This window comes from Periplaneta americana, chromosome 3 (genome assembly GCF_040183065.1).
Source record: "Periplaneta americana isolate PAMFEO1 chromosome 3, P.americana_PAMFEO1_priV1, whole genome shotgun sequence".
NCBI classification, from domain to species: Eukaryota; Metazoa; Arthropoda; class Insecta; order Blattodea; family Blattidae; genus Periplaneta; species Periplaneta americana.
This window is the reverse complement of record NC_091119.1, coordinates 102,777,898-102,849,986: the sequence shown is the minus strand read 5'-3', so window position 1 is coordinate 102,849,986 and position 72,089 is coordinate 102,777,898. Positions and strand designations below refer to the sequence as shown.

The 72,089-nt window shown below is 37.1% G+C and overlaps 1 long non-coding RNA gene across 1 annotated transcript; it reads right to left on the bottom strand.

The window, feature by feature from the left end:
- Positions 1 to 17,161: 17,161 nt before the first annotated feature.
- On the bottom strand, positions 17,162 to 69,092 carry LOC138697131 (uncharacterized). The gene is made up of 3 exons (XR_011331531.1): positions 69,014 to 69,092; positions 63,762 to 63,822; positions 17,162 to 18,274 (listed from the first exon to the last, which is right to left on the bottom strand). It is a non-coding gene; the product is annotated as an uncharacterized lncRNA (long non-coding RNA).
- Between the last annotated feature and the right edge of the window lie 2,997 nt (positions 69,093 to 72,089).

The following is a 72,089-nucleotide window of genomic DNA, read 5'->3' as shown; positions in this document are numbered from 1 at the left end:
TTGCTGTTTCTAATTCAGTATGTTGCAAAACACAAGAAAACATCAATTTCCCATGTGTGAAATTGTTTTTAGAGATATGGCATCAATTTTCTTAATTTCAAGAAAATATCTTCCTTTTGTACTATATAAGTGAGTTTACAATAATAGTTTTTTCTATATTAAGGCAGAAAACATATACAGGGTCTGAGCAAATGTGCAGAAGTTATGTAAGTACATTAAAACATTTACACATCATAAAAACGCATACACAGTGTCTAAAGATGTATTTTTTCCTACTCTCCCTTTTGTAGGTCAAAACACTTACACATCATGGAAAGATATTCACAGTGTCTAAAAATGTGTTTTTTTTTTTCCCCCTACTTTTTCTCTCGCAGCTTACATCAGATTCTGATCAACCCCAGATGTAGTCGCCACTATACTGTACTTGGTAGTCCATCTCTTTTCTAACAGTTGTAGGTCTTGATGGAATCTTTCGCCCTGTTCCTCTGAGTATGCATCCATGTGTGACTTGAAAACATCTGACTGGAGGACATGTAACTTGAGTGACTTTCTTCAACCCATTGCTTTGTAATTCTTCAGAAGACCCTACACCACCTCCCTGTAATTGTCCACTCTACGATCACCCAGGAAACCTTTCACTATATCACGGAAGCTTTTCCAGGTTCCCCTTTGTATAGGTAGAAGTTTCACAATGAATTCATCATCGTGAAGTAATTTCTTCACCAGGGTGCCCACAAAAATTCCTCCCCTGACCTTCACCTTTGAGAGTTTGGGGAAGACAGATACTTGAAGATATCTGAATTTGTATCTAGTACTTTTACAAATTGCTTGATGAGGCCAACCTTAATGTGGAGCGGAGGCATCAGAATCTTGTTTTCCTTCACAGAGAGCTCCCACCTGTTTTTCTCACCAACCACAAACTCCGTCTTCAGTGGCCATTCACTGGTTGAAAATGCCTGGCTATATCCCTGCTAGCCTACAGGCAGAGAAAACAGGGATATTTTGTGCACTCACCTTGTTGTCCCATCAAAGACGCAATCATTTTTAAGTCACTAATTACATTCCACTGTTGTTCTGCATAGTTAACCATCTGCAGAAGCTGCTGGACATGGGAGTAATCTTCTTTAAGATAGGCTGAATGAGCAATTGGAATTGAGGGACACTTGTTGCCATTGTGGAGGAGGACAGCTTTCAGACTCTTCCACGAACTGTGAATGAAGAGCTGCCAGTCCTTTGGATCATAGGGAAACGCTATTTCTTTAACAGGTCCCCACATTGTGGCAATAACACAGTTTGTCAGCAAGAGTGAAGTATTGCGAGAACGTTTGGTGACACTTCGTCTTGTCCGGATACCTTGCAGCTCCAGTCCAAAATGTTCCACTGCTTTTAATCTTGATGTTAAAAGTTCTTCACAGGATTTTATTAATCCTAAGTCCCTGATTAAATTGTTTAACTCCTTTTGAGTGGGAAAGTGAGGTGTAGCCTCTGCATCCTTTGAGAAGTCCTCTTCCTTGCTGACACGATTCACTATTGGAAAAGTCAGACTACTGCCGTCCTGGAGGAGGAGAAACCAGAAGCTCCTCGTTGTGTGCAATAGGCCTGAGTGATGATGGTAGGGCCTACACATTGTTTTCGTACCTCTTCTGTGATGGGAGAAGTCAACAACACAGAAATAGCAGATATTCTGGTGATCTGCTGGTTCATACCATATACCAAACTTCATTCTTCTGCTCTCTCCTCTGTACCAGGCCTCGAGAATGAATCTACAGCTCCTACACACAACATGTGGTGCCCAACTTTGTCTTGGTCACCCATAGGTACGCCGCAAAATGACTTGTAGGCTGAGCGGAGTTGTTGGCATACTTGATTCTGTTCTTCAGCACTCTGGAGGTCAGGAAGACCCGCACACGTAACAAAACCAGTCTGGATCATGCTTACAATCACTGGGAGACACCATCATTAATCAACCTTGTCTGTGAAGCAGTAAATTGGATTAACTCTATAAATATAAGTTGAATATTACAAAAAATAGAGAAGACGTGCTAAGCAAATATTACATAAACTATTAAATTACATAATTGACCACTAGGAACAGAGAAACGATTACAAGAAGGTAGGAGTACCCAATTTATCTTATTTGTGATCTAATTTATCCAATAAATGAATAAAATTTACTTAAACCGAAAGGTTTTTTTTGTTACACAGTGTAATTAATGGCAAGAAAACAAAATTCTTAAAATGTAGCACAAAAAGAGAAACTTTAGGAGATTTTAAAATAAATGATAAAATGATTCAACATGTACCAAGTTTCAAATATCTTGGATCAACTGTTAATAACAACAACGCCATTGAGGAAGAAATAAGAGAAAGAATTGTAATGGGAAACAAAGCATACCATGCCAACCTGCAGTTATTTAGAAGTAAATTGATATCTAAACAGTCCAAATTTAAGCTATACTGTACTACAATAAGCCCTGTAGTAACTAATGCCAGCGAGACATGGGTCCTTAAAAACTCCATAAAACACAGACTACTAATTTTTGAAAGAGCAAACTAAGAAAAATGTTTGGTCCAACTAAAATTAATGATGGTACATGGAGAATTAAATGTAACAGTGAACTGAATGAACTGATGAAGAATAGGAACATAATAAATCATTAAGATTAGGATGGTTTGGTCATATAAATAGAATGGAGAATAATAGACTGGTCAAACAAATATACAAATGGAAACCAATAGTTAACAGAAAGCAGGGTAGACCAAGAAATAGATGGGAGGATGATGTCCTGAATGACTTGAAATTGATGAAGGTGGAAAACTGGACAAAGACAGTTGGAAGCCGTAAGGAATGGAAGAAAGTTGTTGAGAAGGCCAAAACTTTCACCTGAGAGTTAAAGAAGAAGAAGAAGAAGAAGAAGAAGAAGAAGAAGAAGAAGAAGGAGAAGAAGAAGAAGAAGAAGAAGAAGTTGATAATTAACACTGCATTCGAAGTTTACATTATTTGGAAAACTCATTAATTTCAACGAAAATAGTGGCCATTCTGGAATCCAAGAGGATGTTGATGAAATGCACTTATTTTTTCTTTCAGCTATAATACGTTGTCCTTTAGTACACTTATTCATTTTATACAACTTTTAACACTAGGCCTATATCACTTAGGAATACAATAATAATTACTTTCACGTGTTAATAGCACAAGGAAAGGTTGTCAGATCAATGTCACAGTTTTGTATGGGGATTTGTTTGGTGCAAATACACAAAAAATAAAATAACCAGTGTCTCAGCTCTCTCTCCCATAGGCCCCAGTTTACACGTAAAAAATAAAGTATGAAATACTATCGGATGTTCTTGAGTTGCTATTGCATATTCATACAGCAACACAGACTGATGTCTTTGATCTCTGTAACCGAGTTTACAATACATTATATTACTTTTTGTTTTGATATCATTAAGCCTATTATTTTTTACTTATTATAATTATTATTATTTGTTGATTTTATGGACACAAACACATTGTCTGACATTCCGATAAATGTGGAAACTGTCAATAAAGCTGTTCTCACAGGAGCGGCGCGATATTTTCAAGCTAAAGACGTTATGTATCACTACTTTTTAAAATTACCATCATCGTTATAATGGTTTTTCGTTTCATGAAAATTTGAAATCAATTTTCATTCATAGTAGAAATACACTCATTAAAATAACAACAAAATTAACTAAATAAAACATAATTTGAAAGGCTACTAATTCGTTAGAAGCACAGAATTTTTTTATGTTATTTATTTTAACTACCAGATCGGCTTCTAGAAGTGAGACTGATTGAAGACCTCTCCATTGCAGAAGTAAATTTGCAGTCTTGACAGGTGACAAGGCCATAAATTTATTCATGAACACTCTAGAAAGTTTCAAGTTCGAAGATACAGAAGAATTAATCTTCGATGAAGCTGATCCTGAAAATGATGCAGAAACACGTAGTGCTACCTCAACAGAAGAGAGTGATACCAAGTCTAGAAATCTCCCGAGATACGAGTGGATACCATTGGACACAAAAATAAAAGTGGCTCACGAGCATTCGAATTGGAGTCTGCATGCATTGCAGCAACAGGGTTCCCATCCGTTAAGATACAAGAGACTTCTTGCATTGTGGCGAAGAAACACTGAAATGGGAGGTACGTGGTACAATAAAATGGTGATGATAGACGTGGGTGTATGACAGATTTGTGGAAGGAATGAACAAGTGACAATGAAGAGACTGCAGGAGTGGACTTTAGCGGTGGCCTTTCAATATTGGAGTTCTTCTTTCGACTTCACACAAGTTACAGCTGAGTTGTTGCTTTTAAGAAACGACATAAAATAGGCAGAGAAAAATACGAATCTGGTCTCTGCTCGAGAAACTTATTCCGAAGAGGAAATACTGCAGTCAGCAGATTGTTTCCAAAAGCAGGCATCCACTCTCATTCCACAATTTGATCCTGTTTACATCATTAATACCGACCAGACTGGATGCACGTATCAGGTCAACGTTAAAACAACTTTAACTACCAAAGGAGAAAAACAAGTTGTTGTTACTGTTGGCGTCCTGAACAAAGCCATACATTCGTATACTGCACAATATGCAATAACAATCTTTGGGAAAAGTTTTACCTGAAGTGTTATTGTGTATGGAGGAACTTGGAGGTAAATTTCGTCTAGAGTAAGTGCAAAGGTTAATGAATTACAGGAGGAACTAAAAAATGTGGTTGTTACATGTTCAATTTCAAGAAAACTGATTTCTGCACCTTTTGAGAAATTTTTGGATAGGTACAGTCCTCCAGTCATATATGAAACAAAAACAGTTCCTTCTTATGTTAGATTCATGGGGTGGACAAACAGTACAACGAAAAGTTTGTTAATGAAGACAACCTGCCAAATGTACTACTCTAAATATACACCATTATGCCAGTCATGTCACATGTATTTTTACAGGGAGATTAAACAGTTTACATATCTATTAGAAAGGAGTCAAAATATCTCTTGCCGGGAGGATGAAATAGAAATTCATTCCCTTTTACATATCAGCGTCATTTCCAATTTTTAAAGACATGCTACTGTATGTAAGTTAGTAACGGAAAGAAAGCTTGTCTTGAACATCAAAGTCATGTGCTTCTGAATGACGTTAAGAGAAGCAAGTGTGATTGTGGAATGATGAGCTTCATGAGGTGTGCCTGGTGCAGGAAGTGTATCTATTTTCCAACACTTACCATCCACAGTTCTGTAGTGAGTGCACCATTACAAAGGACCAGGAGTAGGTGAGTCCTTTCATTAATTGAAGACTTGAAATAAAAAGGCTCTAAGTGCCATAATCATGAATTTGAGGAAAATGAGTTTTAAGTGCACTAGGTAATTAATGGTCATAATTTCAGTATTAATGTGTTTTAAGCATAGTATGGAGCTAGTGTCCAAAGGAACTTATAAATGTAATATTGCAATAGTATGAAAAATGTACTGGAAGTGGAAATTTAATGAAAGGCTCTAAGTTCCATAGTTCAGAATCAGCAAAAAGATAGTGAAGAGGACAAACAAATGAAACAAAAATGGTTAATTGTTCATAAAGTAAAAGTTCATTCTGTAATGCTTCTGTAAAATTGTTTGTGGTCATAATTTGTCAGGTACTGTATCTTTTCAGTCAAATACTTCTTCTTCTCGGTTAATACCTGGATTTTCTTCCGAGTTAACGAAAACATTTCAGAAAATGTTCCTTGTGCAAACTTGCACTAAGTCACCTTGCCCATCTGCAACAGTGTAATGAATAGTTGCTTGTCTCCTGCTCTGTGAAGGGTCATCGTAGATACCATGACATCTTCTTTTAACATGTGATACTTGCGTCAGCCCCATCAAGTAACTCCCTCACTTTTCAATATCTTCCAGGTCATAAAAATCTTCAAACAGCCCGACCTTGTGTTCTTGCATTTATACTTGCATGCACACTGACTCTGAAAGCAAGATGGAGAATCCTGTGCACTGTGCCTCACTAGGTCTATCAATCAGTTTTTTCTGATGTCACAACCAACCTAATTTAGTTAGACTTTATTGTTGCTTTCATGCAAAAAGAACAAGAATAAACAGTCTGTCCAGGTATGGTGTAGGTTAGCGATCAGTAATGAGACTAGCCTCCTGTGCTGGACAAGCTTTTGCAGGAACATGTTTATTATTTGAACTTATGTATTCATTTCCTTCATTTTTCAGCTTTTTTTTTCATTGCAGCCGCAGTACCTTCTCCTTTAATTCGTCGTTTCTTTCCACTCAGACTGTTACAAACATCTGCCGCCTCCGCCATTCAATCTAACTATGAAGAGGAAGCACGCGCAACATAGAGCCTTTCATAACAGCAGCGGCAGTTAAATCGCATGCTATCTGTCAATTGCATTTAGTACTACATTTTCATTCGCGGCAGTTCAAGTCTTTTATACATTATTGGGCTTGGCATATAGATCTCATTTTGCACACAATTTCAAAATTCCTTATTATGGCACTTAGAGACTTTTTTATTTCAAGTCTTCAATTAGTATAGCATGCTTCTCTGTTTCTTAAAATGTTTTCTACATCTTGATTGCACAACTTTTAACACTAAATCACTTTGGGAAATGTATTATGTGTCTTTCACGTGTTAAATTTAACACGTGAAAGACAACATAATACGTTTTCCAAAAATGTTTTGATTAGAATCCTTGAAAGAACAACGTAAAGCATTAGGTCTACTTCTGACTCATCATGGTATTGTGGCAGCTATGCCTCGGAACAGATGCGGCATGACCTTCATGAATTGGTCTGCAGTATGACAGTAACTACGTGGGAGTATAACCATAGTCTAATACAGTAGCGTGCAAATTAATCCGAACGTAATTACTTATGCAAAAACACTCAAGCGGGATAAATAAAAGGATCTAAGACATACCTCAGTAATCTATGTGGCCTCCCTTGTTCCTAATAACAGCTCTGAGACGATTTGGCATGGATTCCACTAATTTCCCACAAATATTCTTCATCGCGAAACCATACACCAATGAGGACAGAAATCATCTTCTCCTTTGTAGAACAATCCATTTTTTGCATTCTTCTTTTGCAAATTGACCACAAGTTCTCAATGGGGTTGATGTCGGGTGAGTTGCCTGGCCAGGGGAGTACCTAAATATTCTTCTTGTTGAAGAATTCTGTAGTTTTTCGAGACATATGGCATGGTGCCAGGTCTTGTTGGAACACACCTCTGCCATCCGGAAATGATTTTTGCAGCTGGGGTACGATTCTGGTTTCCAATAAGTGAATATATTTGTCAGAATTCATCATTCCCTTGATAGATATTAATGCTCCAGGCCCTTCATGTGTAAAACAACCCCAAAACATTACTTTAGGGGGGTATTTGGGTGCTTGTTGGAGATGAGCTGCTGTTACTTTTTCGGATCCTTTCCGTACGTAAGAAACACGGTGGCCGTGGACCTCGAAATGAGACTCATCGGAAAAAAGTATATTCTTCCAGTCATTCACTGTCCAGTGTTGATGTAATTTTGCCCACATTAACCGTTTTTTGCACATAATAGGGGTTAGCAGTTGCTTCATAATAGGCTTACAAGCCCTTCGTCCAGCTTCCAAAAGCCTACGCCGCACTGTTGTGACGTGAATATTCGCCCCAGTGGTAGCCATTAACTCGCAGGTTAAGTCGGCAGCAGTTAGTCTAGGATTTAATTTACTTTTCCTGACAATTAAACGATCATCTGCAGGTGAAGTCTTCCTTTTCCGGCCACAGTTTCCTTTTTTCTGGGGTGTGATGGATCCAGTCTCCCTGTATCGTTTTATGATCGAATTAACAGTAGCCAAACTGATGTGACGTTCTGCAGCAATTTGCCTCTGTGTCATAGAAGAATGCTCTGCTAATATTATAATTTTAGACCGTTTTCGTGCAATTGTATCCATTTGTGAAGATGACAGAATGTACACAGGATTGCAGTATTAAGTCTTCAACACAACTGAAATGCTTATAAGTACAAAACGACAGGCAAAATGTCACATATTATAAAAAAAATCATAACGACAGACCTTCAACAACGGAATTACACGTACTACAGATATCAATTAAAGCGGTATGAGCAGCTGTGGGGCCAACAATGACAGAAAATGTAAAAATATGTCGTGTTCGGATTAATTTGCACGCTACTGTACATACAGTCACGAAGCTTGAGATGATTTTTGCATTTCTCGCGATACAATGCTCCAAGCAGTTAGCAACTGAGAGTACTAGGAACAATAATCTGTGTGATAGTAGCGATCCTAGTGGCTAGCAACTAAAGTTCTACTGTCATTGCATGCATATTCCCTATATATTGAGCTTCGTGACTGTATGTACTAGATTGTGGTATAACTATAACTGACAATGAGTCTATGCGCGCAAGAAGGGACTATTATTTTGGGCTTATCTGGATCACATGAAAGAAAATGCCGAAACATGTATCCCTTGATTTTTTTATTCTCTATCAACTAAAAAGTATCCAAGTTTCTGCAGGATGTTAAATTATTGCACTTCCAATACATATGAATATTAAAAATTTGCTCTAATACAGTACATTTTTTTTTCCAGGAGAACTAAGACCTATGGGAGAGAACACTGAGACACGAGTCTTTATATTTTTAGTGTATTTTCACCAAAAAAATCCCCATGCAAAATTGTGACATTGTTCTGATAACTTCTCCTTGTAAGTTTAAGAATTACCTTAGTTGACTAGTTTTGGCTTGGAAGCCATCTTCAGAACTGCATTGGTCCTCGTGGTTTCAGGTATCTTCGCCCCCCAGTGGGGGTGCGTTTGTGTTGTGCAATATGAAGTCAAATAGTGTGTATTCTGAAATTCAGTTGTGTGTTGAGGATTTGTTGCGGGTGTGTTTTTGTGTACCTGTATATTTGGTATGTTCTAGTGTGTTTAGTTTCTGGTTTTTCGGTTGGACATGTAGAATTTCAATGTCTGTGTATATATTGCTGTAGAAGTGGTTGGCATTCATGAGGTGTTGTGCATATGTGGAAGTGTCATGTGATTTGGTTATGGCTGTGATGTGTTCTTTGTAACTGGAACGTGTTTCAAATGTATTCAACTACGGTATTCTTAAACTTAGTTCTATTAATACGTGAAAGTAATCATTATTGTATCCCTAATTCATTTTATTTTTTAACACAACAAAATAATGCAATTTTTATGTTGTGCTAGATGAAAGCACCTGGCGTTGCCTGAAAATATCAGGGTTGACCGGGTTTTTCTTTTTGCTTCTATTTTTAATTAAACTAGTTGTTGAGACTTTCCAGAAATCTCGGAAACTCTTTTTAATTTTAAAATTAATTTTTAAACACATCAGTGACAAGATAATAAAGTCTTTACTATGGAGGCAGCTGTGAGGAGTCTCTCCAAGTGCTACTGACAGAATAACCTGAGGTTACTGGGGAATAACATTCCTAATTACAGTTGAAAGCAGAAGTGTTTGCGAGCCCCATCCAGAGTTAATGCTTACAAAGAAAAATTTACAGACCTCCCATTACCCCCAGAGCCAATACTCACCCGCTGGGGCACGTGGATTGAAGCTGCTCTCTCTATTCAAATAATTTCAATGCAGTTAAAGAATTCGTTACTTACTTACTTACAAATGGCTTTTAAGGAACCCGAAGGTTCATTGCCGCCCTCACATAACCCCGCCAGTGGTCCCTATCCTGTGCAAGATTAATCCAGTTTCTATCATCATATACCACCTCCCTCAAATCCATTTTAATATTATCCTCCCATCTACGTCTCGGCATCCCTAAAGGTCTTTTTCCCTCCGGTCTCCCAACTAACACTCTATATGCATTTCTGGATTCGCCCATACGTGCTACATGCCCTGCCCATCTCAAACGTCTGGATTTAATGTTCCTAATTATGTCAGGTGAAGAATACAATGTGTGCAGTTCTGTGTTGTGTAACTTTCTCCATTCTCCTGTAACTTCATCCTTCTTAGCCCCAAATATTTTCCTAAGCACCTTATTCTCAAACACCCTTAACCTATGTTCCTCTCTCAGAGTGAGAGTCCAAGTTTCACAACCATAAAGAACAACCGGTAATATAACTGTTTTATAAATTCTAACTTTCAGATTTTTGGACAGCAGACTGGATGATAACAGCTTCTCAACCGAATAATAACACGCATTTCCGATATTTATTCTGCGTTTAATTTCCTCCCGAGTGTCATTTATATTTGTTACTGTTGCTCCAAGATATTTGAATTTTTCCACCTCTTCGAAGGATAAATCTCCAATTTTTATATTTCCATTTCATACAATATTCTGGTCACGAGACATAATCATATACTTTGTCTTTTCGGTATTTACTTCCAAACCGATCACTTTACTTGCTTCAAGTAAAATTTCCGTGTTTTCCCTAATTGTTTGTGTATTTTCTCCTAACATATTCACGTCATCCGCATAGACAAGAAGCTGATGTAACCCGTTCAATTCCAAACCCTGCCTGTTATCCTGAACTTTCCTAATGGCATATTCTAGAGCGAAGTTAAAAAGTAAAGGTGATAGTGCATCTCCCTGCTTTAGCCCACAGTGAATTGGAAAAGCATCAGATAGAAACTGACCTATACGGACTCTGCTGTATGTTTCACTGAGACACATTTTAATTAATCGAACTAGTTTCTTGGGAATACCAAATTCAATAAGAATATCAGTTAAAGAATTCATTGGTGCGCTAAATCCAATTGAAGCCTTGTCAATTCAACGTTCACAGAATATATTAATAGTGAATATTTGCAAAGGGAGTTGGCTGTAATCAAGGCACATTCAAAGTTATACCTAGCTGAAGTCACATAAAACTTGAAAAATATGGTTTGTCTTTATATGAATCTTTATCAGTCCTCAAGGATGTTTAGAGCAAACGTCAGAGTGCTCCTTTAAAGTATGTTGAAAAATTAAGTGATAAATTGTGCGCTGTTTTAGGGAGAAATCCTGACAAAGTTTTAAGTTCTGTCGATAAATATCTTCAATGTGAAAATGTTGTGCTTCCAGAAGGAATTTCGCCAGAGCTAGTAAGTGCTTTCAAATTTTGCTCAATAACATTTGTAGACATGAATGGTCCTTCTCAATTCTGTGATAAAGGTCATAAACTTACCCGAGCATTTGGAGAAAATAATCATTGTGTACTGCAAATCAAGTTACAGTAACCAGAATGTGTCTAAGGAAGAATGTACATCATAAGTAACAAAATGCATAAGCCTGAAATTAAAATTTTTAGTGCATGTTTAACACATATTTTCGAAATGGAGCATATTTTACAGATTTTGACAGCATAAATGCATGCATATTTTAGATATTTTTAGTGCATATAAATCCGATGTCTATTTATTACACTAAGAACGAAAGGTCAACTAACATGTATATATGACATGAAAGCAAACGTGCAAAAGTTTTCATTTAGTAGATTTCAATATGCACGCCGTTCGCAGCTCTGCATATGTGTAAACAATATTCAATCACTTCCCATGTGCATGCCATCATGTTGGGAGTTATGTTTGCTAGGCCTGCAAGTATCCTTTCACGTAGATCATAGATGATGAAGGTCAGAGTACACAACATTCTTAACATACCCCCACATAATGTATAATGTCTGGACTTTGTGGTGACCATGGGATCAGCCCTCCTCTTCCAAGCCATCTGTTAGGAAACCATAAGTTTAACGCCGTGCATTTTAACCATTGATGAATAGTCTTACCAGTTAGAGCAGTGCTGAGATGTGCAAAGGGTAAGCCCCGTCGTGCAGCAGGAAGAAGTAGAGAGCATACCCGCTAGCAGACCATGGTGCACTGTGTTCTCCGTGGGTAAGAGATGCTAGCCCCAGGGTGTTCTGTGCTGACGACCGCTGAGTTGGAGCATCACCACAATCTTCTCGACGAAAATTTCGTTGAAATGTTACAATTGACCGTGTTTCAATCATCCAAATTACAGTCTGTGCTTTCTGCTGTGGCGTTGCCATTCTGACATTTCTGTGCATTTCGAACTGGCAGCTCAAGGTCAAGCAATGGACTGCATTTGTGATGTGTGCTTACCCCAATCCTGGATAGTCTCCTCAACTAAAGTCAGCTGGAACAGCTGGGATTACCAGTGCTTCAGTTCAGTGACTCATGCGTGGTTTGTACTCTTGTATGTGATCTTGAACAGCCAGTTCGAAATGCACAGATAATAATGATAGCAATGAAATGTAAAAACAAACAAATGCCTGTAAATTTGTGCTCCAGGTGAGCCAACTAACGATCAATTTACACTACATCAAACATTTTGAGTTACTGAACATGCGTGAAAAATAGGATGTTTTCATCTCACTTATTTCTCCTATTATGATTCTTTTTATATCCTGGAGTTCTTTTGTGGAAACCCTGTACAGGACTAGTTGAAAGCACCCGGCATTGTCCGGGTTTCCTTTTTCCTTCTATTTTTAATTAAACTGGCTGTCAGACTTCTTGGAAACTCAACTACTGACAACCAAAACGAATTGTCTTTACTAAGCTTTCCCTGTCCATAAAGATCAAAAGGGCTATAATATAAGAGAGGGATTCATCACTATCCAGCACTATGAGTGCTACCACCATTTCTTACCATCATTCCACCACTGAATTCAAATTCAAAGAAATGGAAAATGAACATGCATGCTTTTGGCTTAAGTTGTCAGTCCTGAGTCCTAACAAGGAAGGTGAAGAAAGACATCTTGCCAGCATTGCCAACTGTGGCCGAATTCGACTAAACATAGCTTAATTTTTAGTAATGAGCTTGTAACAGAATGGTCGTAGTCGAATGTCAAAATGTAGTCGAATTGAGATTCGATCCGGCGATCATCTGTGAATACTCTACTTTTATGTGTAAACATTTTCTTTTAAGGGAGAACACTAGCGAGTTTTCTAACTTTTACAATTTTCAACCGATCTGAATGATTTTTATATAAGTTAGCACAAGCAATGTTATAAAACTAAGTACCATGCAAAATTTGAAGCTGATTGGTTGTTTGGTTCTGAAGTTATTAAGTATTTTGTATTTTTTAAATGTGCATATTTGACGAGCCCCAAAATTTGAAAAATTTGATTTTGGATGTTTAACTTTTTCAAATAATAAACTGAACCTTACTTTTGATTTCTGAGTGCAGGTTTGCCATTCTTATATGTGTGGTGAAATGTGTCTGTACCATATGTAAATGCAAGGTAACAGCACAGGAATGTATTTGTAAAGTCTAACCATGTCAATTGATGTACTGAGCTAGTATAATGTATCATGTAAAATTAGGAAGTAAGATGGACTCTTCTTGCATGCAGCTAAAGCAACCCTCAGAATATCCATTTTGCTTCACGGTACATATGTGGTGAGAGGGGTGGCATAGCCTTTCACACGACCCTAAGCATACCTAATTCCCCTAGAGACTGTCACCCCTTGAGAAAACATTTTATTTCTCAAAGAAGTAATTAGCCTAAAGGGCCAAAAGGTTGTATCACATCCTGACCCAATATTATAAAAGAGGCGGAACATTGTATCCCTGTGTGATTTCTCTTTGGATCTTGCTTCAGGCAAGTCCACTTAAAATATTGTAACATTTATACCAGAATAAAACATTATCTACTGACTACTGATTCTTGTTACTGCTGTTTGTCTTCGCCAAGACCTGAGGGTCCAACCCACGTGACTAAAAGTAAAGACTGTTCTACACTACACCACATATGTAGAAGTGGGTTATTACACTGTTAAAATTAATAATGATATTTAATTTTCTTTTCTTAAAGTTTTGCAGGGTTATAAATGCTCCTTAACCAGTTCATATTGTGAATATCCAAAAAATGCCACTACAGTTTGTTAACCACCTATTAGTGATATGCAAGCAAAATTTCACAGCAATCAGATGAAAAATAATCATTTTGGAGTGTTTTGAAGATGTGAAAATGTCATCCTGAGAAAAATGGCAATTTGTAAAATACCCTGCAGCAAGTGAACTCATACAACTGCCCAGGATCATATGTTTCATCCTCTGCATGTTTTATGGCTCTCTGTATTCTCGTTCTCTTTTCAGAGCTTCTCCATTCGCTTATGCATTTTCTCTTTTCGACATGTCTCTTGTATACAATTTGGGCTACCTCTGTCAGCTCACTATTTGTCACTGCAAAATCAATCCGTTTCTTTGAAACAAATATTTGTTCTGGACATTTGGCCCAGATTACTGAATGAACACATTCATCTGTATTTTGTGTACACCTGGCTAGAATTTCATTACATGCCAAATGTTGATATAGTGAGAAACTTTGTCACTACTTCAGAGCTCAACTGGTGTTTCATTTTGTGTGACTCTGAGACTCCTCTCCCTTAGCCTGGCTTCTGTTAGGAATCGGACAGTGATCATGACTTGGTTTCTAGTCAGTTGACATGCATTGAGATAGAGTTGCATAAATACCCCTTTTCATTCCTGTACATCAAGGATGCCACTTACAATTTGCAGCTCTATAGTAATTAGCAGGGAAAGGATTTATATGTAAATAAATATTTACTTATAAAGCTAATATAATTTATATTTTGCATTATCTTTATGTTTCACAATGTGTAGGGTTGAAAAATCCTACTTTTATTTTCCATATTTTTCCATATTTTAGAGTTTAGTACATATTTTCGTTAATTTCCATATATTTTCCATATTTCATATAAAACAGTCCATATTATATTAGGTTTAACAATAAAACAAAACAAAATTCCATTAACTTTTAAAAATACATTTCAACAATAGAGATTTAAACACATGTTCAGTAATCCCTTTAACATCAGAGTTATTTGAAAATTAGCAGTCCTATCAACAATGGGAAAGTAAGTTACAAAACTGTATTAATTTAATTTAAAATTTTTAACAGACTTCAGTTGTGCAGCTCAACAGTTAAATGCCAGTCAGAGTACACATAGGTTCAGTTTTGTAAATCATACTATAAAGACGGTAAATATGCCAAAAGTACGTCATTCAGTCAATTTAAAATCAAAACTAACAAGTTACATTTCAGAATTTAAAGAAGATGGTTTATCAACTGACAATAAAATATTATTTTGTAATTTGTGTCAGTGTGCAGTATCATCTACACAAAAGTTCCTGGTGCAACAACACATTACAACTAGTAAACATCAGGCCAACAAACAACTAAATTCCAAGCAGAGACAATTGTTTTTAACACAACCAACAACATCGAATGTAAGATCTGAGTTTAACATCGACCTGTGCCGTTCTCTCATCTCTGCTGATATTCCTCTCTACAAACTAAAGAATAAGGTCTTCAGGGAATTCCTTGAAAAATATACTCAACATACAATCCCGGATGAGTCAACACTTAGGAAGACGTATGCTCCATCCATCTACGATGAGACAATACAGAAGATAAGAGATGAAATTAAAGATAGTTCAATTTGGGTTTCCATTGATGAGACTCCCGACAAAGAAGGTAGACTTGTTGGTAATGTAGTTATCGGTTTGTTAAGTGAACAATATTCTGAACGAATTCTTTTACATTGTGATGTTCTAGAAAAGTGCAATAACAAAACTATAGTTAAACTGTTCAACGAAGCTATGGGTATCCTGTGGCCAAAGGGTATTATGTACGATAATGTGTTATTCTTTATTAGCGATGCTGCCCCTTATATGGTCAAAGCTGGACAAGCATTATCTGTTGTATATCCTAAATTGACTCATTTTACTTGTGTGGCGCATGCATTTCATCGTGTGGCAGAAGTGGTCAGAGACAATTTCCCTAAAGTAGATTTGTTGATTTCATCAGTGAAAAAAGTATTTCTCAAAGCTCCCAGTAGAGTTAACGTGTTGAAAGAAATGTACCCTGAAATTCCATTGCCACCAAAGCCAATTTTAACTAGATGGGGTACATGGCTAGAAGCAGTTGAATATTATGCCGAACATATAGACTCTATTAACAATGTTCTCCTTGCATTGGACTCTGAAGATGCAGTCTCAATTGATACTGCGAAAACAGTTACCTGTGACATAAGTGTGAAGAATGACTTAGCTCACATTCAGCATACATTTTCATGCATCATAAAAACGCTCAAAAGTCTCCAAAATAGGCACCTTTCACTATCTGAAAGTTTTGAAATTATAAATAGTACTGTGGAACAACTGAATCGTGGTAGAGGTAAAGTTGCAGATGCAGTAAGAGCTAAGGTGGACACTGTACTTTCAAAAAACCCTGGATATGAAGAACTACAAAAGGTTGTTGCTGTGATGAGTGGTGAATCAACAGTGAAGATTAACTTGGACTTATCCCCAGCAGACATTGTGAAATTGAATTATGTACCAGTTACTTCTTGTGACGTCGAACGCTCTTTTAGTCAGTATAAATCTATCCTCAGAGACAATAGAAGAAGATTCACTTTTCAGCACTTGAAAGAAATGTTTGTAACCTATTGTTATGGTAACAGACAATAAAAATTGTGTTTTGTTGAAACTACATTGGAAGATAAGGTACGTCCATTATATTTTTTGTTTAGTTTGATTAAAATGTACCAATATTTAACGTACATAGTCATTTTTTTATAATTTTAAGTCCATATTTAATTCCATATTTTGGTAAAAATCCATATTTAATTCCATATTTTGGTAAAAATAACTACATATATATTTACATATTTCATATATTTTTAGTCCATATAAATCCGTTCCCTGGTAATTAGTGAGAGATGAAATTGTTTTTCCATTCAGCTTTCTTCTTCCAAGTGTTATGCATTTACCTCCCACTCTCTGATCTAATTTCTCAGTCCTGTGCCCATGCGCTTGGCGACATGGTTTATGCAGTCCTCTTTCATAATTTGGTATCATCATAAATGTTGAGTTGAGCCAAATGTTGCGATTTTTAGCATCTCCATCTGACAATATGGCGGTCTATCTAAATTTACATTTTTCAGAACGAGACCACAGCCACTCTGCTGCCACCATCTCCACTGCATAATGCATTAAGCAAAGCAAGAGAGACAGCCTACCTAGCTCAAATGGGATGGAACACACAAGAAAATTTATGAAAACAACAGGATTTTTTTTTGTGATGTATGGCTTTTTCGGTTATGTTGTGGTATATAACATTTGGAAGTTTTGTTGGTAATTATATTTTACATCATGTGAATTTCATAAAATTTATTACAAAAATGGAGACTGTATTTAATTCAATATGGCTACTATATTGGTTACAAATATGTTTGTAACATCATCAAGGCCTTCATATCATATCTTTAAAATAGCCTATTTTCTAAACTACAGAAATATGGTATTGGCCTCACTTTGTGAGTATACATTCTTTCCCTGATGGTGTTTTATGTTACAAACTACGATATTTTTAGTATTTAGTAATCAATACATTTATAATTTTAATGGAAGAAATAAATCCTATCTCCATCTGTCCTCTGTTAGTCTGTTACATAAACAAAGAGTTCACTGTTCATTCATCACGGTCTTCAATGCACTGCCTAATTATCTTAAAGCTTTGAAAAAAGGTTCAGAATAGAACTGATAAAATTTCTTCATATTCATACCTCCTACTCAACTCATGACTTGTTTATTCTTATAAACTGTATTAGCCTAGACAGGCGGCTATGTAGGTCTACTTATAATTTTGTACATCTTTTGACTTCTTCTTTATCACAAAGGTACACTGCTTATCAATAAATGAAATGTAATACATTTACATCTAACATTAACTATCCACTAGCACTGCATTTTTGTCTATTTTTCTGTACCTTTTCTTGAAACTGCACGCACACACCGATTTCTCTTGACTTCCTTGTATTTTTTCCAGAGCCAAGCAACTTCTAATGATTTATATTCATACTTTTCTCGTAACATACCTAGCATGTCATTTTCATTCAAAGAAAGCTCTGTTTGTGTGGAAGCATCACACATTTTATTTGAGAGATCACTGGTAAAGTCATCAAGTTCAGCTGACGCACAATCTTGCAGTAAAGAGTCACCATTACAGGATTGAAGTAACTTTTTCCGCAATACTTCATACTTTCTGGTGCTCAATTTTCTTTTTTACTGGAGGAGGCGGATTAGGAATATCGAACAGTGTGAACAGCATTCCACACTAACTTGTTCCTATTAGTGTTCCTAACTGCCCATCTTCGAAATGATTAGAGCACAGTTTTATATTATTATATAAATAGTCAATACTCTTATCCATTAAATATTTCCTTCCAAGGTTTATCAAGCACAATCTGTTCCTGAAAAAAAAAAAAAAGCATTAGATTAGATTAGTCTGCATAGACACGAGGGCTTTTCTGTAGCACGTGACACTGAAATTTCCAACTTGCATTTTTCTAAGTTCTGTAGTGTGGAAATCTGTGACAGGTTAGTTTAGGCTTTTGGTATGCCTTGCATATACTAAGTGAAGTGAAATGTACGTTTTGCGTTCATTTTTAAGTGTTCTACCTCTTTATTTTGCGTGTTAAACAGTCACTTTTAGGTTACCTACACTGATCAGTTCTTTCCAATTTTTAGTTACACTGACCAGCAAAAAAGTGGATCACCTAAGATTTTAAAGAACTATAATCATTTTATAGCTTATGCTTTAGGTTATTTTTTCTTCATTCTGACTAAGGCATATTGTAAAATGAAAAAAACATGTAACCTGTGCACTTCATCCTGTCATCAAAATGCTTTTTGTATGCAGTTTATTTTAAGTTCTAAAGTGTTGTAATTTACACAAAATTTCAAGTAATCCATTTTGTGGCTTACATTAACAAATGATTAAGCCACTGTAACTGTTACTGTGCGCGTATTATGTCCTCCATGCTAACCACCAGATCCTGAGATTCCACTTCTCCTACATATGCACAGATGTTCAATAGGATTTAAGTCCGGCTGCATCCCGATGTCACGAAGGCAGTGAGCAGCATGGAGGGGGATGGTTATGCAAAGGGAATTACACGGTCCGCTAACACCTCCACTATATATTGGTGCGCCTCCATCGACGAAAACAAGTTTTGCTTGAGTTCAAAAACTGATATCGCTCAAACCATGACAGAATCATCCAAACAGCGTTCTTTCGGGAAAGTTGCAAGGCAAATATTGCTCCCCACTCTCTCATTCTCTAACATCAGATAACCGAAAGCAAAATCGCGATTCACCCGTGAACGGCACCATTGACCACTAGTCCACAGTCCAATTCTGGTGTTGACGCATGCACTGTAATCACACTGCCCTGTGCTGATGGTGAAATTACAGTCTTTTTGAGGCCAAATTGGCTTCCTGGAGTCTTCGTGTACCATTTCTCTCCTCACAGTGATGTTCCTCACTGTTTCGAGATGCTTTCCGGCCTGGACCGCAGTCGTGTGGAGATATTGCAAGATACAGAGAATCAGAAACCTGTCCTCCTTGGTTGATGTAGATCTACCACGGCCTGATTCTGGTTGTCTGAGGTTGGTTCCCAGTTCACAGAATCACTGTAGGACACATAGAATGCTTCTACGATAGCATTAACCGCATAAAGAATGATTCATCCATCTTCAACGAACATGACAGCTCTCGCAATGTCGTCTCAAATAAGAGGCATTTTAACTTATCAAATTGAAAACAGAAACTGAAGAAACATTTTGATTTACGACAGACAATGTGCGATGCATTGATAATTCATTAATAGGGCCACCACACAATTGTAAAACATGAAAGTTTCATTACTGGTCTGTGTCGTAAAATCATAAATCATACAGTCTAAAGGTTAGGGATACAAAGTGGCTCACGAGGTGGTCTGGCATTTTATAACATTATGTTCATCTCCAAAAATTTTGAATACATCCATAGGCGGAGAGAGAACAGTTTCCTTGGGGGACAAAGCAAAACCATAGAATTCCCATAACGCAGTTATGGTGTCATCATTTACGTCCTCCCGTCAACACCTGTGGAGTAACGGTTAGCGCATCTGGCAGCAAAATTAGATGGCTCGGGATCGATTTCCGGTTGGGACAAGTTACCTAGTTCAGGTTTTTTCCGGGGTTTTCCCTCAACCCAATATGAGCAAATGCTGGGTAACTACCAGTGCTAGACCCCGGATTAATTTCACCGGAATTATCACCTTCACCTCATTCAGACGTTATATAACCTAAGATGGTGATAAAGCTTCGTAAAATAACCTACTAAAAAAAAATTACGTCCTCCCCTCATTGTAGCTTGACCGTGGTACAGTACAGCGTATCAGATTATGACCATTTATTAGTATAGGGCTTGAACTGTAGATCTGCTATAAATTATAATAGGGCATAATTTAAAACAATCTCCCTCTTTTTCTCTCTTGTACACAAACACATGCATACATCAATAAAACTACGTACCGGTATCACTGCTAAAGGAAATATTTTTATCTTTAGCTTTCCTGAAGATATCTAATTTTGTGTTGTTTGGGTACAGGGAGACAAGTCATAAAAATGAGTTTGGAGACAAATTAAAATTAAACTTGGAACCCTTATTGCAAACAACTTTCTACACAAATAAAACACATCAACTGCTAGTATTCTTTTGATTTTTGCACACTCACTTGTATAATTTAACTGAGTGTTCATCTGGGGAACAAAATTCCATCTGCACAAAAAAAAAAAAAATGACTTATCTGAACACCACAGAATTATTTTATTTAATCCCGTCTTTAAGTTTACACATTATACTCGGATCACTTTTCTTTTTTCTGCATTTTTGTGCAATATGTTATTCATATTTCTCTGTGGCGGTTGAACACCTGCAGACTTTTAACACACGAGTACAGGATGTTACAAAAGAAACATTACAATGCTTCCATTCCACAAATGAGGTATAGAAATTCTTATACATTCAAAAATTTAAAATAAATATTGTCCAGACAATGATCTGAAGACATTAACTCGTCAATTTAAGCGCAAAAACTTAATCATAAACAAAAGAAAATTCAATATTTTGTAACGTTAATAAAAGAAAGAGTTTAGACAAGTTTGGGGGGCAGTGCCCCCCCATGCCCCTCCATCATAACTCCGCCTATGAATACATTTCTCTTTGGTCATAAAACCTATTCAATTTAATAATACTCTCTCTAAATTGGTGGTTTATTATAGATGATTCGATTTTTACAAAGTGATCCACTTTTTTGCCGGTCAGTTTATTTTCTAATGTTTTAAAGCCAACTGACGTCCTATATGAATTCTTCATATTCCTAACTAGGTCTACCTTCTCTCTGAAAATTACACCATTTTTCCATTTTTTTTTTGTCAAAAAAACCTTCAGTGTCGTGTGCTATAGAAAACCCAAAATGAGATTTACAGCATTACCAGTACTGTAATGTTATCCATATTACGGTAATAATAATTTATTTATTTAATCTGGCAGAGCTAAGGCCAGTAGGCCTTCTCTTCCACCCAGCCACACTCCAATTCTAATTGAATACAATAAGGTTACAGTAGTTATTACAGTAATATCTAGGTCGTAAAACAAGATGAAAGTGAATAATGAAAGTAAAAGTAAACAATGAAGGTTAGAGGGAAGCCAGAGAGAAAAAGACCTTTGGGGAGGCCGAAACGTAAATGGGAGGATAACATTAAAATGGATTTGAGGGAGGTGGGATATGATGAGAGCCTGGATTAACCTTGCACAGGACAGGGACCGATGGAGGGCTTATGTGAGGCAGCAATGTACCTGCTGTTTCCTTAAAAGCCATAAGTAGATAAGTAATGTTTGTGAGACAGTAACTTAATAACCACTGATAAGAAATAATAATAATGATGAGAAAGCTCAAATCATTGACAACCAACTGACTGAGCACGGTGCGAGTGGAGCAGTAACGTGTACAGTATCTTCTCGGTAGTAGAGGCGTCTCGTAGGTCGACGCCTGTTTATCATGGAAAGAAACGCGTTAAAGTGAAGGCCTCTGACACCAACAAACAATTTTAATTCTGAATGGGAAGCAACAGACTTCATGGAATGTAGCAAAGTTCTGTGCAGATTTTTCGAATTATTGGAAGAGATAAATTTGTTTCTGGAAATGAGTGGAGAACTTGTTGCACAGCTGGAAAATACAAATTGATCACAGATAATTATGTTGTGGAGTATCAAGCTTTAAACAATATGCTGTCATTATGGGAATGTCGACTGTCCAATGGCGATTCTGGTCATTCTCAGGTTGGCACGTGTGGTCCAGGACTCTGATTTCTTAGAGACGGGCCGTTATCTTGAAAATCTCCAGTTGTTTTCTTATGAATGACTTTGAAGACAGATTTCAAGATTTAAGTCGCCTAAAAACGGATTTCGATCTATTTGCTATACTGTTTACAATAAATATTGATGATACTCCCAAAGATGTCCAACTGAACTAAACAACTTGAAATGTGCCATTGAGCTGGCTGACAGTCACAGGAACAGACGTAGTTTGCTAGACTTTTACAGCCCATTTCGTAAATCAAGATTCCCTCGTCTCCATAGGCTTGAGGCAGCTTTAATTTCAATGTTTGCTTCGGCCTCTGTGTGTGAAGCTTCATTTTCAGCTATGAAACGTAACAAAGGCCCTGAAAGAGCCACCCTCAGTGATCATAACTTAAAGTGTGCATTACGGGTTCAGAGTTGTGTTTCATTATGTCCAAATATAGTTCATTTCGTATAAACCAAAAGATGTCAAAAAGCAAGAGTGTGTGCCGATTAAATCTGAAAGTGTGACTCTTAATTGAGATATGTATCCATTGCACAATTTAGATCACTTTAATTTGAAACCATCTTTCCAGTATTATCGTTGAATTTGTCAATATGTTTTGTTTATATTTTACAACATGCCCAGTGTGTAGGACCTTTATTTATAAATTGCTAACTTTCACTGACAATGTATTGTTTCCTTCTTATATAACTACACTTAAAAAGATGTTGCAAGTATATGCTACAATTATAGTTATATTGGTTCAATGTATTTGTATTTCTATAATGTAGACTATTTACATTTAGTTGTTTATGCTCGACCATGCCGAATGTAGTAATTATACACCTGATAGCAGTCCTTTAATGCATGTCATTAAAGTACACCTATTCATTAAAGTTCAGGTTTTCGATTATTCTCGGATATGCAATCGAAAGACGAGGGAAACGTCACAGAGGCTGGAAATCCAATACTGTCGCAGAAGGTTATGTTCTGTTACTATAATAATTAGCATTAATTGTAAATAATATTCAAATAAATTCAATTATTTGTCATCTCGTTTTCCAATTCTAAATCAATTTCCAGGTTATATCAAAATTAGTTCATGTTATTCATGTTAGGAATTCAAGAATGGATATCAGGCAAAGGTAAACATGTTCAAGGATGAGAATGGTGACTTGCTTGCAGATGCTCATTCAATCCTGAACAGATGGAAAAACTATTTGGGACAACTACTAAATATACATAGGCCAAATACAAATGATCGGGACGAAATTGAAATACAAACTGCTGACCCATTTATACCCGAACCCACACTTTCTGAAGTCGAAATTGCGATAGAAAATCTGAAAAATTATAAGTCTCCAGGTATCGATCAAATTCCAGCAGAATTAATACAAGAGGGTGGAAGCGCATTATCTAAAGAAATTTATAAGCTTGTACTTGCTATTTGGGAAAAGGAAATTGTACCAGATCAATGGAAGGAGTCCATAATCGTACCTATCTTTAAGAAGGGGGACAAGACTAACTGTAGTAACTTTCGAGGAATATCACTTTTGTTGACATCGTACAAAATTTTGTCCAATATTCTTTTGAGAAGATTAACTCCATATAGGCTATAGATGAAATTATTGGGGATCATCAGTGTGGTTTTAGGCGTAATAGATCAACTATTGACCAGATATTTTGTATTCGACAGATAATGGAGAAAGAATAGGAGTATAAGGGTACAGTGCATCAGTTATTCATAGATTTCAAAAAGGCATATGACACGGTTAAGTGAGAAGTTCTATATGATATTCTTATTGAATTTGGTATTCCCAAGAAACTAGTTCGATTAATTAAAATGTGTTTCAGTGAAACGTATAGCAGAGTTCGTATAGGTCAGTTTCTGTCAGATGCGTTTCCAATTCACTGCGGGCTAAAGCAAGGAGATGTACTATCACCTTTACTTTTTAACTTTGCTCTAGAATATGCCATTAGGAAAGTCCAGGATAACAGAGAGGGTTTGGAATTGAATGGGTTACATCAGCTGCTTGTCTATGCGGATGACGTGAATATGTTAGGAGAAAATCCACAAACGATTACGGAAAACACGGGAATTTTACTGGAAGCAAGTAAAGAGATAGCTTTGGAAGTAAATCCCGAAAAGACAAAGTATATGATTATGTCTCGTGACGAGAATATTGTACGAAATGGAAATGTAAAAATTGGAAATTTATCTTTTGAAGAGGTGGAGAAGTTCAAATATCTGGGAGCAACAGTAACAAGTATAAATGATACTCGGGAGGAAATTAAACACAGAATAAATATGGGAAATGCCTGTTGTTATTCGGCTGAGAAACTTTTATCATCCAGTCTGCTGTCAAAAAATTTGAAAGTTAGAATTTATAAAACAGTTATATTACCGGTTGTTCTTTATGGTTGTGAAACTTGGACTCTCACTTTGAGAGAGGAACATAGGTTAAGGATGTTTGAGAATAAGGTGCTTAGGAAAATATTTGGGGCTAAGCGGGATGAAGTTACAGGAGAATGGAGAAAGTTACACAACACAGAACTGCACGCATTGTATTCTTCACCTGACATAATTAGGAACATTAAATCCAGATGTTTGAGATGGGCAGGGCATGTAGCACGCATGGGCGAATCCAGAAATGCATATAGAGCGTTAGTTGGGAGGCCGGAGGGAAAAAGACCTTTAGGGAGACCGAGACGTAGGTGGGAGGATAATATTAAAATGGATTTGAGGGAGGTGGGATATGATGATAGAGAATGTATTAATCTTGCTCAGGATAGGGACCAATGGCGGGCATATGTGAGGGCGGCAATGAACCTCCGTGTTCCTTAAAAGCCAGTAAGTAAGTAAGTTATTCTGTAGATTATAACAAGGTCAATGACATTATTGTTCCTCGGAAAAAATCAATATTTTCGCGTCTGCGCACATCTCACAATTTACAAGCGATGCACAAGGTCACTTCCACTCTTCAGTTAGATATGAATAAAATGAATACTTCTGAATAATTTCAAGTTAGAAATATGGTCGAGCATAAAAAGTCGTATGAAACTTGCCTATAATGGTAATTAAGATGCTCGTATGAAAATTATGAAACTTACTTGCGCTCGTTTCATAAACAAACATACTCGCCTCTTAATTACTATCATTATAGGCTCGATGCATAATGTACTATTAGGCTTTAGGCGTAATTTAGTGTTGGCACAAGCTGTTTATCAAAGTGCATGATGTATTCTTCTTTACTATCCAATCATCTACAGCGTAATGGTAAACTCAACTACAGATTACAGAGGCAAGCAGGCTGCCAGTGCACTACATTCTGCGCCGACAAAGATCCTGCACCTTGCGCACAGAAGTAACACAGCGTGCTTGCGACTTGGTTGATGGTGACTTAAACATTTATCCGTATAACCATTAAACATTGGGAAACTTGAAACAACTATTATTAACGAGAACTGCTTGAAAAATATTTCCTTAGTCGATTCTTAAATTGGTTTGATGTCTGACATATCTCGGTAGGGAATTCCAGAGTTGAGGAACAGCCGCATTGAAAGAAGATGAGCATGAGGATGTTCGGCGGCAAGGACAATGCTGAGGAGTGCTGTGATCGTGTGTCTAGATTATGTGGTGGATCAATTTTGAAAACGAGATAGACAAGAGTGGAGAAATGCAATACATGAAAGAAGAGGAAATGTCAGTGGATTTTTTTGTGATCTTCTAGATGGAGCCGGGACAACATTTCGAGGGATGGTGTTATGTGATCAGCCCGGCGAATATTGCAGGCAAAACATTGCAGTCTCTGCATCAAAGTAACACTTAGACCAGTAAACAGAATATCACAGTAATTGAAGTGGCGCATCATGAGTGTTTGCACTAAAATCTTTTTCAGGAAAAAGGGAAGAAAGTTCTTCAATTGGTTAAACAAGTGGATTAGTAAGAATACTTTCTTAGAAGTTTCTGCAACTTGAATGTTCCAATTTAAACTTTTATCCATATAAGGTTCATTTACTTACTGAACGGAATTTCGGTGCCATTTATTTTAATCGGAGACACATTTGATATAGTAATAGTGCTTAACAAACGTCAATGACCACAATTATTGACTGTGATTTTTATGGATTTAGTTTAAGTCGGAATTTCCGTGTCCATATCCAAATTGAGTCGAGATCGTCATTAATTTTAGATATTGCATAATTTATTTTGTCAGTGTGGAATTTTATGTATATTTGAAGGTCGTCTGCGTAGAAATGGTGTCGGCAGTACCAGTACTTTAAAGATTGTAGTTTGTATAGACTGAAAATAATAGAAGCCCAAGAAATGATCCCCCCTAACCTCACGGTCTGCCAAGAGAAAGAACAATTTCCAGCTATCACATTTTGTTGGCAGCCATTAAGGTGAAAGGCAAACCACAGGACATGTTCTTCTAGGTGTAGGCGTCTGAGTTTACAGATTAACAGGTCAACGTCTACAGAACTGAAGTCAAGTAAAGTCATTATTGTCAATTTACGTCTGTCCCAGGCCTCACACAGATCTTCCATGACTTTAAGTAATGCAACACTTGTGTTATGTCTGACCCTGAAACTTGAGTAGAAAAGTTTGTACTCGTTTAAGTAGTCTGTCAGTTGCTTGTGTACAATGCTTTGGATAAGACAGAATGATGATAGGTCTACGGTCATGAGATGTCTGTGGTTTAGTCTTGGGAAGTGGGTGGACAAAAGTGACTTTCCATTGTTGTGGGCAAGTCGAAGTCATAATTGAGGCATTGAAAATGTGAGTCACAGTCGGTAATATTACCTCCATTATTTTGTTTAATAACGAAATGTTGCCGTGGTCCGGTCCTTCTGTTGTAGGTAGTTGTGTTTCCTTTCAAGGCTTTCTTCACGTCAGATTGTGTAATGTACGAAAAGTGAAATTTTTCTCTTGAGGAGATGGTCCATAGATTAAAGTTCAGCAATTGTTTGCTGTTTGTTGATGGAGCTAGGGATTGTACGGTGAGTTTTCGTAAAGTGGTCATTGAGACATTCCAGTGAGATTTAGTTGCAGTCTACCTGGATAACAGTATGTATAGTGTAAAATTCCAACTAACATACACACTAAAGTAAATCAAAATCATTTTACAGAGTTCTGGCGTTTTCTCCTGGTTGTTGCTACAATTAAAAGCACTGCATACTGACCCTTTGCAGGGAGTCATTTTAGGATTAACTTCGTATCAAAATACTGTAGAAAAAGTCTTCTGCAATAAGAATTGTTTATTAAGTGTAGTCATGACTAGCATGTGCTTATTATCTACTGTCTTTTCTGACCGAACTACATAGAACGAAGCTTACTGGTCATCACAAAGGCAACATTAAATGATTCGAGTTTCATGACTGTGAACACCAGTCAAGATGGAGAACAATAATTATAATCCAGCTGAAAACCATGAAGGTATAAACAACGTCCTTCCAGGTAAAGCGAAGAGTATGACAGAATCACTGAAGAAGACTTCTGGCCAAAGGGAGTCTATGTAAGACAATTCATTTTTCATCAACAACAGTTTAATGGCGCATGACTTTGAGGAGAAATCAAATTTAAGCAAATTCCAACTGAATAATGCTGTACAACATAGGATTAAAAAACGCCCTCACAATGTCGTCAAAGGACATTACTGAAGACTAAGACTTATAATGCTAACAGAAACCATGCTAGTAAATATAGTCGATCTACCAGGCCTTTATGCAGTTCATGCACTCACCCAAGGAAATCAAAGAGGCAGCTCATCTGCCCTGGAAGGAATGCGGAGTTGGGGGTAGTTTCGTAATAGTAGTGGAGGGGGTGGATGGAGAGAGAGAAAGTTTGAAAATAGAAATACAATGTGGCATGCATTATAAAAACATTGACTGACCAATTCTGTGTCGCATTACAATGGAGTAGGTAGCTAATTTTGAATCACTTTCATCATCATCATCATCATCATTGCTCCTATCATCACTATCGTCTTCTTTATCCAAAGAAATAATCAGATTATCCACTACTGCAGGCACAGTATTATGCCGAAATCTATATTGGCTCTCCACTTTTAATGTATGTTGACAATAACCCTTCCAGTTCTCTTTGGGACAATCCCAGTTTCTTTCCTAATTTTCTTTTCTAATTTGTTTTAACGTAATTCAGACAAACCAGTGTGCAGTAATATGCTGCGTGTTTAGTGCCTGAGTAACTAAATGTGTAAGACTCTTATTCTTGGCTTCATTATCACACGTTTCTATTACTTTCGCTATTATTTCACGTACTTGAGAATGAATTACCTTCTTTTTCTTAGGAGCCGGCATGAGTAGGTACACTTAAGTCTAAATTTAGTTGCTATATACAGATACGCTTAGAGATACACTTAGTCTCTCTATATATATATATGCAAACTCTACACACGAAAATTTTATTGCTACGTCTTAGCCTTGAATATATATTTACATCAGCAATTCTATTAACCAGAGAAAACAAATGTTCACCTCCATCTTTCACATATAAATGGAGAGAAATGTTTTTTGAAGAAAATAGGCCTAAAAAGGGGATTAGGGTCATTCCATAGTTACACACGTAACATTTTTGAAGTAATTAACTATGATCTTTGCTGGATATTTAATTGAATACTTAGTAGTTCATAAAATATATATTACTGTCTTTTAACATAAGCATTCCTAAATATTAACACAAATTCTTAATGAATAGGAATAATTAATAATGTAAAAAATATGAAATACTGTATGCCACTTGATTTATTACCAAAATGGAAAATGTTCATATTATTGTGCCAAATGACATAAATGCATTCAGTTGTTTTCCATATAATTAAGACACTTGTTTAGTACATGTAACTGCTAAATCACGAACTTAAAATATCTTGGAGCAACAGTAACAAGTATAAATGATACTCGGGAGGAAATTAAACACAGAATAAATATGGGAAATGCCTGTTATTATTCGGTTGAGAAGCTTTTATCATCCAGTCTGCTGTCAAAAAATCCGAAAGTTAGAATTTATAAAACAGTTATATTACCGGTTGTTCTGTATGGTTATGAAACTTGGACTCTCACTTTGAGAGAGGAACATAGGTTAAGGGTGTTTGAGAATAAGGTGCTTAGGAAAATATTTGGGGCTAAGAGGGATGAAGTTACAGGAGAATGGAAAAATTTACAAAACACAGAACTGCACGCATTGTATTCTTCACCTGACATAATTAGGAACAATAAATCCAGACGTTTGAGATGGGCAGGGCATGTAGCATGTACGGGCAAATCCAGAAATGCATATAGAGTGTTAGTTGGGAGGCCGAGACGTAGATGGGAGGATAATATTAAAATGGATTTGAGGGAGGTGGGATACGATGATAGAGACTGGATTGATCTTGCTCAGGATAGGGACCAATGGCGGGCTTATGTGAGGGCGGCAATGAACCTCCGGGTTCCTTAAAAGCCAGTAAGTAAGTATAATACATTACTTCTTCTAAAGACTTGTATACTATGCCTACACTTCTTGTTATACAAAACAACACTAGATTACACTAAAATGCACGGTCCACGGTTTACAACCATATGTGGTGATATTTCCTGTATAATGTCATGACGAATATACCAATGTGTCAGCCATTTGTAGTACTTCCCTTCCTTGGACATCACAGACACTTTCACTTCTTCGCCACCACAAGCTTTTGTAACTTCACCTGTATATTTGATGTCATTTTTTTACTACATCAACGACTAGGTTATTTAGTGTCAATGGGATTGGTGATAGCGAAATGGTATTTGGTGAGATGAGGCCGAGGATTCGCCATAGATTACCCGACATTTGCCTTACGGTGGGAGAAAACCTCGGAAAAAACCCAATCAAGTAATAGCCCAACTTAATTCTTGAAAATACTATCAAAAAATGTTCAAAATGTATAAACACTTATATCAATAGAACAACTACTATAGATTTAAAAAGGCCTATGTTTTAGAATTGCTAAATGATACCTAGGGTGAGTTAATTGATGTTATTAAATAAAACGATTTTAAATTAATATCAGAAATTTAGTACCATTTATCTAATGTGCCAATAATCACGTCAATTTATTTATACATAGGCCTAGTATGGTGGCTATCTACTTACCATAAAAATGTACTGTATAAGCTTGTTTTTTTTTTATATGAAATAAATTAACATAAAGCAATTTTTGTAAGTTTTTAATTCAAGGAATTAAAAAATAATAAATATTTTATACGAACTCTAGGCATAAATTAAATGTTTTATGCTAATTTTAGGCCTACACACTATATTTTGACAACAATTGTTATTGTTTAGTCAACTGTCCAAAGAAAGGTGTGAACCTCACAAGTGATACCAAGAAGGCACCATTTATGAGGCAACTAGGCCAGGAGATAATGGGGTAGCGTGACCAGTTCTTTTCCCCCTTACAACAGTTATGGAACACTTATTTTCAAGAGTGTTTAACCTACAGTATATGTACATTGAAAAAAACGCACAGGTGCGTGTGCACACACACACACACACACACACACACACACACACACACACACACACACACACACAATTATCTAAATCAACAATAAGTATTTGAAATTTCATTACTAATTATGTTTAGGCATAAAGACTTCCAATAAGAATAACAATTGTAACTGGATTTTAGGATAAAATTTGGTCACACATGAACATAACATTTTTCTTCGTTTGTACATAAATCAAAATGTTGTCCATATAAGAAGTTGATTTCGGAATATGTATTTTATAAACTTTGTGTTAAATTTCTATCGTACCTGTTAACATGTTTCGACCTATTTATGGGAAATCTTCAGAACTGGTCGTTGTTGGTTTTGGCGCCTATTGTTTTGTTTCCTGTGAGGGTGTGTTCGTGAGATGTAGTGTAGTCAAAGAGTGTGTGTGTTCCGAAGTTGAGTTGTATGTTGAGAATTTCATTGCGGTGTATTTTCGTGTGCCTGTATATTTCATATTGTTCTAGTGTGTTTAGTTTCTGCTTTTTGGTTGGATGTGTAGTATTTCCATATCTGTGTTGATGTCTTTGTAGGTGTGGTTAGCATTTGTGATGTTCTGCATATGTGGAGGTGTTTTCTAATTTTGTTATGGCTGTGATGTGTTCCTTGTAACGTGTTTCAAATGATCTACAGAGACATCAACACAGACATGGAATTACTACACATCCAACCAAAAAGCCAGAAACTAAACACATTAGAACAATATGAAATATACAGACACACAAAAACACTTACTTACTTACAAATGGCTTTTAAGGAACCCGGAAGTTCATTGCCGCCCTTACATAAGCCCGCCATCGGTCCCTATCCTGTGCAAGATTAATCCAGTCTCTATCATCATATCCCACCTCCCTCAAATCCATTTTAATATTATCCTCCCATCTACGTCTCGGCCTCCCTAAAGGTCTTTTTCCCTCCGGTCTCCCAACTAACACTCTATATGCATTTCTGGATTCATCCATACGTGCTACATGCCCTGCCCATCTCAACTGTCTGGATTTAATGTTCCTAATTGTGTCAGGTAAAGAATACAATGCGTGAAGTTCTGCGTTGTGTAACTTTCTCCATTCTCCTGTAACTTCATCCCGCTTAGCCCCAAATATTTTCCTAAGCACCTTATTCTCAAACACCCTTAACCTATGTTCTTCTCTCAGAGTGAGAGTCCAAGTTTCACAACCATATAGAAGAACCGGTAATATAACTGTTTTATAAATACTAACTTTCAGATTTTTTGACAGCAGACTGGATGATAAAAGCTTCTCAACCGAATAATAACACGCATTTCCCATATTTATTCTGCGTTTAATTTCCTCCCGAGTGTCATTTATATTTGTTACTGTTGCTCCAAGATATTTGAATTTTTCCACCTCTTCGAAGGATAAATCTCCAATTTTTATATTTCCATTTCGTACAATATTCTGGTCACGAGACATAATCATATACTTTGTCTTTTCGGGATTTACTTCCAAACCGATCGCTTTACTTGCTTCAAGTAAAATTTCCGTGTTTTCCCTAATCGTTTGTGTATTTTCTCCTAACATATTCACGACATCCGCATAGACAAGAAGCTGATGTAACCCGTTCAATTCCAAACCCCAATGAAATTCTCAACACACAACTCAACTCGGAAAACACACACTCTTTGACTCTACACTACATCACACGAATGCACCCTCACAGGAAACAAAACAAGAGGCGCCAAGACCAACAACGACTAGTTCTGAGGATGACCCATAAAAGGTCGAAACATGTCAACAGGTACGATAGAAATTTAACACAAGAAAGTTTATAAAATACATATTCCGAAGTGATACAATGTTAAAAGTCGTGTAATCAAGATGTAGAAGTTGATTGTTGTATGATGTGCCTCACTTTTACATTTATGAAACATTAAAAAATGAAATGGTTTTGAAGAAATATAAACAAATGTCCATTTGAGCGTGAAACACAAACTCTCAACCTTTCTTTGTAATAATTGTAATCAAGCACGAAATAATCATTGTTTTACGTTTCTATGCATTATAATTATTAACAAAGGTCAGTACTTCATTATTAATTGAATTTAACATATATAAGTAATTATTTATTTGCCTTAAATGTGCATTCAAATATGTGACTTCTAATAGATAATTTCGCGCTCTTAAACCACAAACTTCTTGGCGCTTTTTCTCCCACTTACGTGTTGTTACACAATCAGTGTTGTCAGATTAAAAAAATTCGGATCATAACGAAAAAAAATGACATATAACAAGCAGAGATTCGTGAGATTTTTATTTTTCGTGAAAATGTCGCATTTTCTTGGAATGACCCATTAAGCAGAGTGTATTCGCCCGAAAAGTACCGTTAGCCAGCCGCTTGCTCCAAGGTTAGCCTCACACCCCTCAAAACAATCACCCCTAACTTCTCCAAGGTTCAGGGCAGATGATGTGTGTCACCGATAGTACGCATCAGTGAAGTTTCTTGCTTTTACGAGAGGATTGGAAACCAATAAAAATCCATACAGAAGAAAACGTCGTCGTAATTAAAACGAACCACATATCAATTGTCAGAGTCTATGTCTACTGTGATGCTATAGCAAGCTGTCATACATATAAACCCAGATGGCAATAGACATTCAGAGTATCTCCACAGTCAACTGCAAGATAAAATTCGAACATTGGTTCAACAAAGAGTGTTCGGAGATATGTAAGGCCAACTGAACGTCCTTCATAGAGGCAGAGCCTCCAAAAATGGACCCACTGAATTATGCGAAAAAACACAGGACATAAGATTCTCCAAAAGACAACTAAATCGGAGTATAGCGAAAATGAGGCTAATCTGGCAGCAGAAGACATAAAAAACTCTTTCTCTGCCCAGAAAAGAAAACCCTTGCCCCCTACAAAAGGAATTCACATCCTATACAGGAAATGCACTTCTCACAAAATGGCAAGAAAGCAACAGACTGAACACAAAAATGAAAATAGGAGAGAGGAACTCAAAATCATCCACCCATTACATGGAAGTGAAGGATACTACCACACAACTGAAAAATAAGACAGCCAGTCCAAATGAGCACATAAAGCAATCAGCCTAGCTACTCCTAGACACCCGGACATCACTGCTGATGGAATGTTTTTCATCCAGCACCATCCCAGAAGACTGGAGACACTGTGATATCAAAATCTTGTAAAGAGCAAAGGCAACGTGAATGATCCAAACATAAACAGAGGAAACCCTGGAAAACAATAGCTTCACACTGCTAACGAAAATATTAACATCAGAGGAATAGTAAGAATATGCTCTAGGTTGTAAACACCCTGTTACAAAAGATTTGACAAGAGTTCCAGAAAGGGAGCTGTGTAACATATCTTCATTGACTTCAGCAAACAGATGCCCACACCACAGCCACAGTGAGGGGCACACGTCCAAGTGAATGGCAAACAGTTGGTGTCCTGCCTTCCTTTTCGTGTTTTGTTAACAAATAAGTGTGATTCGTTCACCTCAACTACATTTCTTACACAGTATTTGAAATACTTTGAATTTCGTAATTTGTAAGGATTTTCGAAAGTATTTTGTATTTAAATGCATAAAACTGATGTATTTTGTATTTCAAATACTCAAAATACTTTCTTCTTCTTATTGTCCTTCAAGTTTTGGATTTGGATTTGAAGAATGAACTTTTGTCTTATTTGCCTACCCATTTCATATGTGCTAGCCATACACTTACGTTTCTTGCCACAACTGATTTCCTTAACACTAGGAGGACCAGAGATACTGTCTACCCACAAGGACCGGACCCGTCATTTTGACGGGTGCAGGTTTAACAGGTTTTCTTTCCAAATATTTAACACTTGAATAGGAATGTTTATTTATATAATTTTTTAATGCTTTTAAAGTATATGTATGATTTCTCTAGGATATGACATTTTTTAAATTTCAGTAACTATTGAATTCATCTTAAAAAATCTAAGTACAAAAATGAAAGAAATAATTTCCATATTTAAACACTATGCATTACACTATAAACAAGAACGACAAAAATAAGCTTCCTTTCATGATTGTTTATTCAAAGCCACCGGCTGCATCACAACACCTTACACAGGCACACTCGGAACTTGCTAAGCATGGTCCACACACATACTTAAAGCACTTCGACACTGATTTTCACTTCTGTTCTTCCCTCTGCATCCTCCATTCTGACATGTCTTGCGGACATTGCTCTGCTGAAGAATTCTTTCAGGAAGAGGGGCTGGTGGTCTAGTGGTTACATATCTGGTTGCTAGTTCTTCTCTCAACTTGAATATGAACTGGTGCCAAGACACATTGTCACCTGTTACCTTCTGTACAGAATCCATGCGTTGATTGCGGCAGGTCCAGCACATTGAAAAACACTTGCATAGGCCATCTAGGGCATCCGTATTTCACAGTGTAAAGTCGAGCCCTTTGATCTACGATGTCAACACCACACTTAGTTTCAGTATAGAACATCACTGTTTCAGGTAGCTTTTTTTGATGCTGCTCATTGATGGTAACTGTGTTGTGTATTGTGCTCAACAGGAGTACATTCTTGTTCTTTTTACACTGATAGGAGGTTAGGGTCATGTCACCTGACTTGTAAATAGTGGTACTGTGCAAGGGCACTGTAGGTGATTTTGCAGATGGAGGAACTTCCCGTCTACACGTTTCCAGTGTACTGACTATGCTAATACTATTGTGTTTCAAATTTTCTCCAAGATTTTGCCGTGAAGAAATTGTCGCATGTAATATTTCTTCCCTTAGAAAGGTAGGGCTCTGCCAGACGCATTACAACATGTTCTGCTAACGGTACACTGCAGGACGCTCCTCATCTCTACCAAGGTAAGGAAAACCGTTCACCAAGTATTTAGAGCTTATATCAACAGCCAGCCAAAACTTTATTCCAAACTTGTCTGGTTTGCTGTTCATGTACTGTATGAATGGGCAGCGAGCCTTGCAAGGAAACAACTGTTCATCCACAGTGACATAACAAGCAATTGGCAATGAAGGTATTGCATATAGGAGTAGCAGCTGAGATCATGTGGCTTTCTCGTCAAATCGCAGAAACCTCAAAATTTCACTAAATTGATGTCTACTCATGGCGTTTCGAAAAAATGCTGGTCCCCAAACCTGCGACCATAACAATTTTAGGAGAAAGTTTTTGCGCCATATACTCCTCTCACATACATAAGAGAAATAGCAGCTTCCAATGCTTCAATACTAATGGTCCAGCTGTCATCTTGTAATTCCTGACATGCTCTTTTTTCAGTGCATCTTTTTATATTCAGAAGCATGCAGTCATCAATTAGAAGTTTCCATGCACTCGAGTGCTTACCATTTATGACGGACCTCTTCGCATGGCCTGTAGGTCCAGGGACTTCTGCCACGATATTCTGTCGTGCTCTTCTTCCAGGTGCAGCTTGTGGAGGAATAACATCCATTGTGTCCCATCAGCAGCAGTCTCAACACTTCCTAGGACAGGATTGTTTGTTACCTGAGAACAATTTCGTCCTCGGCCTCTGCCACGGCCACCTCTGGTAGTTGGAACATTAGGAGCCAGTGGTAATGAAGCAGCTGAAAACATAATTAATAAATTATATACTTTTATGTTAGAGACACAATTCAATCCAGGAACTAGAGTTACAAAGATTTTTTCACATTGCTGTTGTGGTAATTAGAATTGAAGTAACATATTACTGGTATTTATAAGAAATATGGTGATGAAAATAATAATAATAATAATAATAATAATAATAATAATAATAATAATAATAATACGACAACGAATAAATAATAACAATAAATAATGATGATGGTAATAATAATAATAATAATAATAATAATAATAATAATAATAATAAGTATCTAATAATAAAAAATTAAATAGCCTAACTTACCTTTGTAGATGAAGTATCAGCTGGCTGTTCTGGTTGCTCGTTATCTTGCCTCACATGCGATGAATCTCCATCTGAAGAGTCACTAGTTTCATCTCTGCTAGGAACATAATCTGCGTCCTTATCAGCGTGGTCTGTACTTTGATTTTCACATAATTCGTGGATTTCGTCAATTTCGCACAGATTACGGGGATCTTCATGTTCTGAGTCGTTACCAGACATATTCATCAAATAGTCGATTTCTTCTTCTGACAAATAACGTTTGTCAACAGAGGCTGCCCTTGTGAAACTGAATTTTCGCCGACGAAAACAGCGCGCACGTGTCAAAACAACACACACTCAGAGAGCAATATTTTATTTTTAGATACCGACAAAGGACCTGCCGAAGTCATAAATCATTCACAGAGTCGAATGAAATCTAAACATTGCTGCAACAATAAAAATTTGAACCGCATCTGGTATGCAGGCATGGCCGGTCTGAAACTTGAAACCCGTCAGAATGACGGGCGATGCTGCTACTAGTAGTAATTGCTTGTAACATCCTTTAGAAAAGTCATAAAAATCCAATATTTTTAGGAATCATACATCACAAAGATAAAATAAAAGTCGTAAATTGTGGGAGTCATAGGATGAAAAGCTTTCGAATAATAATTATTTAAATACGTGGTACCCAGCAGAATGACGGGTCCGGTCCTCCTAGTGTTAATGCCATAAAGAAATCTCCAACAGCATCAAGGATCCATCACCCAACACTTGCTAAATGTTCAGCATTATGGAATGCGTCTAGGAGACCCAAATCCTCAGAAATTATATCAGATGTCTTGAAATATTCATTACAGTTTCCTTGCCCAACTCGATGGAATTCTCTTCATGACTCAATCTCTCAAATATTGCAATTCAAACGTGATACAAACAGTATATGTGAAACACTGGGATAACCAACTGCTGTAGCCCTTGATTTAATGCAAAATGAGAAGACGTGCTATTACGGCCAACTTTTGTCCACATTAATTTCCCTCAAAAACAGATTACATATTCTGTTACCTACTAAACTCTGCTATCTATTCCAAGTAACTCCAATCCTAATAAGTTCGCTTTCATCAAGATTTAAAGCGATGTTGATCTGACCCCAGAAGCAATTGAGCTATGACAGCTTGCTTCCACCCATCATTTAAAATGGATGGCTACCTGACACTGCCTCACCAAATGATAAGAAGAGGATACAGAATATGTGTGTGGAATCAGCTGAGCAGTTCTCTGCTACACCTTTGGTTAGTTCAGACGATGAAAACAATTCTTATGTTTTCAACTCAAGTGCAACAGACTTTGAAAAGCAAAAAGAAAAGAACTTGTCTACTGCGGAGTATGAGCTTTCATACAATTCTTAAACAGCAAAGGGACAACCCTGTGCACTCTAGAGAATTACCCAACAGTGAAACAAGCTTTTATAAAGTATAATACAAGTTTGTGTTCGTCTGCACCTGTAGAAAGACTGTTCTGTTTTGCAGGATTTATTCTTTCACAAGCAAGGGGATCCTTATCTGATAAACTTCTTGAGAAACTGATTTCTTTGAAAGGGAGCAGTAATTATTCACATGTAGCATACTTTCATTGCTGACTGTTCAGTTACAGTGTTTATAGAAAACTTCCGAGGTAAAAATACTTTTAATGTTAATATAATATTTTAGATTTTTAGTAATATTATTTCTTTAGGCCTATATACTGCATTGATTATTTGAAATACAAATGTATTTTGGTTAGGCCTAATTTTTTAAAAGTATTTTGTATTTGTATTTCAAATACTATTCTTTGAAGTAGGCTATTTTGAATTTATATTTGAAATACCTGGATGTCAGTATTTTGCCGAGCTCTGGTCCTACACCACCAATCTTCTGTTGACTGTTAGTAATGATAACATAGCAAACTTCCCTGTAAAATCTATAGTAGTCCACAACAGTATTGGCACCGACTTCGGCTTTGATTGCAGAGTCAAAGATCTTTATATGGAGTAGCTGGAGATAAATGAACATTAAACTCTGGACAAGAGTCAGTTTATTACATTCAAACAAGGTCTTGACTGCTATCGCACAACTAACTACTACACTTCAAGCAATACGGCACACTTTTATTCTTACTTCTCTTCTGCTGCACCACTTTTCCTTCGGCTCCACAATCAATACACTTGATATTTTCTTTGCTGGGCAATAATTTGTGGACGACACAGAACTCTATGCAACTTTCAATATCTCTACAACATTCATATAATTTGCGTAAATTAAAAGCCATGACTTGAAAGTGGCACTTCTACTAACAATGCATGTTTATAAGGTTGCTATAGCAATGACGTCACGAGAATTGTTTATTCAATATTGGCTTATAATGATACAATTTTCATAAAATTTTCGTCTAAATATATTGTATATTCGTCCTTCTGCCACATCGGAAATAATTTCGATACAACAATAAATTCTAAAATACATACTTTAATTTCCAAAAAGACACTATCATAACATATCAGGTTAATCGAATTTTCTGTTTAACTTGGTCGATTAACCTAAGGGGTGGTGCTATAGATCAGGAAGTTCCAGGTTCGAATCTTGTCTCGTCTAAATCAAAGTAAGTAAAAAGTTGCATTTATATGATGTTGTAATGTAGGCTATAATGTAATTCGAGATACATAAATTAGATGGCAGGATTGGAGTAAAAAGGGTGTAGAGTAGAGTGAAGTATAAAAGAAGAAAAGATTTGAAGAGAAAGGAGAGACACCTAGCAGACAAAAAGAGAAATACATTTTAAAGATTTATATCACTCACTAGAGGAGTTGATTCAACTAACCTGGAAATAATGTGAATCGTTCAGCGACGGTTTCTTGGAAATAACCCCAAATCCTTCAGAATCCATATTGAAGACGAGACCAAAACAGATTTTCGACATCACAACACTATCATTGGAACAGATCCATTATAGGACCCACCCCGAGTATTCCATAGTATCGATTATATACAGTATATTTTCGATTATTATATCAAGTATGCCATCTTAAGAAAACAAAAAACATACAACAAATATGTATCATTTAATAAACCCAACAACAATGCAATTAGCTCATATCAGTCATCTTTGTTATGCAATAAATTATATTTTATACAAAACAAAGTTAAAGAAACAAACCAAAGCTAAACTTAAAACACAGTAACATTGAACTTTCTCAAACAATAAAACATTGGAATTAATACAACGATGAAATTAAGTTCATATCAGCCATCTTTATAATATATTATGTTGTATATCATTCAAATTAAATTAAAGAAAACAAACCATTCAAAACTAAAAAAATAATAAATAAACAGGGCTAAACTAGGGCTTGGTTAGTTCCCTTTGTACTTCGCTTAATCCCCCGTAACTGTCTTACAGCTATATCCTCTGCAAGAGGGCTTAGAAATATAACAGAGGGGCTCATTCCTATCCTTTACCCTGTTAACTGCTCCTAAACTCCTTTACCCAACACTATGAGAGCTACCATCGTTTCTTACCAACATTCCGCCACTGAAATCAGACTCCAAGAAATGGAAAATGAGTATGCGTGCTTTTGGTTTAAGTTGTCAGTCCCGACAAGCAAGGCGAAGAGGGAAGACATTTCTGAATTTGTTTGATATGTTGTGCTATATTAAAAATGCCATCACATGTTAAATGCGAATATTTCGAGTGCAAGAATCGGATGGACAGCCACCCGAAGAAATTGCCAACGTTTCTTCAAAATACCGGGAGATAGTGAAAGGTGAGTTTTCATTTACAGTGTATTAATATTATCATTTAAACTAATTTTATTTATTGTAGATTTTCCTAGCGACGTGCATCATGATGAATTGCATGAATTGCCAGATACTAATGTTTAAGTTATTTAGGTGTGTGTATATATTAATTTATGTAATATGTATTCGTCTAAATTAACAATAACTTACCCGATGAACAGATGCAGTAAGCCACGGTAGTACACCATTTTACTACAAATTTTCAGCATATGAAAAGGCTAACAATATTAATTTTTTATTAGGCCTACATTTAAATTTGTTTGATTCACATCGTATTTTTACAAATGAATAGCTATGCGAGAAAACGTTGCAAACGACATTATTTCTGTTTCTCTAAATTATAATTTTGCAAGTTTTTCTGCTTTGCTATTAAAATATTGTCGTAAATTATGAGTGTTTTTCTCCAAAAATGCGTTACAAATGGAGTAATAATTAGTATTGTACCTTTAAGGTCATTGGAGCAGTTTCTTTTCATTTTCTAGCTTATTCGAGTGATTTTACAAAGTACCACGAAATGGTGTTGCTGTGCTCATCATTTATATTTATATTTTATTCTCCCTTTTGATTTCAGATGCAAGGCATGGCTAGAAGCAATTGGCAGAGAAGACCTAATGGCGAATGTGCTCAAGAAATTGTACAACTTTCGGGTGTGTGCGGACCACTTTGAAGATAAGTATTTCACAAGTACCTTCAGGACACATCTGAATAGAGAAGTCATACCTTGCAAAGTTCAGGCTATCTCCATCAAGTCAAGGTAACTTATTTAATCGTATACTTTTTAGGTATCTAAAACGAAGTCCAAATTTTCCAGAATGTTGAAATCTTTGTGTAACTATTTTTAAAATGCTTCTGCTGATAACATCTCGTTAGTATGAAAATGCTTCTACATTTTGTATACCGGTACAACAAATGCATAACAATTGTTAGCTGAGGTATAAAAATAATAAATTCTTTTGTGCAATTTCCTGAAATGCAGTCACAAGATTTTTAAAGTAAGCCAACGATATGCAATTTCAATGCTTCAGAACTATACTCATAAATTCTGTCATAATTGGAGATTCTGTAATTGTTATTTATAGGAAAAGATATGTAGTCCCATATTGGGCTTAGTAGACCCCATAACTATTTGTGGTGTTATAGGCCTGCTTACTCCTACTGTTAGTTTATAATTATATATTTTCTGTTTTGTTTTATACAGATTCTGCAGGGCCAAGTCACATGGAGTGGGAAGAGGCTGCTCAACCCACTGCGAGCTCTGGAGACCATGAGGAGATTGATAATAATGCCGAAGAGGAGAAAGATTCGCAGTCTTTGAGTACAATTGCATCGTCTGAGAGGAAGAGTTCTCAAGACTTCCCAGAAAGAACCGAAGATACACACTGCCCTTGCATGTATAAAGAGTAAGGTTCCTGGGCCATTATATGAACTGGTAAGAAAACGCATCTCTTCAGATGGACGGTGTGTACAGAGGAAATCAGTGGTCACCGAAAATGAAAACAAAGGCTCTTAACATTTATTTACAGAGCCCAAGTTCCTATAGGATGATTAGGAAGTTATTAAATTTCCCTTGAAAATCTACATTGCTTAGAGTAATGCAAAAGTATATCACTGATATTGGTTTTAATGATAAACTATTTGACATACTAAGGAATGCCTGTAGTAAGATGGCTGAGACTGACAAACTGTGTTGCCTTATGTGGGATGAAATGTCTTTAAAAGCAAACTTGTGCTACAATAGTAATGAAGACATCGTAGACGGCTTCGAGAGATATTGTAGCAATTATTCATCAGATAGAATTGCCAACCAAGGTCTTGTGTTTATAGTTAGACGTATTTGCAGTAATAACAAACAAGTTCTAGACTATTTCTTAGCACATTCAAGCACCCCTGGCAATACATTAGTTGAACTCATTGGCAAAGGAATAGAGAAGCTGAGAAGCATTGGTTTAAAAGTAGTAGCTACTGTTTTTAATCAGGGCTCTAACAATAAAAAAGCGTATCATTTATTGGGAGTTACTACAGATCAGCCCTCCTTTACAGTAAATGACTGGAAAATTGTGGCATTTTTTTGTCACTCCACACTTGATTAAAAGTACACGAAACATGTTCAAAAAGTATTCTGCGAATTTACTTAAATGTGTTGAAGCTATGACACATAAGTTTGATTGCAAGTAGATTGCAAGTTGAGTGTCTGCCGATCTGAAATTCAGACTGAAATCGATGGTATTAGTTTTTTTTTTTTTTTTTTTAGCGATTAGCAAATGATGCCACAGACATCTCCCAACGAAGTCAGGAAGTTTTGCTTTTTCGTTATGTAGTGCATTTATTTTTGTCCTATACTTATTAGTAATGGTATCAAAAAGTGAAATTTGTATGTACCAAAATCTAATGCAGCTCTCCCAATCCACAAGTTCACGAGCCGCCACTGATGTTACATATTCAAATAAATGCATTTTTTATTGTTTCCGGACCTACATGGTCACCTTTATGACAGGCGGATGTATAAATAACTTTTTCATATTCCTTGAACATAAATGTTATGCCCTCTTGTAAGTATTTTTCATTGTCTGCAAGAGCTACACGACAACTAACACACTGCTTAGCATCACAGGTCTTCTTAGCAATATAACCAACAATATATTATTATAATGCATTTGCATTCACGATCTCATTATCAACATCAGAGAAATTAAAAGATTCCCTCACCAGCTATTAACCTCTTTCATAATTTCATTTGTTACTAGAACATAACATTATTTTAAGCAGCAATGCCCGATTACTGTACTGAATATCATTGCAGGAAGAGTTATCTGGCTTGTTCTACCATCCTTATTTCTAATTATGCAAAACTAAATCTCTAAATAATCTTGATTAATACTCCAAATTAAGAGCAAATGCATACCAGCGTACATTTTTAACGACTTCCTACAAATCATACAATAAAGGAAGTAAATTCAGTTGTAGATGATAGAGATAGGTTGGGATGAATTCTTTAATCAGTGCAGCTTATTAAATATGTTCAATAACATATAAAATTTAATGCTGTTAACTAATGCTGAGTTTTTTCATTCAATAAACCCATCAACTCTCTTGCTCTCCAATATTCCCATACACAGTCTAGAATTTAATGTAGAAAATTACGAACAAACTGGCATAATGCTATTAAGTGTTAATCTTAAAAAAAAAAATGTATGTGCCTTCAATGTATCACAAGGCTTAACACATTGTAATCACTTATTTGAAACATCAATATTTGAGGCGTTCAGAGCTAAAGTGGATTAAGTCACAAATTTTCATACATTGAGTTTATTTCATTTTCTGATTGTCTGAAGTTGGATCTTTTTCGAGCAGTGATAGATCAAGTCTTAATTTCCAAGCATTCGTCGGTAGGTGACACTAGTCACTTTTAGCTCAGATTATTTCTTCACTATGTTTTGAGCCATAGTGGGCCAAGTCACCAAAGCGTTGCATCAATTAACATCACGATTGTTTATATTTTATAAATCTAGAATTTGAGAATGGAGCAATAAAATTATTGCTAGTGAAATTAGATAATCTACTAGAGCAGGTTTGTCCTGCACCGTGGCATCATGGTCTAAGGCATCCTGTCTAGGACTCGTGTTAGAAATATGCGCTGGTTCGAGTCTTCGTATGGGAAGAAATTTTCTCGTGAAATTTCGGCCAGTGTATGGGATCAGTGCCCACTCAGCATCGTGATGCACTTGGGGAGCTACGATAGGTAGTGAAATCCGGTTACGAAAGCCAGCTATAACGGCTGGGGGGATCATCGTGCTAACCACACGATACCTCCATTCTGGTTGGATGATCGTCCACTTCTGCTTCGGCATGGGGTTGTGAGGCCAACAGCCGGCTGGTCGGTCTGGGCCCTTCACAGGTTGTAGTGCCACGGATTATTATTATTATTATTATTATTATTACTAGAGCAGGTTAACTTTAAGTTCTGTCCACACCTGTGGAGTAATGGTCAGCGCGTCTGGCCGCGAAACCCGGTTTCGAATCCCGGTTGGGACAAGTTACCTGGTTGAGGTTTTTTCCGGGGTTTTCCCTCAATCCAATACGAGCAAATGCTGGGTAACTTTCGGTGCTGGACCCCAGACTCATTTCACCAGCATTATCACCTTCATATCATTCAGACGCTAAATAACCTAGATGTTGATACAGCGTCGTAAAAAACTCTAAGTCCTATTATCTCAAAACTACAGCTCATGGAAATGATCCACTTTAGCTCAGAACGCCTCATTTATTTGTACAAGACAATAAGAATACAGCATTGCAGACTCCAATTTCTACTGAGGATGATTTGAACTTATTTTCTTCATAACAGAATAATGACTCTAATAATAAATCTAGACATTTAAGAAAATGAAATAAACTGACTTTAAATATTTTTTCATGAAATAATCTCTGATTTCCAACAGACTTAAGTATACGTATGATATTTTGCACACTTTCCTGTGATGTTAATTACATTAGTGTACCAATAGTGAACTTAGGATCATGAAATCTTTTCTGTATTGCAATAAAACAGTGGAATTTAATTGTAACAAAATATCTTGTATGTTTATGAAAAAAATATTTGGTTGGTCATGTCTAATTCATTTCATATTTCACAGCTCTTTTCCTAACTTCACTTCCTGGCACATCACGTTCTGAAAATCCTGATGATGTTGGCTCAAGAACTTTATTCCAAAAAAAATTAATAAATAATTGTAACAGGGATGGTTACATGTCAAACATTGATATATAACGGAGAGAATTTGTAAATAATTCACGTCGAGTGTAAGTAATTATCGGCGGAAGTCTTGAAATTGTAAGTAATAATACTACTACAGAGGGGAAGGGAAGAGAAATCTTTATTTTCCCGCAATTTTTTGCTTGCTCATGGCGCTCCTCTGGTAGGTACGAGAAGCTTATTGACAGATTACACTTAATCTAGCTTATGCACCCCTCTCATATACAGAGTGCTTCAAAAATACGGGGCATAATTTCAGGTATGTACTATATTTCCCACATGTAGACAATCAAAATAGTTCATTACAACATGTGTCCGGAAATGCTTCATTTCCGAGTTATGGCCTTCACAACATTGAAATTCACCGGAACGTTTTTCTTTTTGCAGGTCGTTGTCATTACAGAAGATGTTCAAAATGTCCACCTCCTGCTTGAATACAGACCTCACATCGATGTCTCATTGACTTGCGAACAAGATCCCAAACTCCAGGAGTATTGCGTATGTCCTCAGAACATGCCACAATTCGATTCCGAAGGGATTCCAAATCAGGCACCGGAGACGAATAAATCAATGATTTTAAATGGCCCCACAAGTAGAAATGGAGAGGGTTCAGATCAGGTGAGCGTGGAGGCCAAGCAATTAGGCCACCTTTACCTATCCATCGATCAGGAAACCTTCGATCCAAGTACCGGCGAGCCGTACGACTGAAGTGTGCAGGAGCGCCATCATGCAAGAAGTGAATGTGTTGACGATTGATCAGTGGAGTGTCTTCTAAAACATGAGGTATGGTGTTTTCCAGGAAGTTTGTTTACGCCTGCCCCGTAAGTCTGTTTACAAGTACATGTGGTCCAACTAATCGATCACCAATGATACCAGCCCACATGTTGAGGGAGAACCGCACCTGGTGATGAGATGGAACAGTTGCACGTGGGTTTTCATACGCCCATACAGTACATGCTGATTGTGGAAATTTGTTATGCCATCTCGTGTGAACTGTGCTTCATCTGTAAATAATACTAAGGCAGGAAAGTTCGGATTTACACCACACTGCTGCAAGAACCACTGACAGATCCTAGCTCGTGCAGGGTAATCTGCTGGTGACAGGGCCTGTACATGTTCCGGCGAATTTCAATGTTGTGAAGGCCATAAGTCGGAAATGAAGCATTTCCGGACACATGTTGTAATGAACTATTTTGTCTACATATGGGAAATACATACCCGAAATTATGCCCCGTATTTTTTAAACACCCTGTATATTCTAAGCCCTCTTGATCCTCTGTGATAGCAATATAACTTTGGTGATATTACGAAAGTTTCACACTAGTGTACACTCGCGCTAAGCCCTGCATATACGAATCTGTGACAGGTTAGGTTATGTTAGTTTAGGCCATTGTTGTGCCTTGAATATACGAAACTATGCAGGATTTTCAAGTGCTGGCAAAGCCTCGGGATGTTTCTTTTTAGTGGTGTTATCATTAATGGTCTATTGGTGGCTAGTTTAATGGGTGACATGCAAACTAAGTTGCATTATGGAAAGTGTGTGTTTATTTCATTATTATTTGTTATGCTCCACTATATTTCAGTAATTATTGGATTAATACAAGTTTTGCGTTCTTCACATTACATAGTATTGTGTGTTTTATATCTCTAATTTCCTTTCCTTCACTAGAAGTCACAATGTTTGCACGTCCATGACCACGCACCTATCAATCCAGACGCAATTTAATACATTTCCAAACAATTTCCTTTTCTTCAAATATACCCGTATAAAATCCTCAAGTTTTCAAATCCACCTCCAAAAAAAATCCCTTAGAAATTCACTTCCAAAATCACAGGAACTAACTCAGCACTAGTTTCGCCAAAAACAGTAACACTGAACTTAAAGCAAAAAAATATCAATTATCGTACAATTTAGGTAAATTTACATGCTAGGTTATCAAAACTTAAAATCGCAGCACCATAAAAACAATTTTTAAAAAATCCAACACTGAGAATAATATGATATAGTACTTGATTACATTCCCCCCTCCACAATTATGATATTAAATCAAACAACAAACCAACATTGTCTTTAGAAACACATTTTTTCACTTTTTACTCCAATCAATTTCCCCAACAATTTCCAAGAATTTCTTTGTAATGTCTTGTCCTTCGCTTTTTATTCTTTTCCTGAACATATTGTGACAGCAACGTGAGATTCGAACTCACGACCAGCGTCCCGCGAGAGAGAGCATATCGCGCGGGCTTCATGAAGCATGAGGGACGGCGCGACGAGGGGAAAGGGAAAGGCCCACGCGACGAGGGGAGAGTGCACGCGCAACTGCTGCATGCGGAGTAAAGGGGAATGGACCTTCCCGACCCTTCCAGAAATGCGTCGAAGTGGAGATATCCAGATAATTCTCTACACACCTGTAGAAATTTCTCGCAACTATGATTTTGTTATAAAAGAAGAAGCGCCAGCGAACTCGAGCAGTTTTTCAGTTATTCAGTCAGTGAGTAAGCCAGAGCAAGCAAGCCAGCCGGAGTTCGACTCGAGTGTGCATCCGCATCTGCGTCAGCATCCGAAGGCCTGAGTTCGAGTGCAGTGGACCGCAGTTGGAGGGACCTGAGTTCGAGTGCAGTGGCCGCAGTTGGAGGGACCCGAGTTCGAGTACAGTGAACTGTCTCTGAAGGTCTGTGGTTCGAGATACTGTGAACTCGAGTGACTGAGATAGAAGAACTGTGAACTGAGAACTGATAGTTCTGATTTGTAAATAGTGCTTTGTAAATATTAGTTAAGATTAACAGTTCATTGTTGTTCGTACTAGTCCAAGTAAATTGTCATTGTCGTCGGTGGAGTGCTATAACGAATACTGTGTTGAGTGAAAATCCAATTGTTGACGAGAGCGTTTAAGGCGAATTGTAGAAAGGAATTATTGTTGTGACGAATAAATTACATTGTTGTTACTAATAAAATTTACAATATATTGGGCCAAGTACTTCACAAACTCTTTGTAGGCTGGTAGTGATGCTTTAACACGCCTCCATGTACTTTCTATTGTGGTCGTATGGGCTCCTGTTTCAGTATTAACGAACGCAATTCTATGGTTTACTGTTAGATGCTGGTAACCACACTTACTAAGGTTTGAATACGCTTTCCAAAAGTCTGATATTATTGTAGTTTTAGGATGGATCCAGTTTTCAATCACTTCGATTAGTGTTTTCTCACTCCTATCATGTACTGCTACTAAAAAGCATCTCCCACTGTCCCTTTCCACTCCTCCAAACCCCACTGCCCTCCCACGAAATGATCTCTGTTATATTTTCGACGACCAAATTTGCTTTCGTCTATTTCTACTACCTTACCATCTCTTCCAACTTTTTCGCTGTTTACTTCTACAACCTCATCAATAAATTGCCTCCAGTCTGTAATAGTGTGATCTCCAAAGAAGTATTCCTTTTCAATTTGTGCATTCGTACAACCATTTACAATATCATAGGTTAACAACATTACTTCTTGCATTGTTAATTTACTCTGTGTAAACCACGATTCACATTTTATCGATTTCGTTTTTCCACACTGTTTACCTTGTATTTTTTGATGGGATCTCTATATGAGTTCATCTCGTTTACTTTTACATTTCTTCAAACTCATCCCAGAATTACATGTTTCGCAGAACATTTCACTCCTAAGTAAACCACAATCACATAAAAACCATAGAACATATCTGTATTCATGGACAAAGCAACTACAAAGTTTCTATTTATAATTCCATAATTTCCATTTCTAGGCTTACATTTTAAGCCAAGAGGGAGAATTTGATACACTTCTTTTTGATATTTAACTATAGCATTCGAAATTGCCGCCATGATTTTGATGAAACTAATTTTCAATAATATTGGTTGGTTGGCAACATAATAAAAACGATATATATTGATAATTTAATTGATCGAAATGCTACTTCCGTTGACCTATTTTTGCGGCTTTGCATATTTTTATATTTAGGGAGGGTCCTATAATGCATCTGTTCCCTATCATTAGACACAGCCATGATTTTATTTCAAGCGAAGATTACGCCCATCCTCAGTTATGGCCTAGGACTGGTATGGAAAGAAGCAAAAATTATCTAAAAACATTAGAAAAGTCATGGCACGTTCCCTGTATGTCTAAATACATATCATCCAGACTCGTCTATGAGTTAGCGAAAAGAACTTTTCCCATCGGTAACTTAAGAACCATCCCTACGTTACTCCTACGACCTACGAAGAACTCGCCAAACCTCTTACCAGACAGGCAGAGGAAGAAATAGGATATTTAGCCAGGTTTCTACCACACACAAGCCATAACCACAGAACAACAAAATGATGCCACAACAGACAAAGGTGGTCCACACCTGTGCAGTAACGGTCAGCGTGTCTGGCCGCGAAACCAGGTGGCCCGGGTTCGAATCCCAGTCGGGGCAAGTTACCTGGTTCAGGTTTTTTCCGGGGTTTTCCCTGAACCCAATACGAACAAATGCTGGGTAACTTTCGGTGCTGGACCCCGGACTCATTTCACCGGCATTATGACCTTCATCTCATTCAGACGCTAAATAACCTGAGATGTTGATACAGCGTCGTAAAGTAACTTAATAAAATTTAAAAAAATAAAAACAGACAAAGGTCAACCTTCATTTTCCTCTTGCCACTGCCAATGGACTCCTAACGAATATTCACACGTTTATCACTGGGATTGTGGCGCTGGAAATCAATTTTTAACACTTTTATCACAGCCACGACACATTTCAATTTTTAATGTACAATATATAAGCAATTATCACTACGATGACACAATAATTCTTGCAGATAACACAGAATATGTCCCTCCCACCATGATGATCTACACACTTTCACTTCATTGCCACTAGATGACTCTCGATTTCCACCAGACGACGTAGCAGGGATGCCAATATCGGCAATCGAAATGAAACTAATGTGAGGAATGTTACAGCAGGTGTGCTAAACGTGAGGAATGTTACAATAGGTGTGTAGTATGTTAGGTTAGGTTAGGTGTGTAAGATTATATGAATGGTTACCACAGTTGGCGATACTGCAATCATTCTCCCACTCCACCTCAAATTACATCACAACGAAGAAATATGGCCACCTTCTTCATCCAAGCAGGACGATTTTCCTATATAAGTAAGGAACCTATTTAGGTCGGGTTGGGTGGGACCACAGCTCTCCGAGAGATCACATCGAGTTTCTACTACTCCACACTACAAAACTAAGGTATTTTCAGTGTTTGTTTCTAATTCCCTATATTGGCAATACATGACTGAAACTTCCCTCGAAGTTTAATGTATGCAGTAAGGGATCAGTAATAAACTTAGATAATTGTTTCGTTCGGATAAATCACAATAAAGAGAACGCCAGTAGGGGAAGTTATGCTCACCCACATGAAATTTGCATTCGACATAACACTCACCTATCACGTAGTGTGTCTGATGAGCAAGTAGGGAAGGGGTGGTGGGTGGAGCTTCTACGTTCTGCTTATTGTGGTTTTCCCTTTCGTTCTGTCCCAGATTTATATTATTATTTTTTTTCTTCAAAATCCCCCAATTTTAGGGGGTTTTACAACATGTTGAAAAATAAAATAAAAGCGGAAAACACAAAACATCACGGTAATTATTTTTATATCTGCCAAATTTAGGCCTATGTAGGAATGGCCAAGCGGCCGACCTATGTGACAAGGTTAGTGGATTAGTTGAGATAAGTGACCTTGTCACATTAGTAGGCTAGTTATGTATCCCCTCGACTAACCCACTATGTGACAAGGTTAGTGGGTTAGTTGAGATATAGGCCTATAAGTGACCATGTCACATTAGTAGGCTAGTTATATATCCCCTCGACTAACCCACTATGTGACAAGGTTAGTGGGTTAGTTGAGATATAGGCCTATAAGTGACCTTGTCACATTAGTAGGCTAGTTATGTATCCCCTCGACTAACCCACTATGTGACAAGGTTAGTAGTGGGTTAGTTGAGATATAGGCCTATAAGTGACCTTGTCACATTAGTAGGCTAGTTATATATCCCCTCGACTAACCCACTATGTGACAAGGTTAGTGGGTTAGTTGAGATATAGACCTATAAGTGACCTTGTCACATTAGTAGGCTAGTTATATATCCCCTCGACTAACCCACTATGTGACAAGGTTAGTGGGTTAGTTGAGATATAGGCCTATAAGTGACCTTGTCACATTAGTAGGCTAGTTATATATCCCCTCGACTAACCCACTATGTGACAAGGTTAGTGGGTTAGTTGAGATATAGGCCTATAAGAGACCTTGTCACATTAGTAGGCTAGTTATGTATCCCCTCGACTAACCCACTATGTGACAAGGTTAGTGGGTTAGTTGAGATATAGGCCTATAAGTGACCTTGTCACATTAGTAGGCTAGTTATGTATCCCCTCGACTAACCCACTATGTGACAAGGTTAGTGGGTTAGTTGAGATATAGGCCTATAAGTGACCTTGTCACATTAGTAGGCTAGTTATGTATCCCCTCGACTAACCCACTATGTGACAAGGTTAGTGGGTTAGTTGAGATATAGGCCTATAAGTGACCTTGTCACATTAGTAGGCTAGTTATATATCCCCTCGACTAACCCACTATGTGACAAGGTTAGTGGGTTAGTTGAGATATAGACCTATAAGTGACCTTGTCACATTAGTAGGCTGTTATGTATCCCCTCGACTAACCCACTATGTGACAAGGTTAGTGGGTTAGTTGAGATATAGGCCTATAAGTGACCTTGTCACATTAGTAGGCTAGTTATATATCCCCTTGACTAACCCACTAACCTTGTCACATACCTAAGGCCACTTAGCTGTTCCCGTATAAATTTGGCAGAGAAGTGAATAATTACCTCATCTTTTTTTCTTCCTTGTAATATTGGGACTTCCGTGATTATTTAGGCTAAACTAGCACTGCTCATACCCTATTTCCCACACCTTCAGCTGTCTCCTCTGCAATACCAACATAACTTTGGTGACATTTCATGCTAGTGTACACTCACGTTATGCCTTGCATGTACGAATTTGTGACAGGTTAGATTAGGTTAGGTTAGTTAAAGGCTTTTGTTTTCCTTGCATATACGAATCTGTGACAGGTTAGATTAGTTTATTATTTACTTTAATGACACCGTGGTTTATCGTATTTGACACATGTTGGAAAGAATGATTCTGTAATTTGCCCTTTCGACATAGTTTGCCACAAGCTTTCCCATTTCGATAAACTATGTTGTTTCATGTCAGGTAGTATTTCGGTTTTTGGAATCTTCTTGTAAAAGATTTCCAGTTCACTGTCTTGAGATGCTTGCTTCGCTAGTTGGTCAGCAAGTTCATTGCCGCGTGCTTTAATCCAGCTGAATTCTATGATCCAGTTGTCTGAGTTTCGCCCTGCATTCTTCTTATGGTTGTTGCTATATTGCAACTGTCTTGTCTGTCTTATCTTTTCTATTATCTTATCTAAAGCCTTCACAATTGCCATCTATTCAGCTTGGTTATTACAACACCTTGCATCAGTCTGAATTTCAGTTTATGTGTAAGTGTTCCATCTGTAAATATTGTGATTCCCGAACCTACTCCTCTCTCACTTTTACTTCCGTCAGTAAATACTTCAAACTTGTGAGTCTTATTTTTATTCACTTCTTTTATTTTGACAATGTCTGCAGGGTGTGACCATTTGTCATACTGAACATCACGGTCAATGTTTTCTTCTCTTGTTGCATTGTATATCTTTGCGAGCTCTTGTTACTCATACCCCATTCCCAATATAGTTGAAACATTAGAAAGTCTCTCTGGTACAAAGTATTTTAGTAAAATTGATCTTTACAGTGGCTTTTGGCAAGTGGAAATCGAAGAAAAGAATAAAGGAAAGACCACCTTTAGCGCCCACTAGGTTTTTATGAATATAACAGAATGGCATTTGCTTTGGTTGGAGCCCCAAGCACATATCAGAGATTGATGGACGGAGTACTATCCGGCCTAAAGAGAGTATATCCTGTTTTATGTATATTAATTACATCGTCCTGTACAGTTCAACCATAGCAGAGCATGCTGAAAGACTTCGAGAAGTTTTACAAAGATTAAGAGATGCAAACTTAAAAGCACACCCTGTGAAGTGTACATTTGCCGTGCACGAAATCTACTATCTCTCTCGGACATGTGGCAGATAGGAATGGCATTCGCCCAGACCCAAAGAAAGTACAAGCTATACAAGAATTTCCGATTCCTAAAGATGTTAAGGAAGTCTGCTCATTTCTTGGTTAAGTTGGTTACTATCGCAGGCACATAGCAGATTTTGCTGAGACTGCAAAACCATTTATCGAACTTACAAGAAAAGATAAACAGTTTGTATGGCTAGAACCACAACAAGAATTCTTTGACATATTGAAAAAAGCCTTGTGCAGTGAACCTACTTTGAAATATCCTGATTTTAAACAACTGTTCATTTTAGCAACTGACGCCTCAGGAATTGCCCTCGGAGCAGTGCTATCTCAAAAGGTTGGTTCGGAAGAGCATCCCATAGCATACGCCTCTAGAGTTTTGAATAAAGCTGAACGAAATTATAGCACGACAGAAAGGGAATTACTAGCACTTGTATGGGCTACGAAACACTTTTGTTGTTATCTATATGGTCATGAGTTCATAGCCGTGACCGATCACACAGCTGGTTAATGAGTTTAAAGGAACCAAATTCTAGACTACTTCGTTGGACTTTAAGACTTTCTGAATTTCAATTCCAAGTCCAATACAAGCCCGGTAAACGTCACCAAAACGCTGACACTTTATCTCGAATGCACAATGTTTTCGCTATAAAAAGTGAACAGACAGTCAATCACTCAGAAATCTTCAGATGGCAGAACCAAAGTACTTAGAATGGGTAGCAGATACAGAAAGATTTAAGTTAGACGAAAACGGCATTCTGTTTTGTTTCGATACAAAGCAGATGAACTCAGAGCAACGGTTAGTTGTTCCTTGTCCTATGAGAAATTTGATTTTGAATACTTACCATGATACTCCTATTGGTGCACATCAAGGTCAAAAACGTACATTCGAACTGCTTAGGCAACGATTTTACTGGCCGAATATGAAAACTGATATTGAAAATTACATCACGAAATGTGTAACTTGTAATGAGAGAAAGATGGGTAGGCACCCTATAGCTCTGTTACAGAACTTTGCTACTTGTTTAAAGCCTTTTGAACTAGAAAGTATGGACATAGTTGGTCCATTTCCCAAAACAACTTCAGGTAACACATATTTGTTGACTTTTATGGATGCTTTCACAAAGTATAGCGAAGCAATCCCGATTTCCGATTAAACTGCTGAAACAAAAGCTAGAGAATTTGTTACGACGATAGTAGCACGACATGGCACTCCGAAAAAGCTACTTACAGATCAGGGTAGAAACTTCTTGTCTAAATTATTTAAAGAAGTTTGTAAATTGCTACAAATTCAAAAAATACAAACGAGTCTGTATCACCCTATGTCGAATGGCTTAGTGGAATGCAGTCATCAAACATTCACTAACATGTTATCACATTTTGTACGTGCGGATTAGAAAGATTGGGACAAATGGATAGCAATAGTCCAGATGGCGTACAGGAGTACACCGCACTCCGTAACGGGATATTCCCCACATTTTTCGCTTCACGGTAGTGAAATGCAGCTCCCATTTCCTATCGATATCGTTCCGAAATTTTCGAGAAGTAACATAACCGATGAGCATGTCGAAGTTTTAGCAGATAAACTAGAAAAAGCTTACAAGGGAGTAAGAAACCGAATAGCTCCTAGTAAGACTGCACAAACAAAGCAGTACAACAAAGATCCTAGTGTCGTTGTCTCAAGGTAGGAGACTTTGTATTTCTACACTCTCCAGCAATTAAGAAAGGTGTAACGAGAAAATTGTCGAAACCATGGATCGGTCCATTTCAGGTTGTAGAAAAATTAAATGAAGTGAAATACAGAATTAAGTTCAAAGACGGTAGAATATAGGTAGTGCACCTAAACTGGTTGAAACTATGTCCCCCAGAGTCTGAAATTAAAGAAGGCAAGTTTCGTCCCTGGCAAGCAGACAAAGACAGTAGTTTCAGTGAAACGGAAACCATCGAAATAATTAGAGACGACCCGAAGTCGTACGAAACTCCTCGTGAGGAACCAGCAGCAGCGAATAGTGACGACGGATGGTCCTCGGAAGACGATATTCCTCTTAGTCAGTTACGTGTTCCCCAGAGTGATGATTTCAATGAGGAAGATGATGTACCTCTAGCTCAGCTAAGGTATTATTACAAGCTGCACCGAGAAAGGTAACCGCACAAACTAATGACCTTCCTTACTTACTTACTGGCTTTTAAGGAACTCGGAGGTTCATTGCCACCCTCACATAAGCCCGCCACTGGTCCCTATCCTGAGCAAGATTAATCCAGTCTCCACCATCATATCCCACCTCCATCACATACATTTTAATATTATCTTCCCATCTACGTCTCGGCCTCCCCGAAGGTCTTTTGCCCTCCGGCCTCCCAACTAACACTCTATATGCATTTCTGTATTCGCCCATATGTGCTACATGTCCTGCCCATCTCAAACGTCTGGATTTTATGGTCCTAATTATGTCAGGTGAAGTATACAATGCGTGCAGCTCTGTGCTGTGTAACTTTCTCCATTCTCCTGTAAAACTTCATCCTTCTTAGCCCCAAATATTTTCCTAAGAACCTTATTCTCAAACACCCCTAATCTCTGTTCCTCTCTAAAAAACTGAGAGTGCAAGTTTCACAACCATACAGAACAACCGGTAATATAACTGTTTTATAAATTCTAACTTTCAGATTTTTTGACAGAAGACTAGATGACAAAAGCTTCTCAACCGAATAATAACAGGGATTTCCCACATTTATTCTGCGTTTAATTTCCTCCCGGTGTCATTTATATTTGTTACTGTTGCTCCAAGATATTTGAATTTTTCCACCTCTTCGAAGGATAAATCTCCAATTTTTATAGTTCCATTTCGTACAATATTCTGATCACGAGACATAATCATATACTTAGTCTTTTCGGGATTTACTTCCAACCCTATCGCTTTACTTGCTTCAACTAGAATTTCCGCGTTTCCCCTAATCGTTTGTGGATTTTCTCCTAACATATTCACGTCATCCGCATAGACAAGAAGCTGATGTAACCCGTTCAATTCCAACCCTCTCTGTTATCCTGAACTTTCCTAACGGCATATTCTAGAGCGAAGTTAAAAAGTAAAGGTGATAGTGCATCTCCCTGCTTTAGCCCGCAGTGAATTGGAAACGCATCAGGTAGAAACTGGCCTATATGGAATCTGCTGTAAGTTTCACTAAGACATTTTAATTAATCGAACTAGTTTCTTGAGAATACCAAATTCAATAAGAATATTATATAAAACTTCTCTCTTAACCGAGTCATACGCCTTTTTAAAATCTATGAATAACTGATGTACTGTACCCTTATACTCCCATTTTTTCTCCAATATCTGTCGCATACAAAAAATCTAATCAATAGTCGATCTATTACGCCTAAAACCACACTGATGATCCCCAATAATTTCATCTACATATGGAGTTTATCTTCTCAAAAGGATATTCGACAAAATTTTGTACGACGTCAACAAAAGTGACATTCCTCAAAAGTTACTACAGTTAGTCTTGTCCCCCTTCTTAAAAATAGGTACGATTATGGACTCCTTCCATTGCTCTGGTACAATTTCCTTTTTCCAAATTGCAAGTACAAGTTTATAAATTTCGCTAGATAATGCGCTTCCACCTTCTTGTATTAATTCTGCTGGAATTTGAACAATACCTGGAGACTTGTACTTTTTCAGATTTTCTATCGCAATTCCGACTTCAGAAAGTGTGGGTTCCGGTATAAATGGCGCAGCAGTTTGTATTTGAATTTCGTCCCTATGATTTGTATTTGGCCTATGTATATTTAGTAGTTGCCCAAAATAGTTTTTTAGTAGATTCAATATTCTGAAATTAAAGGACGAGGAAACTAAGCAATGTTATCAGGTTGAAATTTCAAATAGGTTTGCTGCTTTAGCAACTGCTGACGAAGCTGAGGAAGAGTTAGATGTTAATAGCGTGTGGGACAATATCCGAGATAATATCAAAATTGCAGCTGAGCAGAGCATAGGTTATCATGAAACTAAAACTAATGACCTCACCATGACAAATTCTGATGTGACGTCTGCTTCCTATGTTTCCTCTCGCCAAGAACCCAGATGATGATGATGATGATGATAGTTCTAACTTAGATAATGTAGAGGTAACTGAACCCAACGTAGGACAGAATAGTGATGAAATGTCCTCCCTTAGATATAATTTACATTTCAGACCAACTGATTAGATTATTTCGTTTCAGACTGTACACTCGCTACTACACTCCTGCTCACGATAGTAGTTTGTGATTCAGTAGTTAAAATAAATTAATAAAGTAACGCAGAGAGTAACCGAAATTGAAAGCACTCTTATTGAATTTAGACAATCCATTCATATAACCGCAATGGACAAGCTCCTTACTTTGTCTTCACAAGTGACAGGCAATTTTATGCTCTCATGGAAGAGAATGATCTATCTCAAAGTAGAGATGAAATGTACATGTTATGTCCCCCAGATGTTATTTTTTCAGCCTCCTTGCAATCACATTGTTTAGCAGCTCTATTTTTTTTTAAATCCCAGGAAGCAATGAGACTGTGTGACCGACGGCTGGTTGGACCACACAGGTGACCTGTATGGTACAGATCGTACCAGAATAATTATTGGGTGTACAGCGTACCAGCTACCGTAAGTATGACTAGAAGTTGTCATAACCCAAATGCTACACGACCGTCAACTTTTACATTTATTATCCAAGGGACAGGTATTATTAATATATCTGCAAACTGTCATTTTTATTCTGATCAGTTTAAACTGTTTCTCCATGTTTTTGGAAAAACTGTACCCAGTATATGAGCCTAACGATGTTATTGTCCCTGATATAACTTCTGAAATAGTTAATCCAGATCTAAATCTATGTGAACAACATGTCATTACTTAAGAATATGCTTCCAAATATTAAAGATTTTAATAATGATTTGTAATTCCTCTATGATTACAAGAGAAGATTAAAAGTGTAAAATCTAAAGTAGAAGAATCCCCCACACAAGTAAGTGCAAACCCCTGGCTAATTGCTTTAACCATAACAGGAGTTATATTGTGTCTTGCTTGTATGCTACAGACGTACCGACAATGTCCATGTCTGCATGGTGTCTGGTTATATCAGCTCACCCGCAAACAACCGGAGACAGCAGAACCTTTACGAGAAGACAGAACGAGACTGGGCTTGGCCCAGTGCAAGAAACCAGAACTCCCATCCAGACTGCGAGGAAAGCAGATATATCAACCGATGCCTGCGCTGACCCAGCTTCAACCAACACAGTCTTCGCCGGACCTAGATTTGTCTCCAGGGCCTAGATACTACTCTTCATTTTGCAACAGTCATCTCTTCGCCTCAATGAAGAAAATTTGTATTGAAGAAGATTATTCTTTACTGATCATTTTTGTGAATGACATCACTATTCTTGTATCTAACATGCAAGTGCTAAGTCTCAGATGATGCCCCACACATGCCATAACACTACAGATAAGAGATCCATAACGTTAAATCAGCATATCACTTGTGTGCAAAAAATTCGTAAGTACTATCGAGTTAAATGACAGACACCCTGCAAAGTTATACATTAAAACATCCAGGAACTCAGTTTACATTAAATTATGCCTCGTCACGTAAATGGATTACTCATTTAATGCATAGATACATCAGATTTATTAAATAGCAGCAGTCCTACCGCCATTATGATATCAATGTCATCAATTATATAAATTTCGATCTATTGCTTATGAAAGTCAAAATCTTTGGCACTTCGCCCTCCATAAAGACTTTTCTTATAATTTGTAATGTGAATGATACAACACTAGCTTACAAGACACAGACGATCCAAATCCTCAATAAGAATGAATGATGGCCTATATAATGGATTAAAATCCTGCAAGCCTGAATGATTCTGAGGGCCACTAGCGAGGGAACTACACCCCGTAAGCCTAACAGAAAAAGGTTTACTAAGACTTGTGTGATAGTCATACTTCACAGGATCCGACATGGCTTGCCATTCATTTGATTAGGAGTAAAAGCACATGCCTATTACGGCATCATCTTTTAAAAAGAAGAGGGCATTGTTGTGCCCAAGGATTATGATACGCAATCATAACTTTGTTATGGCCATAAGCAATACATTTTAACTTTATTTGAAAGTAATGAAATCATACATTCAGTTTAATCATTGAAGACAGGCGGCAGCTTCCTGTTGCGATTACAGTTGTGCATCTTAGTGAAGTCAGCAAGAAGCAAAGTCCAGTCCTTGAACAAGACAGGAAATGTGTACGCTTGCATTTTAGCGCAAAGCCATTCTTACGCAACAGCTGACATATAACGAAAAATACTCAGATTATGCAGCAATCATTAACAAACCGAAGTCTCTTGCAAGACTTCTAATTGGTGATCATTTTGAATTCTGATTTTCTATTGGTTCAATCAAAAACAGACATTCAATCGTGAGAGTTCCTTAAATCTGTATTGTTCCAAGTGACAACAGGAAATGCCGATCCGAAATAATGGTTAGGAATCGGAAGTGTGGTGTTCGGTCAATGCAATACTGTCGTTTTAGAAGATTCGCGGGCAAAGTAGCGTCACTCTGTTACGTCGCAAGGGCGTGGTTCGAGAACTTATAAAATGGACATGAAACGTCCAAATTGTGATCATTAGTCTTTGGTCAAGACAGCGGTCATGCAGTAGCAGTCGTAACTTCCAGACGTCCAGAAAGAAGGCAGAAAATGGCATCTTCTTTGAATAGCACCAGGGTTCGCCTTACAGAAACTGTATGTAAAATTAACTATTCAATTCTCATACTTTGCAATTAACAGCCATTACGATACTTCAGAAATAATCCTTCCATTTCAATACTCCATATTTATCTGTTCTAATTTGATATTTTGTTAATAAACTTATTAATAGTGAATAGCTAGAAAGCCTGAGATCACATTCTAAATAAGGAATCCCTCCTATCCATAAGGAGGAAGTACAGTATATAAATCGTCAGAGAGATAGGAAGTGCAATGCAGTGCTAATTCGTTTGTGTTGTCTTGATAAATTTGTTGCTATGCCAAAAAGGGCACAACAAAATATTTTGGTTTTCGTAAGTGGGATATAACTCGCGATTTTCTCAAAGATAAGCCATCCGCCCTATTCGTGGTAGAGGGCACGACAGTACTATGTAGCAGAGTGAGTGGATAGGAATACTTCTCTCTATCTCTATTTATAGGTGTTCATATATTAAGACACTAATAGTAATTCATAGCGTGTCAGCCCATGTAGGGCACCGGCCCTTATGCACTATGTTTTCTCTTTCCCTGCTTTGCACACCTTTCATTGATCCTTGCAGTGATGATGAATGTGAGCTACTGCAAATCAATTTGTCATCCTGTTCCCGTTAATTGAAGTTTTATTTTGGACAGTTTTCTTTGTTAAGAGTTTATCCATTATTTCCATTATCAGTTACATTGGCCTATGCAGTATTTTGTTAAGGGGAGTCATTATTAAAATTAAGTACAATTTACATGATCGGTATTTAAAATTTTGTGTATTATTATTATTATTACTATTATTATTATTATTATTGTTATAAACTGAGTTTTCACAGGGGATGTGAAACTACAGTCCTGAGAAGAACATAGTCATGCTGTGGCTGCATAGAAACATTTGCCAATGTAAAATTTTCACTAACCGTGCGAGAATCTTACCAGACATTTTGCTAAAAAATTTGTAAAATTGAGTTTGTGGTGGTTTAGACACATCAGAGAATCGGGAACGATAATAAGAAGTTTACATTAAAGATATGAACTGTCAAATGCACAAAATATTAAACGGACATTTCACAATAAAGTCAGAACCCAAACGAACAGGTGAATACCACTCTTAAAATGAGTTTAAAGTCGACAATGCACAATATTTAACAACACCTACACTGCGGAACTGTCAAAACTACTTTCTCGATATGTTTCACAAGTTTAATTTCTTATTGTGTCAGCTTCATTTTATTACAAGATCAGTACTAGGTAGTAGATCTTTCTATAATAAAGAAAGCATTGTTGCAATTCGAATGTTCCACAGCACCAAAGAACAAAGGCTTGTAATAATACACTCTAAACAAATAAGTAATAACATAAGGTACAGTACTACCCACAGCAAAGAAAGAAAGAGAGGAAGGAAAGAGCGAAAGAAAGACAGTCGGATAATCTGCCAATCGGTTAATAGGGTGACGGGTTCTACTTACTCCAGCACTATTATGTCAATACCAATTTCAAACCTCGTGCTCTATCTAGCATCCACCTTGGCCTCCACTCAGGGTTGCCAAACGTAAGAATGCTCTGGCTGTAACTCTGTTTAAGTGTATATTACTGTTGATTACTGGCTTTACCTATGGCATGCAAGCTCCTTCACTTAACTGTGCATTGTACATGTGCTGTGTCACATCCTTCGACTTAAGAGGAATAAACAGTGCAGTTTCCCCTGTGTATGGAGTGTACGGCCAAGTGCAACATAGTTTACTACACATATGGTGGAAAATTGTGCACATATTGTTTGGCAAGGCGTTGCTAAACTTTTTGACCCCACCTTTACTTGCCAGTTATTATCAGTTATTGCCTTACAGTGTGCTCCACTCTACCAAATCAAAACCAAATTTCTTAATGATTTAGATAAAGTTACCAGAGGAGCATGCAAAGAGCTTATTGGTCTTCCTCATGACTGCCCAGATGGAATGCTCTACTCCCCTAAAAAATATCGTGGTCTTTCGTTAATGAAAGCATCTTGGGAAGCTTATGTGCAACACATAAATATCTGTAATACTCTTCTTCGTGTTGATGACTCCCATCTCCACAATGTTAGGGACCTTGTAAGTGAAAAAGCTTCTGCTCTGTCAAAATTGAATATCACAGCTATTGATGCTATCAACTGGTCAGGTCGTAAAATTCGTAAACACTTAAGAAATGACGCATTCCAAACTTGGACAAACCATACCTTGCGTGGTAAAGGGGTTATTGTTTATAGTGATCTCCCCAAGGCTAACTCATGGGTAAGCAATCGAAAGGGCCTATCTTCCTCAGAATGGACCAATGCTTTAAAAATGTCAAGCAATATTTCAGCGGTTCGCGCAATACCGGGCAGAACTCTAAGCACAACCCGCTGCCGTCATCCAGACTGTAGCGAGCTTGAAACACTTGGACACGTGGTTGGACAATGCCCCAAAGGCGAGCTGCTGATCAATGCTAGACATCATCGTGTACGACATGCTTTGGTGATATCGTTAAAAACTTTAAATTGGGAAATTCATGAGGAAGTACATTGTGTATCATCAGATGGTTCTTTTAGATGGGCAGACATTATTGCTATCAATGGAGGCTTAAAATGGGCTCTTATTCTTGACCCTACTATCCGTTTCGAAAGAAACCTAAATCAGGCCACCGAGGTTGATATTGAGAAGAAGTCCATATATGAACCTTGTCTGCCGTATCTTTCTCAAAAGTACAACGTCCCTCTTAAATAATGGTCCGTCATTGGTTTGCTGTTTGGCAGTAGAGGTTCAATCACAAAATTCACGTGGAATTATCTTAAGGAACTTCACATTCCTTTTGATTCTGTAATGTCTATTCTTATAAATATTATCAAGGATTCTCTTCAAATATTACATCATCATTTCTATTTCAATTAATCAACTTATATTTGCCTTCAACAATTAACTTTCTTTTTTCTTTAATGTATCACATCACATTATTATACATGTTTATTGTATTCAGGACCCTTGTGGTCACTCAAAATTCTTTGAGCTGATGTCTATAATTTAGAAATTTATTATTGAGACCAAAATAAAAACAATTTTCCCGTATGTTAACATGAACAGTTCCTTGAGGGTTATGAATATTTTTAAACCAAAATTGTTCAAAATATTCAGAACAAAAGATGTGGACTGGGTGTAAATGTCATTGGCTTTAAAGCTTAAGTAGCCACCTAAGCATTCTGCAATATATTTTGGGTCCTATCAGCAGCGTAGATGCTGAAAGATTTTTCAGTAAATACAATTTAATGTAGGAAGTAATAAGACAACACGAATGACGGAAGAAAATGTACAGGCGTGTTCCTTCTATGATTTCTTTGTTACGAATTCATAAATATGATTAACAGGGTCATAAATTAAATTAGTACCTCCATGTAAGTATTATTTTAATCCCCAATATTTTCAAAAGACATGACCAATCCTCCTATATTGACGTAGAGTCCATGTCTTCCTTCAAAACGCCACAGAACGCAAAATGACGAATGTATGAAAGCTACAAAATGCTAAATGTTAAAATCAAAATGCTAAATTTCTAAAAATCATAACCCCTAACAATGTAGTCTTTGTAGTTTTGTATAACAGAGTTAATTACTTACAGGCTTTAGCAGTGGATAATCTTCAGAAGCCTCTCTGATGTTCGGAAGGCTGAAGATTCATCTGTGAAAAGAAAAGAAACCAGTAATTATTATGTTCAAAAATTTGTCACTGGATTATATGTTCTACTGCATTTATTGATAATTTTAATACACATTAAGATTTAGTAGCCAGTTCGGTATTACTGAGCACAGTTACATTCAATACCCAAGAACTATTCCATTTGCTTAAAGTTCCAGCCATATACTGAAATGGTGTCTTCTGGGAAATAGCTGGTTGAAACAATATTACTAATTTCAAATCTCCAAAATGTTCAACACAGAAAACACCTGATAAACACAAGCTAGATATTTTGATAACTAGTCAATACAGAGGTATACAGGCCAAAGGGGGATGCGAACCCATGCTGCGCTCCTGGCTGTCCATGACAGTGAAGATCGAGAGTTTGTCCCTGGACGTGAAGGAGCTGAATGAATTGAAAGCAGGGGCGTATTTTGGGGACTACCGGGGCTACCGGCGGTAGCCCAAGGAAATTACAAAAGAAAAAGTTTATAATATAACATAATGTAATAATTTTGTATTATTAGTTTTACCATAGTAATTAAAATTAAAGTAATTGTTAGATTTATATGTGCTCTCTGCTCTCGAAAAGAAACAAGTTGTCAAGGCGGCATCGCTGGAGAAACCGCTTGCTACGTGAGGTAGCCTGTGACCGTTTCGCTCAAGCTGTCCTTCGCACAACTGCCCGTCCCCCCCGCTTACTACTGTTTTCATCGTGCACTGTAGGCGGGCAAGTTGCCGCTCTCGTGATCGGTTTCTTCGCAGGCGCGAAGCAGCTATACGCTTAGTACGCTAGCAATTGAATGTGATTGTGTTCTTGCAGTGCATTATTTTAAATTTGTGATTTGTTCGAGTGTCTAAGAGTTATATTAATTGTGAATTATTAAGTTTTTAATTTCCCAATTAAGTGATATTGTGAAAAATATGGCAGAACAAGTTTCTGGAGAGGTTTGTGTTGAAAATGACTGTGTAATAGAAGGTTTATTAAAAGTGCCTTTTAACCGTCGTACATAACAACGAGAAAGTTGAAATTGTGAAAATGGAAAGACCAACTCCTGAGTTAAATTTGTCCATGGACGTAAAAGAAAAACAGCGAGAGTACACACGCCATTTCACTTCAACATCATATGGTAAGTGGAATTGGTTGTGTGGTACTTCTAAACTGTCTAAACTATTTTGATGGCCATGTTTGTTATTTAGCCGCGAAACTAATGTGTGGTCAAAAGAGGGTTTTCTAATATGAACTCCCTTCGAATGGCAGTCCTAGAATACGACAAATCAAAAGCTCATATTTGTAGTAGCATGAACTTTGCAAACTTTGGGAAGACAAGAATTGATTTACAGCTAGATAAGCGAAAAGCTCTACACATCAACCAACACAATGCTCTTGTGAAAAAAAAATCGGGAGATTTTACTGCATCTTATTAACGCAGTCTGCTTTCTAGGAAAACAAGAATTCGCTTTTCGGGGTCATAACGAGAGTGTGGAATCAGACAATATAGGAAATTATATTGAATATTTAAGTTCCTTAAGTGAATTTGACCATTTACTGGCCAATCATCTTGAGAGTTCAACAGTATTTCGTGGTACTTCTCTCGCAATTCAGAATGACTTAATATTTGCTATAAGTGGGGTTACGATAAAGAACATAAAATCTTTTGTGGCCATTGTTGTTGATGAAACAAGTTACTGCTCTAATCAGAGTCAATTGTCCACTGTTTTAAGATACGTCGACAGTACTGCCAATGTTCAAGAACAGTTTATAGGATTCACAAATGTCAGTTCGGGCAAAACTGCTGCTGCTTTGTTTCAGCATGTGGAAGGTGTTATAGCAGAATACAATGTCGGCAATAAGTTAATTGCACAGACATACGATGGTGCTTCAGTTATGGCGGGAAATATTAATGGCTTAAAAACAAAAGTTCAAGAAAAGTATCCTCAAGCACTATTTGTCCATTGTTACAGCCATGTCCTCAATTTAGTTTTGCAACACACTACTTCATCCATTCCAGAATGCCGCATTTTTTTCAAAACACTGTCGGGTTTAGCTGCATTTTTCTCATCATCTCCTAAAAGATCAGAAAACTCAAGGAATTTATGAACAAGAAACTCCCAAAAGTAGCACCAACTAGATGTAATTTTACATCTCGGCTTGTAAATACAGTAAAGGAATACAGAGAAAAACGGACTGCTTTCTTTAAAAATATCTTTTGTAATGACTCTGAAGAAAACTGAGATGATGCTGTAAATGTGCAGGCTCAAGGATATTTGAATTTTTTCACACAGTTTCAGAATATATTTCTTCTTGAAGTCTATGCTAGAGTGTTCGCACATACAGATGTGCTCTACAATATTCTTCAGATAAAAAGTCTAGACATAGCATACTGCTTGCAAGAGGTATCAAAGTTAAAACATACTATATCCGAGTTCAGACGTAGTGGGTTTCCGTCCATATGGAGTAATATGGAAAATGAAAATTCTTCAGACAATACAATGGAACCACCATTAAAGCGAAGAAAAGGAGATGATGAATTGAAATACAGGCAGCTGTACTACAGCATACTAGATCGTATGCACATGGAAATTACTGACAGATTTTCTGATTATGGAAAGCTTCAGTTCACACATCTTCTAGATTCTCAAAAATTTTCTGCTTATAGAGAAAACTTCCCGAATGAGGCACTAAACAAATTATTTCAGTCCTATAACAGTCACTTTGATCAAGTACGTTTGAAAAATGAATTAAGTGTAATATATTCAGCAGAAGTCTTTGATTTTTCGAACAAACCTATCCACGAAATATTATCTGCCATATATGAAAACCAGCTGAACCAAGTTATTCCTGAAGTCCTTAAATTGGCAACATTAATTGTGACAATACCAGCTACGTCAGCATCGGTAGAAAGAACATTTTCTGCATTGGAGAGAATAAAATCCTACTGTAGATCAACTCATACACAAGAACGTTTATCTGGCTTGGCACTAATATCCATTGAAAAGTCTTTTCTACAGAAACTTTGCAAGTGGCCCAACTGTAATTTCAAGGACGAAGTCATCAACGTATTTTCGTCCCAATCAAGACGTCTGGAATTCACATAAATATGTAAGGAATTTTATTATAAGGATTTTAAAATATATTTTGTGTAATACTAGGGTCAGTGGTAGCCCAAACCCTTTAACCAGTATACGCCACTGATTGAAAGAGAGGCAAATGGGAAAAGAAACTTTAAAAGGTTCCTTGCAAGGGAGTTTGGGTCCGAGAAAAACTGAGGCCACTTGTCTCATTTCGGGTTTTGCTGCTCCACTGAAGGAGCTCTAGAAAATTTTGGAGGGAAGAAAGCCGAAAATGGACGTAATCTAATAGCTACCACGTAATGGGGGAGAGAGAGGAAGAGGAGGCGTTCAACAAACTGTAGTTACTTTCTTTATTTGCGTGGTGTTTGCGGGCCAACCTGCATTGCAGGCCCTAACATTACGCCCCTGAAAAACTAGAAAGGTATTGAAACTTCAGTGGCTTCTAAGCGTCACCATGGCAACTGCTCAAACTAGCCAATCAGAGACCATGTGAACAGGCCAACGTTGCCGACTGTTTCACAGCGAGCACATGCTTTGTTTGGAAGTGTTGAATCTTCGTTGCTGTGTTACAGCAAGTATTGGTGTTCTGTTGTTGCTATTGTTTTTGTAGATGTTTTGTTGTTGATGAAGATAGGCTTAGTTTGAGTTTAGTTGTGAGTGTATTTGTAACGCGATTTATAGTGTCCGTGTGTTTCACTTATACCATGTCGCAAGGCAGATAGTGGCACAAAACGAGCCACAGGCTCAGACGGAACAAGGAGTGCTGCAAGGGACAGCAAGAAGAAACGGAAAAGATGCTCCTCTTCCAAGGCAGGCGAGAGAAATGGTTTGTAATGTGCGGGACTATTTCGAGAAAGAAGAGACAATGGCGGGCCTCTTATTCCAGTACAACAGTTGGTAAATAGTACTGCAGAGGCTCTCAAAATAGGAAAGAACACCATCGTTAAAACAGGAAAGGAAAATTTTAAAATGAATGAGCAAGAAAATGGACCTTCCTGACTTGAAACCCTGGGAAAGAAAAGAAAAGTAGAAAAGCGGGTGACAAATTTAGATGCCTTTCAGGAGGAGCAATCTGGCGGCATGTATATTTATAATACTGACGGGAGGAGCATCCTACGTTAAAAGAAGTTGCAAACTTCACTTCGAGATGCAGATCTTTTCCACAGCAGTGTTTCTTCTCTGCACACTGTCTTAAAGAATTTAGGTTTCAAGTATAAAAAATCAATGGTTGTAAGATATTAATGGAGAGAAATTATCGCTTACATATTAGCCTATGTACCATATTCACATTCATTCATACGTTTATTATTATTATTATTATTATTATTATTATTATTATTATTAGTCCGGTCTAAGAGTGCCGTATGATACAAATTTGTGAGTTCACAATTTCGTGTCAGCTGCTTAGTTCCGACACGGCAGACAAAGAACCCCACACTGCACTACTGCACAACTTCACAACGTCGCGTCGCTCCCTTTCTGCGTCTGCGAGAGAGAACTGTCAATATCTTTCTAGTTTTGCATAGACTGTAGTTGCAACATGAAACATATGGTCTCTTCTCCTTAGTTGCAACTTACTGCATGAAATGTACAGTCTCTTCTCCCTAGTTATGACTTATTGCTAGAGCCCTGAATTTTACATGCTAAAAGTTAATATTGTTCCTCACTATAGCTCATAAATATAGACGCCACGCCCCCACTTCTTTGAGATGTCATTCAGTATTTTCCTTCGGTACCGCTAAAGGTCTCTAATCCTCTTAACCACCATTTACAAACTAGCATACGATTTATCATTGCCATGCCTCCACTTCTTTGAGATGCCATTCTTGTCATTCAGTATTTTCCCTTTGGTATCGTTAAAGGTCTTTAATCCTCTTATCCACCACTTACAAATTACCGCACGGTTCACAAGATCCATTGCTCAGTCCTTCTGGCTCTGTTGTCTATTATTACATATCAGACTCTTGTGAACTAAGCTTAAAACCCTCCTCACGGACACTACTTCTATTCATCTACACTCAGTGTCAAATTAAAGCTGAAAGTCCATAGTGTATGATGAACTTAATATTTTCCCTTTCATAGTTACTAGTTTTGTCTGAAAGACCATTAAAATTCTTACTTCCTATTCCAGCAATTGGTGAAATTTTTCCATCCACATTACATACATTCTTATGAAACAGTACAGTCCATGAAACCACATTTCCAAAGTGAGTTAAGTATGCAAAAATTATCTGAAATATGACAAAAATAACAGCCCATAACAGAAAAAAATGAAAAAGATATTAAAAAAAATTATTAACACTAACAAGGGAAACTTTACATCACACCCCTTTCACATTTTATTGGAACACAGCTCATTTTGAAGCTCGTGAAAACGAGAATGAGGAACGACCTTGCAAATATGCCGAAGTTGCTTCTAAAGGGCGTAAATCCTAGTTCAGAGTCACTGCATGCCAATTAGTATACTTTATAATTATATCATCGTTCACGTAGCTCAACCATTAGTGACGTGCCTTTCGAGTAAAAGTTCTCGGTTCAATTCCCGGCTACTTTTTATTATTTTGACATTTTAAAACAAAAACATGTAGAGGACTGGACTTCTGAATACCGATGCTTGGATGTGAGGATTATGACGTTGAAACTTTTGAAAATATGAAGAATATATGCTTTGACAGAGCACAAGGAAAAAATCTGGAATTTATTTGTTGTAGTATTATGCTACGATGTGTTGTTTTGATCATATGTTCAGTAATGAGACCTTCCACTATCATTCACTGCAGAATTAAGTTGCTTTGTTCGCAATAAAATAAGTAAGATACTTTTATTTTATTAGTTTAGAGTAATCACATTTGTTTTGTCTTGTTTTTTTTTTTTTGCCATTAGATTTCAAACAATGAAAGAATAATAAAAAAAACTAACAACAAGGATTACACAAGAAAATAAAACATTATTATAAGACAAGATGTGTATATGATTTGAACACAGGTCTTCTACTTAACAACTAAACACGCTATCCGTTGAGTTACCTCTGTGTCCTTCAGAAGCCATTCCATGTCCATTACACATTTACATACAATGTTTTGTGATTCTTGTAACGTTATTTAAGCCCTTTTAATCATAACTTCGGCATGTTTTGATTTTATATTTTGATTCAGATCTCTCAGAGCAATAAAATAAGTTATCATTTGTTAAAATCTGGAGGGGGGAGCAATGAAAAGTTCCCTTGTAAGAAAATGCAAATTTTGACTTTCATACTTCACATCTGTCGTCAATTTGCTAAAGGGGACATGTCCAAAATAACAAAGTCTTGGAAAATCGCAAAAACTATAGCCTAACTAAGTTAACAAATTAAAATGTTCACATATTTTTTTCTAATTAGATCACTATGGGTACATACATTCAGGATCCATGAACATTTTAATTTTTTAAGACTGTTATGTATTTTTTTTTTTTTTTTTGCGATTTCCCAACACTTTGTCCCCTTTTGCAAATCGACGACAGACATCAACCTTAACCTAGGCCACATATAATAGTTATTTAAAAAGTGTTACGGGCGAGACATTAATGGCATGTCCATAATACTGTCATTGGATCTATAATTTCCTATGAGATGAAGTAACATTATTATTTTTATATCAGATGAGTTCAAACAAGAGAGTAACAGAGTTTCGAAAAAGATTGAAGATTAGCCAATCAAAATATCTGAAACATTTGGCAAAGGAGTGACAGAGAGATGTTAAAAGAAGAGAAATTGGGCTGAAAAAAAAAGCAAAAACTAAAAAATAAGAAAGTACAGTATACACAGCATGTGAAACACTAAAAAAAATTGCTTATACTGTAGATGTCCACGAACTATGGGGAAGTCTTTGAATAGAGTAAGTAAAGCATTACCAAATAGCCCTCACAAAAATTGATTTTACGGAAGAGCCCTCAAGCAAAGAATTTCTTTGTCACAAGAAAATCTACCCACAAGACATATAGGGTGCTATTCATAGACATTTCGCAGCACGTGCTACGAGCGTACTAAGCTAGCCCCGGCTATCCACTGGTTACTTGTACAGAATTCAAATCATATCCTATCGCTAACGCTGGTTTATGAATACGAAAAATGCTGATCATCCACCGAAAGCCCGCGCTAAAAATGTCTATGAATACGGCCCATAATGAGCAAAGTGAAAATAAAATTTCTGACTTTGCTGTAAAGGCAAAATGAAACCTTTTTGCTTCCTACCACAGATGATGTTAGCTTGCAGTGAAAAGTATAAAAGCCAATATTATTACTCCAGAGGAGTTCTATAACTGCGCAAAAGAAATTGATCCTGGCATTAAAATGAAATATATTAATGCTGCTGAAAACTGAAGCTGTAAGAGGACTGTTAGAAGCTAGATGGGAATAAGTGACTTACATTTCAAATTTGCAAAGCCTCCACTACTTTACCATTGCAGAAAAATGTGACACCTTAGTTGTGGGTCAAACCTCTATTAATGCCAACACCAAATGAACTTGTTACTGTTCTTCCATCAAGCAATGAGCATTGCTCAATTTTAGAAACAAAACCAACTATTGTGAACAATGGGGATTTTTTTTTGTTCACTTAAAAGAGAGTATAAAAGAAGATAGTAGAGAGAAAAATTATTATGCTATTGTATTACACATATGGGACGATGGAGGATATTGTTCACTTACTAATTTACATGTATTCTAACACATCAAAACATTGGATTTGGCCAGGAGAAAATGATAATTCCTTTCAGACAATTTGTACATTTTTAAGGCAGTTTGCTCCCCAACATCGTTGCACACATGATGCCCTAACTATATACAAATCTTAAATAATTAAGTGTTCCAAAATAGAAACCACCAAAGAATACCATATTGCAAAAGAATTTAATTTAGGAATATCACTTCTTAACGAACAAATTTCAAATGTACACAATCCTTTGTTTAATTTAGGCCTATTTAAATTCATCAACATTTACAAACCTCCGTAATTAGCGCCTTCCAACATTATTTTACTCAACCTTCCCTGTATGACGTAATACCCTCATACACACTTTGTAAGCCTGCTTGTGTCCATCATTCAACGATATAACCTAGCAGCTTTCAACACCACACGCAAGTCCTAAAGCAGAGATTGAAAACTATTAATTACTAGCTAAGCACATGTTTTTTTTTTTTCGTTTGAATATTTGCA